This window comes from Cucumis melo, chromosome 6 (assembly GCF_025177605.1).
Source record: "Cucumis melo cultivar AY chromosome 6, USDA_Cmelo_AY_1.0, whole genome shotgun sequence".
NCBI classification, from domain to species: Eukaryota; Viridiplantae; Streptophyta; class Magnoliopsida; order Cucurbitales; family Cucurbitaceae; genus Cucumis; species Cucumis melo.
In genome coordinates, this window is record NC_066862.1 from 20792928 (window position 1) to 20865016 (window position 72089).

Sequence of the window (72089 nt, forward strand, 5' to 3'; positions counted from 1 at the left end):
ATATGACTACTTTCCTTACTTCTTTTGTACAAGGTACTCCTCTTAAAGTAACCAAGTGTGGAGTTTGTGGCTTGGTTGGTCATTCAAATGACAAATGTCCTAAGGTGATCGAGGATGTAAATATTGTTCGAAGATATAACCTCCAAGGTAATACATACAATTCAGGATGGAGAGACAACCCAAACTTAAGATGGGGGAATGACAACCAAAAGCATACACAAGCACCATCCACCTCTTCAAACCAAGGTACGAATCTTAAAGATATTATCAAAGCTTTGGCAACTAACAATGTTTCTTTCCAACAAGAGATGAAACGACAAATGACAAATTACTACCGCCATAAGCAAGATGGATGGGAAAGGCAAACTTCCGGCTCAACCGAACCATGCTAATGTAAGTGCCATTTCACTAAGGAGTGGTAAGATTCTTGACAGTCCCGCCACTGAAGAGAAAAAGGTAACTTCCAAACCCTTACCTCTTAATAGTAAGAATGAGTTCAAGGAAGAAAAGGTTGAAACAAACCCCTCACCATCTAATTCTAAAAATGATAAATCTCCTCTTAATGATTTTACTCCTTACATACCTAAACCTCCTTTTCCCTATAGGTTGGCTCCAAAAAAGAAGGAAACACCCAAGGAGGAAGAACTCTTGGAGATGTTTAGAAAGGTGCAAATCAACTTGCCTCTTCTCGATGCAATCCAACAAGTCCCAACGTATGCAAAGTTTCTAAAGGAGTTGTGTACCAACAAGAGGAAAACAAAAGAAAGACCAATGGTAAGTCAAAATGTTTCGGCTCTCCTTAAGAGTAATATTCCAGAAAAATGCAATGACCCCGGTATGTTTTATCTACCTTGTGTAATAGGAAATAGGCTAATTTCTCATGCAATGCTTGACTTAGGAGCATCCATAAATGTCATGCCATACAACGTCTTTAAAGATCTAGAACTCAATAATTTGCAAAAAAACTAGTGTATGCATACATCTAGCGGATAGATCTTTTATTTCACCATTAGGAATAGTTGAAGATGTCCTTGTGAAAATTGACAAACTAATTTTTCCGGTGGATTTTTACATATTAGAATTGAATGAAGCATGCCTAAAACCATATCACTCTATTTTATTAGGAAGACCTTTTCTTAAAACTGCAAAAGCCATTATAAATGTTGATAAAGGTTCCTTGAGTGTAGAGTTTGATGGAGACATTGTCACATTCAATATTTTTGAATCCATGAGATATCCGGATGCATGCTTGTCTTTATGTTCGTTAGAATTGCATGATGAAGTTGATGAATTGTCTATACATGATGAATTTTTTGAGCAAGAAATGGTTGAAAATAAAGAATTGTTAGAACCCAACGTTGAATATGTATCGAAGTGGGTTGAAGCAATCCCCACTAAGACTAATGATTCTTCCATTGACTCAAGATTTCTAGTTTCTAACATATTTTCTAGATTTGGTATCCCAAGGGCAATCATTAGCGATCAAGGAACACACTTTTGCAATCAGACCGTTGAAGCCTTAATGAGAAAATATGGTATTCAACATCGTATTTCCACACCACATCATCCTCAAACGAACGAACAAGCCGAAACTTCTAATCGAGAGATAAAAAAATATCCTAGAGAAAACCGTCAACACAAAAAGAAAGGATTGGAGCCTCCGCCTCAACGATGCACTGTGGGCATACCAAACGGCCTATAAAACTCCAATTGGCACATCTCCGTTCAAGCTTGTGTACGGTAAGCCTTGTCATCTCCCTGTAGAAATAGAACATAAAGCATATTGGGCTATTAGGCAATGCAATTTATCTCTCTTAGAAGCCTGTGAGAAAATATTCCTAGATTTGCTAGAATTAGGAGAATTAAGATTAGAAGCATATGAAAATTCTAGGATTTACAAAGAAAAGACTAAACTTTTGCATGATAAAAAAATCTTAGGAAAAGAATTTGAAATAGGGAAAAAAGTTCTTTTATATAATTCTTCTATTAAACTCATGCCCGAAAAGTTAAAATCTAAATGGCTTGGTGATTTTTTTGTGATTGATTTCTCTACTTTTGGTGTAGTTTCCATAAAAAGTCTTGACACAGGAAAAATTTTCAAAGTAAATGGGCATAGACTGAAAATATTCAATGAAGGGCAATCCGTACAACAATGTTCTATAGAAACACTTTCTCTCCCACTCTACACATAAAGCCAAAGCAGCCAGGCGTCAAAAATTTTATCGCTTTTTGTCTTTACTTTTCTTTAATTTCCATCATTTTAATTTTTCCTAGATTAGTTTTGCATTGAAGAAAATTGAGAGAAATTCATTTTTTTTAATATGTAGGGCAACTTTACTTGAAGAAATCAAAGAATCATAAAAGGAAGCAACCACTTCGCTTTGAAGCAAGCTTTAAAATCAAAGTCCTCAAATTCAGGGGAGTTTTCTGTTCCTCGGTATTTTCATACATTTTTTATATAAATATGCTTTGAGGACAAAGCAAAGTTTTTAAGTTGGGGGCGGGTAACTAGTTGTTAAACTAGGTTGCTATTTTTTTTTTCTTTTAACCATTTGCATGACTTGGGTAGATTAAAATTAACCAAAGTTTTTTTAGTATTGTTCTGAATGCATGAATAAAATGAATGTTGTTTGCTTGAATGAATGCTTGCAAAAGAAAATGCATGGATGTTAACTTTTTTGCAAAGTTTCTTATGATGATTGCCTATGATACACCTCTCTTAGCAATTTTTGCTTTGATTTTAAATAAGATAAAGAACCATTTATGAAATTGAGGTAAATTTTTAAACTTTTCATCCCTTTGACTCATGAATTAGAAAAAAACCCCTTTGTCGAGCCATGACAAACCTGGAACTATTTAGAAAAGGATAGAATGCTTAAATTCGCTTGTTGCCACCTCGAAAGAACGGTCAATCATAGAACCTAAAAGGGAAGACTGCAAAAACAAGTTTCTTTAGATTGGGATACCCTAAACAATCTTATACAAGAAAATAGTTAAATCTAAACGTACAAAGAATCCTAAAAAAATAATTTAGATTGGGATAGCCAAATATAAACGATCCTGTACCAAATAATCTTGAAAAAAATAAAGAATCATGTAAACAAATATAAACGATCGTATACCAAAAAATCTTGAAAAATATCGTTTAAATTTGACTACCCAAATTTAAACGATCGTATAACGAAATTAAACGATCGTGTATAAAAAAATTGAAAAAAATAAATCGTTTAGATTTGACTATCCAAATCTAAACTACCAAATCTAAACGATCGTGTATCAAACAATAGACAAATCTAAATGATCGTGTAGCAAATATAGTACGCGCGTTGTTGACGACATGGTTGACAAATGATAGGACATTTTTTGTATTTTTCACTATAAGCCTGTGAACTTTTTATTTTCGAAATTATTTTATATAGTGTAAATATTTCTACCATCTTATTATATTTTTGAAAAGATGTCTTCATGTAATGTTTAACTTAAAAAGTGTACATTTATTAATTTTAAGTGATTAAATAATAATTTATTACAATAATATATTATTTAATAACAATTTTAATAATAACATACAGAGAATTAGTGAAAGCAAATGTCGATAAGAACATTAACTATTTACTTTAAACATTTAGGTTCTAAATATTTAATATTCGGACTATAAACTAATATTTGGTGATTCAAGCCACCTGTCAGGCAAACAAAGAACTAGAAATAAGGGAAAAAACTAAAGAAGCAAAGGTAAACAATGTGCTTCTGCTGCAAGTGGTTTCAACTTTACGTAGGTTGGCTAGATTTTAATTCTTTTCTTTATTTCCCACGTCTGATCTTTCGCTTTGTGGCAAAAAAGGATCAAATATTCCTCCAACTCCTTTCTTCTAGAAGGTTTTTAATATCAGAGGGTAAAATTGTTTAGTCTAAAAGCATATTTAGTAATATTAATAGTAGATAAATCATGACATTGATATATTTAATTTAGCTTTTAACTTTAGGTTTAAAAAATTAATTGAGAGGAGCTTCAATTCCGAGATTTGGTCTAACAATAATTATAAAAAATGGTTATTTTCAAACGTATAATCAAGCGACGAAATATTTACACCCTATAGAACAATTCCAAAAACGAAAAAAGCTCATAGACTCATCATACAAAATACCAAAAAGGTTCCATCAACCACGTCATCAACAACGCGTAATATATTTGGTAAACGATCGTTTAGATTTGGCTATTGTTTGGTACACGATCGTTTAGATTTTGCTACAATTTATTTTTTCAATTATGTCCTTTAATTTTGTTACACGATCGTTTGATTGTTTTTTTTTTCTTCAAAATTTGGTACACGATTGTTTAGATTTGACTCAAAATTTGGTACACGATTGTTTAGATTTGACTCAAAATTTGGTACACGATTGTTTAGATTTGACTCAAAATTTGGTACACGATCGTTTAAATTTGACTAAATGTTTTTTAATTCTTTTGGTACACGATCGTTTAGATTTGTCTAGACGATGATTTATTTTTTTTACACGATCGTTTACATTTGGCTACTCCAATCTAAATGATTTTTTTCAAGATTATTTATACACCATCTTTTAGATTTTGTTATTTTTTGTTCACAGTTGTTTAGATTTGGTTACTCAAATTTAAACGACGTAAAAAAAAAAAAAAAAAAAGAATGTTCTTTATACATGATCTTTTAGATTTTGCTATTTTTTTCAGTCTTTTATATTTAGTACACGATCTTGAACAATCAAATAAAAGTTTGAAAAAATATATATCTTTTATATTTGATACACGATCTTGAACAAAAAAAAAAAGAAAAAGAATGAAAGATGATGGAACAAACGAAAACGGGATGAAAGAGAAAGAAAGAAGAAAGACGAACGAACAGACGAATAGGGAAGAAGTCAGAAGGACAAACCTAAAATATTTAAAAAAATAACGAACTTTATGGACTTTGTGTAACGACCCAACTTTCCGGACTAAGCTGAGATCACTACCAAATACCAAAACTCGACCATTTAACATAAGATTTAAAACGGACCAGTTACGATTCATTAAAACATTTGAAACCTTACAAAAGACAGTTTCGGGCCCTATTTTAAATAAATCAAAAAAAAAAGTCACAAAATAAAAATATCAAGTCACCAGTTCAAAATCACAAATCAAAACATTCTGACAAAATACATAGCGGAAGCGATAAGAAAACCAGACGCGTCCATATGGCCTTCACGCATCCTTCCTGCCTCTCGTCGGTCTGCCCCTCGCTGTACCCCTACCTGAAAAGTTAAAGAAGAGAAAGGGTGAGTATAAACATACCCAGTAAGGGACCCACTACTGGACCCGTTAGGGGACAACAGTTAACTTCCTATTCGGGGGTACCCTACATAACAGTCTAGTGGTTCCGTGGAACGCACAAATCAGTCTAGTGCTCCCGAAGGATGCACATATCAGTCTAGTGCTCCCGAAGGATGCACATATCAGTCTAGTGAAGGAATGGAATTCCTAAAGCGAAAGCTTATGAACGCCCGTGCGAGTGAAATTCAATTTATGAAACCAATAAATTCAAAGAAAAATAATAAACATGCTTTTCATGGAAAAAGTGAAAATAAACTGACCTTTGTAGAACCAATTCAATTCTTCTTCCAAGCTTGGCACCACAAAATCTTCCTCGTTATTCTCCAAGTAAAGAATCACAGAGAGTTGTGGGCTTCTGTAATTTTGGTGAGGGAAGAAGCTTTTTGAGAGAATTTTCTTTTGTTGGGATACAGAGAGATCGTAAGATTGTTTTCGCTGCTAAAAAAATTTCTTTTTATTTTCTTTTAAAACAAATCTCAACAATGGAGGGGGAAGTTATCAAATAACTTCCCCATCCTTCCCACGTAGAATAACTCCCAAGGGAGTTATTCTATTCTATTTTAATATATATATATATATATATATATATATATATATATATATATATATTAATTAAATTAAATAAAATCAATATAAATTTAATTAATATATATTATATCTCATATAACATAAAATTAATATAAATTTAATTACAAATATATTATATCTCATATAATATAAACTTTATATTATATCATATATAATATAACCAATGATTTAGATCTCTCATATAATCTATAGTTCTAATATGAATCGAATTCAATTTTAACCTATAGTTTATTTATGAATCTCATTCATATTATTATTATTATTTGAATCATATTCAAATATTAACTTCTCTCATAAAAAACTTTACATTATAATGTATCAAATAAATTATATTAATTGTATCATATACAATTTATTCCCTTTAATCAATTTGAACAATTCAAATTAAACCAAAATAAATTTGATTCTCATTTATCCTTATTGAGCTAACAAGGGGACCTTATGGACCTACAGATTGAAGCTCTAATGAAATGAGATTAATTAATTAAACTCTTTAATTAAATTTAATCTCTATTCATTAACTATTAGTCATTCCACTAAAGACTAATAGTTGCACTCTTCTAACTGTAGATATATTTTTGTGTCCATTAGATATAACCAATCAACAGTGCAATGACCCTTCACAAATTGCTCGTAAGTACAGCTAGGCCAAAAATTACCGTTTTGCCCCTGTAGTTACATCTAACTCCTTAAGTACCATTGATTCCTCTAATGAACAATAATTATAGTCCTACTATAAATGAACTCCTCTCAGGCCAAGAGAGGGTGTGGCGCCACATTGTTCAAGCCCTGAAATCAACCCTTAAGAGAGCAAATTCTCTACTTACTCCATCTATAGAGAAGGAGTGAATTCCTTCTTGTGTAGTTGCGTTCCCAGCTCCCCATTCAGACGAATCCCCAAAATGGTAGGCATATTGAGTCGGCTACATAGGCCACTCTCACCCATACAAATCAAAGGATCGCCTACATAGGCAGGAGTTCACAACTCACTCAAGATTCAGGTCAAGTCACCTATAGTCATCCTGGTGAAATGTAGTCTCAACTAGTAACGGTGTTAATAAGAGAGACTATTCATTTCATGGTCCGGTCTTATACAAACTCTTTGTATAGAATACCCCCGCTCTAATGTCTCGACATAAATGATTAGGATCAAATCATTTGTAGCACTTTAGAACAATTGTAACAACTACAAAGCAGACCGTATTCGTAGTGTCACCAGGATAAGGTATCCAGCCTTATCCATTTACTACAGACCATTTAGGTTATCACTTAAACATGATCCACTTGTATGTCTCTACATACATGTTTAGGTTACAGAAGATAACCTTGGATGTTAGTTTATTGGTTTTGTGAGTTAATGCAACTAAATATCAAATAAAATAAAACACTTTATTTTATTAGATAAATAAAAAGTTTGTATTATATATACAATTACAAACTACAAGACCACGAGATTTAGGGCATCAACCCCAACAATCTCCCACTTGTCCTAAAGCTAGTGGGGTGTACAAAATAAAAAATAAAATACTATAATAGTACACAAAACAAGAAACTAGGGCATACAATATGCACCCAGTAAATCTCCCACTTGCCCTAGGTTAAATGTGGCATGTCACGTAGACCCAGACTCTCTAGGTGACCCTCAAACACCTTAGCCGTGAGGGGCTTTGTAAACGGATCAGCAACATTGTGTGTCGAAGCTATCTGTGTGACGATCACGTCCCCTCGATGCACTATCTCTCGAATCAAGTGATACTTGCGCTCAATATGCTTTCCACGCTTGTGGCTTCTGGGCTCCCTAGAATTAGCCACAGCCCCACTATTATCACAGTAAAGAGTAATTGGCTTTGACATGTTTGGAACTACTTCCAAATCAATCAAGAAATTTCTAAGCCAAACAGCCTCTTTGGCAGCTTCACAAGCTGCAACGTACTCTGCCTCCATAGTGGAGTCAGCAATACATCCTTGCTTGATACTTCTCCAAACTACAGCTCCTCCGTTAAGAGTGAACATTGAACCTGAAGTAGATTTCCTAGAATCTCTATCAGTCTGAAAGTCAGAGTCTGTGTATCCTGTAAGAATCAAATCCTTAGAACCATACACAAGCGTGTAGTCCCTCGTTCTCCTAAGATACTTGAGGATAGTTTTAACGGCAGTCCAATGAGCTAATCCTGGATTAGATTGATATCTACTGACTATCCCCACCGCATAACAAATGTCAGGTCTAGTACATAACATCGCATACATCAAGCTGCCAACAGCTGATGCATAGGGGATATGTCTCATTTCCTCAACGTCTTGAGGTGTCTTAGGACACTGTTCCTTAGACAAAGTAACTCCATGCCTGAAAGGTAGTAAGCCTCTCTTGGAGTTTTGCATTGAATATTTAACAACTATTTTGTCAATATACGATGCTTGAGACAAAGCTAGCATTTTGTTCTTACGATCTCTAAAGATCTGAATACCCAGAACAAATTGTGCCTCTCCCAAATCTTTCATTTGAAATTGGGTTGCTAGCCATTGTTTGATGTCAGTTAGTAAACCTATATCATTCCCAATGAGTAGGATATCATCTACGTACAAAACTAAGAAAGCTACTGATTTGTTGATGATTCTTTTGTAGACACAAGGTTCATCAACGATTTGATCAAATCCATAAGATTTTATTGCGGTATCAAATCTTATGTTCCAAGATCGAGAAGCTTGTTTTAATCCATAAATAGAACGATTAAGCTTGCAAATCTTTTGCTCTTGACCTGGAATTATGAATCCTTCTGGTTGTTGCATATAGATGGTCTCCTCAAGATTGCCACTCAAAAAGGCAGTCTTTACATCCATTTGCCAAATCTCATAGTCAAAATATGCAGCAATGGACAAAAGTATTCGAATAGACTTTAACATGGCAACAGGTGAGAAAGTCTCCTCATAGTCAACTCCCTCAACTTGGGTATAACCCTTTGCCACTAGTCTAGCTTTAAAAGTTTGTACCTTACCATCTGCACCTCTTTTTCTCTTGTAGATCCATTTACAACCTATAGGTTTTACCCCATCAGGTTGATCTACAAGATCCCAGACCGAATTGAAGTACATAGACTCCAATTCAAGATTCATAGCTTTGATCCATTCATCTTTATCCACATCCTCCATTGCCTTCTTAAAAGTCAATGGATCCTCAATGTCGCCATCAGATATGACAGTTAAGGTTTCAGTTAAACTCATATAACGAATAGGTAAGTTTGTAACCCTCCCACTTCGTCGAGGTTCCCTCAACGATTGAGGTTGATGTGTCCTAGTAGATGAACCGACATGAACAACTCTTGTTAATGCACTAGGCTCTTCAACAACTCTTGTTGAAGGTTCAGTAGTTTCTTTGGAAAGTTCATTTAATACTATCTTACTACGCGGTTTGTGCTCCCTTATGTGGTCCTCTTCTAAAAATGTAGCATTTGTCGATACAAACACTTTATTATCTTTAGGATCATAGAAGTAACCACCTCTAGTTCCTTTGGGGTAGCCTACAAATAAACATAATTTTGAACGAGGTTCCAATTTCTTAGGGTTATTCTCAAGCACGTGTGCTGGACAACCCCAAATTCTGAAATGACGTAAACTACCTTTACGACCATTCCATAATTTTAAAGGTGTTTCAGAAACACTTTTAGATGGAACACAATTCAAAATATAGACTGCAGTTTGCACTGCATAACCCCAAAACGAATTAGGTAAGTGAGCGTAACTCATCATAGACCGAACCATGTCCAACAAGGTTCGATTTCTCCTTTCTGATACACCATTCTGTTGAGGTGTACCAGGTGCTGAGAGTTGAGATACAATTCCACATTCCATCAAATAGTTTTGGAATTTCAAATCCATATACTCTCCACCTCGATCCGATCGAAATGTTTTAATAGTTTTACTTAATGCGTTTTCAACTTCAGCCTTGTATTCCTTGAACTTTTCAAGGGCTTCAGACTTATGTTGCATTAAATAAACATACCCATATCTTGAATAATCATCAGTAAAAGTGATGAAATATTCAAATCCTCCTCTTGCTTTAACATTCATAGGACCACATAGATCTGAATGTACAAGTTCTAGAGGTTCTTTGGCCCTATGACCTTTTCCAGTAAAAGGTCTTTTGGTCATCTTACCTTCAAGGCATGACTCACATACAGGTAAAGAATTTTCTTCTAACTCACTTAGAAGTCCATTCTTTACTAATCTCTCAATCCTATTGAGATTTATATGCCCTAATCTTAGGTGCCAAAGATGAGCATTTTCTTTTGGAGAAATTTTAAGTCTTTTATTTTGAGTTATTGCAGTTTTGAACATTTCAGTATTAAGAAGAGCTTTAGATGTTAATGATCTTAACACATAAAGATTATTTTCTAACTTTGCAGAACAAATCTCAACACCATTTTTGTAAATAAACACTTTATTTACATTAAAAGTTAACGAGTAAGATTGTTCTAGTAAGCACTTTACAGAAATCAAATTCCTTTTTAAATCAGGAACAACATATACATTTTCTAATAAAAGAAAAGATTTCTGTAAACAAAGTCGAAGCCCTCCCACTGCAATTGCTGAGACGACATGCCCAGTTCCAACTCGCATCGTCATCTCTCCAGTCTCCAACTGCCGCCAGGAACTAATTCCCTGAAATGAAGAACAAACATGATTAGTGGCACCTGAATCTATTATCCAGGCTGAATCATCATTTTCCACTAAACAAGTCTCTAGCACTAGTAAATCATATTTACCTTGTTTAGCCTTCTTCTTTTCTGCCAAGTACTTGGGACAGTTTCTCTTCCAATGTCCCTCTTGGTTGCAATGGAAACATATTCCCTTTGCAGCTTTGGCTTTCTTGGTCGTTTTAGCAGCAGCGAGGTTAGCTTTATTTCCTTGGCCACCCTTCTTCTTCTTCTTCCACTTCTTATTTTCAGATGAAGAAGGCATAGACTTAGTTCCTGAGGTCGAACCCCTATGGAACTTTCTTGTGGAAGTAGCAACATTTGCCTCTCCCTTCTGTCCCTTGATTTTCATCAGAGACTCAAAAGTCTGTAGCTCGTTGAGAAGGGTGGTAAGGGTATAAGCAATCTTATTCATAACAGCATTGCTTCTAAATTGCAGGAAACTCTCTGGCAGAGATTCCAAAATAAAGCTAACCTGACTGGCTTCATCGATGACAGCCCCATTCATTTCTGCCACGTTGAAATGAACCATCATATTGAGAACATGTTCTCGCACTGAGGCTCCCTCATTCATACGGGCATTATAAATGTATTTCAGAGCATCATGCTTGATCTGATAAGAGGCCTGACCAAACATCTCCTGCAAGGAGTCCATAATCTCACGAGCAGTGAGCATTGATTCATATTTCTTGGCCAATACTTCAGATAAGCTTGCCAAGATGTATGCTCGGGCTTTTTCATTTGCCTTGGCCCAACGCTCATATGGTTCTCGAACAGTTCGAGTTGCATTAGCAGCTGGGACTTGAGGACACTCCTCAACTAGGACAAATCTAAGGTCATCGATGATTAGCACAGTGTTGATAGTATTTTTCCAAGATGCATAATTATTGCCATTAAGTTTATCAGCAGCCAGCATATTCAAAGTAGCACTCGTCATTATCAAATTACTGAAAACATACAATTTATTTATATTAGTTATACTAGCATTTTCCATATAAAACCAATCAATTTAGCAAAATTTTAATGTATCCTAAGTGATATCTATTTTGCAATGATGCTTCAGTGAGGTAGGATAAAAATCTCCGTAGGGTGATTAATTATCCCTTCACTAAATTGAGACAATCTCAACTAAATATTACACTAGAATAACTCTTATTCCTATAATAGTTAGTCATCATTGTTTAGTCAAGAAATGATTAACTTACTTAAAAATTTCTTGTAAGTGTAACCTTTCATTTTAGATTCTAGAGTTCCGCCCCAATAAGTAATTCGTAGGGAAAAAACCGATTGGAGCAAAAACTAAAGAAATCTTATCCATTTCTGGAGTTTGAGTAAAATCTAATGCAAACACCTTCCGTAGGGGAACACAAGCAAAGGTGCCTCAAGGCCAAGCATGAGAATTTACTTAAAACTAATGAAAGAGACCGCGGGATGTGTTGACACACATCCCTCTCCCACTTACTATAAACACTATCTCCATTCACCTTGTTATTGACTTACACAAACACCATCCGTAGGGGGACACAAGCAAAGGTGCCTCGAGGCCGAGCATAAGTCTCACGGTGTGAATGTTTAAGGAGAAACATGAAAAGAAAAATGAAGTATCATATACCTCATTTCCTCCCACTTAGTGTTTTACTTAAAAAAACAACTTAGAAAATACGGCTAATTATTTATCTAAGTCCATTGTTAAATTGGCCCAATATAACTCTTATATTGGATAGTTTAACAATATATGATTATTGTTCATCAAACACTTTGATAAATATAATCATGTATTGTATGCTTATAAAATGTTTGACTAATTCACCTTCCAGGTCAGTTCCCAGGTAGGGGTGTTCCGTTACCGTCAGCTTAAGTACCCCAGCCTAGACAGAACCTTCCTTAGACAAAGGTCCCTTATAGACAAATATTTTATAAATTTAATCTTTTATTGATATCATTTTAATCCTAATAAAACGAGAAAAGATTAACCCTATTTCTAATCTCATTAGAAATATTATTCATTAAGGTCTAGGTGAATTAATTTTAAACTATTTAAAACTAATTGTGACCTTATGTTAGCATGCAACTCTTTATTATAGATTTTAATTCTAAATTCATAAACTTATAACACTTATAAGGAAAGAAAATAATTAAAATCTATAAACATGCAATTCTAATGTCATTTAATATATATATTCTCTAAGTAATGACATGCTCAATGCATTTTCATTTTCATCACACAATACAACAATTATATTAATGCAATGAAAATAAAAACATCCATCAATCAAACTATATAATACAACATGTTAAATTATAGGATGATGCATGGATATATTAATTATACATGCTATCATATAATATAACAATTATATTAAATATGATGCATGAGCATGCTTAGAAAATCATGCAACTAAAATACAACACTTATATTTAAGTATGATGCATGATAATTATAATCCTAAGGTGGGATTTTAAACTATATGACATACATTATGTATATAATTAGTTTAATAAAACATCACATGCAATAAAAGATTAAAAGCAAAATAGACCGAATTTGACACTCCTAAAAAAATAATCAAATTAATATAATCAAATTATATTAATTTAATTAATTAAAAACAAAAAAAATGAAAAACTGCACAATCTGGAACTCGAAGCCACGACCTCTTGCAGCAGAAATGGACAACCAGCCACTGCACCAGGAAGCAATCCTCGATGTTTGAAAGACGCGCGTAAAGGATATATTTGTTTTGTTGTTTTTTTTTTTTTTTTAATAACAAAATCTGCTGCAACTCTGTACAGATTTGAATCTGTACGAACTGGAAAAAAACTCCGTAATGCCTCCGAAAATCGTTCATCAACCAAGCAACACTTGCCTCGAACGACATGGACTTACAGACTCGATTACAGAATTAAAATGGCCAAAACAACAGCCCCTTACATCAATCAAATTAATGAAAAATAAAAAAAATTGTAATCTAAGGTGCCAAAATCGAAAACATCTATTTTGCAAACCCACATACAACAATGCAGAGAAAAAATACCCACCTTTTCTTTGAATTTTGTTTCAAAAAAAATTGAAAAAAACAATTGCACGATCTGGCTCTGATACCATTTGAAGGAATGGAATTCCTAAAGCGAAAGCTTATGAACGCCCGTGCGAGTGAAATTCAATTTATGAAACCAATAAATTCAAAGAAAAATAATAAACATGCTTTTCATGGAAAAAGTGAAAATAAACTGACCTTTGTAGAACCAATTCAATTCTTCTTCCAAGCTTGGCACCACAAAATCTTCCTCGTTATTCTCCAAGTAAAGAATCACAGAGAGTTGTGGGCTTCTGTAATTTTGGTGAGGGAAGAAGCTTTTTGAGAGAATTTTCTTTTGTTGGGATACAGAGAGATCGTAAGATTGTTTTCGCTGCTAAAAAAATTTCTTTTTATTTTCTTTTAAAACAAATCTCAACAATGGAGGGGGAAGTTATCAAATAACTTCCCCATCCTTCCCACGTAGAATAACTCCCAAGGGAGTTATTCTATTCTATTTTAATATATATATATATATATATATATATATATATATATATATATATATTGATTAAATTAAATAAAATCAATATAAATTTAATTAATATATATTATATCTCATATAACATAAAATTAATATAAATTTAATTACAAATATATTATATCTCATATAATATAAACTTTATATTATATCATATATAATATAACCAATGATTTAGATCTCTCATATAATCTATAGTTCTAATATGAATCGAATTCAATTTTAACCTATAGTTTATTTATGAATCTCATTCATATTATTATTATTATTTGAATCATATTCAAATATTAACTTCTCTCATAAAAAACTTTACATTATAATGTATCAAATAAATTATATTAATTGTATCATATACAATTTATTCCCTTTAATCAATTTGAACAATTCAAATTAAACCAAAATAAATTTGATTCTCATTTATCCTTATTGAGCTAACAAGGGGACCTTATGGACCTACAGATTGAAGCTCTAATGAAATGAGATTAATTAATTAAACTCTTTAATTAAATTTAATCTCTATTCATTAACTATTAGTCATTCCACTAAAGACTAATAGTTGCACTCTTCTAACTGTAGATATATTTTTGTGTCCATTAGATATAACCAATCAACAGTGCAATGACCCTTCACAAATTGCTCGTAAGTACAGCTAGGCCAAAAATTACCGTTTTGCCCCTGTAGTTACATCTAACTCCTTAAGTACCATTGATTCCTCTAATGAACAATAATTATAGTCCTACTATAAATGAACTCCTCTCAGGCCAAGAGAGGGTGTGGCGCCACATTGTTCAAGCCCTGAAATCAACCCTTAAGAGAGCAAATTCTCTACTTACTCCATCTATAGAGAAGGAGTGAATTCCTTCTTGTGTAGTTGCGTTCCCAGCTCCCCATTCAGACGAATCCCCAAAATGGTAGGCATATTGAGTCGGCTACATAGGCCACTCTCACCCATACAAATCAAAGGATCGCCTACATAGGCAGGAGTTCACAACTCACTCAAGATTCAGGTCAAGTCACCTATAGTCATCCTGGTGAAATGTAGTCTCAACTAGTAACGGTGTTAATAAGAGAGACTATTCATTTCATGGTCCGGTCTTATACAAACTCTTTGTATAGAATACCCCCGCTCTAATGTCTCGACATAAATGATTAGGATCAAATCATTTGTAGCACTTTAGAACAATTGTAACAACTACAAAGCAGACCGTATTCGTAGTGTCACCAGGATAAGGTATCCAGCCTTATCCATTTACTACAGACCATTTAGGTTATCACTTAAACATGATCCACTTGTATGTCTCTACATACATGTTTAGGTTACAGAAGATAACCTTGGATGTTAGTTTATTGGTTTTGTGAGTTAATGCAACTAAATATCAAATAAAATAAAACACTTTATTTTATTAGATAAATAAAAAGTTTGTATTATATATACAATTACAAACTACAAGACCACGAGATTTAGGGCATCAACCCCAACATCTAGTGCTCCCGAAGGATGCACATATCAGTCTAGTGCTCCCGAGGGACGCACATATCAGTCTAGTGCTCCCGAAGGATGCACATATCAGTCTAGTGCTCCCGAAGGACGCACATATCCGTAAGGCACACTACCCCATAGATGAAGCTAACCGTTACCCCTCAGTCCAAACTAAACTGTCTACATCAGTCACATCCCAACGGCATTCATATCACAGTCCCGCCATAGGCTTTGTCAGTCAGATAGTATAGGTTTAAACATCTACACCCTCAGTTGCTATATGCATTACCAACTCGCACACCATTAGGGAAAACCCTAGATCCAATCGACTAGCCAACCCAAAACCGGACTCACTGTCCTTCCCCGTCCAAACTCCATGAACCACATCCAGACCAGTGTTTTACTACATACTGAACCGTATTTTTAAGGTCCATCAACATAAAATCTCAATCCACAAATAGCAGTCACAGTATATTTTCATCAGACAAAATATAATATCAGTACTTAACAGTCAACACGCATACAATTATTCAGTACAGTCACTAACGTGTAATCCCCTGTGGATTACTACGTTTTCAGTCTGGATTCAGGGTCCAGTAGTAGGAAAACCCTTACCTGATACTCAGTTATGCCCCTCGATCGAAATCTACGCTCGACAGATCCACCTAACGAAACATGAAAGTTTTAGTTGATGACTTTAGTAGAAGTCGTTTAAAAAGGTCGGAAGCGACATCCGTTGACTTACCCAAGGAAAGGAAGCTATCTCCAACCAGGCCTACCGCGAGACCCGAGAACCCAAGTGTCAACTCTGAACTACCTTCAAGGGAGAAAAGTAGGGCCATAACTTATTCCAATATTCAAACTCTAATCGGATGTAGCAACATTAGAGAATTCATCGAAAACAATCCTTACCGAAGACTCACCGTGACCCGGAGCGGAGGAAGGAAGGCTTAGGTGGCTTGGTGAAACAAGGAGCTCGGCTCGGCTCGGCTTGGTCTCGGCTCGGCTCGGCTGGGCTCGCGGCTCGGCTCGCGGCTCGGCTCACTCAGCTCGCAGCTCGGCTCACTCGGCTCGCGGCTCGGCTCACTCGGCTCGCGGCTCGGCTCGCGGCTCACTCGGCTCGGCTTACTCAGCTCGGCTCACCCGGATTGTGTGGCTCGGACCGGAAACGGGTTCGGGTCAGCTTGGAACCGGGTCGGGTTGGACGAAAAACGGCAGCACTGTTCTGGGGCTTCTTCCTTCCGGCGAACAACGGCGCTTCCCTCCGTGCTCTGTCGGCGTCGGAAACACGAGCTGATGACGGAGAGTAAGCCGGCGGTGGTAGAAACGAAGAGAGAGAGGGAGTTATCGGCTGCCGGCGGTTGGAGGCGAAACGGAAATGGATGGAGGCCGCGGCGGACGAACGTCTGCTGTCGTCGGTGAGGGGCTGTAAAGAAGAAGAGGAAGGAGAAGAAAAGAAGGAGAGATGATGGTGATGGTGGCGAGGCAGAGACGGGGAAGGAAGAGATGGAGGAAGAAGAGGAGATGGATGGGGCTCGGGTTTATCGGTGGCGCGGCGTGAGGAAGGAGGAAACGGAAGAGAAGAAGAAAAATTTCGATGGGGGGGGGGGGCGGCGCGAACTTAGGGTTTTTCTTTTCTTTTTTTTTTTAAAAAAAACTTTAATATATATATATATATATATATATATATAACTTTTAATAATAATAATAATATATATATATATATTATATAATAATAATTATAACTAATGATTAAATATTAATATTAATTAATTCTATTAATAATCAATAATAATATATATTAATCAAAGTAAATATAATTTATAATAACATATTACTATTAAATAATTATAATAATATTAAATAATAATATTAATATTTATTTTAATTAAATAGTAAAAGGAAAAAAATATATTAACATTAAAATTGAATGACAATAATACCCGATACTAATAATATAATTAATATTATATTATTAAAATTCACTTAAAATGCGAAAATTTTTACCTCGAGCTTCGAGGCGTTACACTTTGTTACACGGACGGCAAATAATTTGGTGTTTTGTTATATTTTGTGAAAGTTTACTTATTAAAAATAGGCCTAATTATTTAGTTTATATTTATTTATTATGTGCACTACCACAAGAGTTCTGATTAATGACAGATTGGAACACAAAGTTGAATTAGATTTTTCATTATTTTAGCACAATTAATCATTTAAAGTGTGAAGAAGGGTTTGATGTGAAATTATCTATGATATCATACATGAGCGTAATTTTTGTATCTAATTGACCTATATTGTATCTATCCTTTTGTGGTTAGTCAAATTGTGCAGTCGAAAGTTTCATTTGTGGCTTGAGACTTCTATTTAGAGGATTCAAATGGGTCCATCTCCTTGAATCCTCTTGAGTTTGATGTGTGTTTTTCTCCCATGTATTTGATGCTTTTAACGTTCTTGTTCTATTAGTTCCTTTAATTATGATTGTGATTGTAGCTACATGTTTTGATTGTGTTGTGACCTCAAACCACTATTTTTTATTGTAAGTTAATATCTTTGTAAAATAAACAATGTTTGTTGATATACAAATATAATATAATGTTAATTAGTTGAATTATATTATGTCGATGCTTCCTCTATCCACCTATAAAACAATAAAATTCAAAAAGATAAAACAAACTTTATACGTCTCATTAAAGGAAACAAAATCTAAATTAAGTGTTTGTTTGGATTAATTGAGAAAAAAATTCTAAAATTAATTTTCATTTGAACATGTATGATAAAAAAACATTTAATATAAAAGTTTTCGTTACTATATTTGACAACTTTTTCTCAAAATTACTCTTATTATAATTTTTTACATACTAAAAATGTTTTTTGTTGATGTCAAATCATTATTAATGACAACTATAAAGTTCTATGAATTAATAATTTAAAATAATGATATATCATCGAGTTTTCATCAATCTCTAGTGGCTCGTAATCCACTACATGGGATGGATCTGGCACGTACTTCCTCAACATAGAAACGTGAAACACATCATGGACTGTCGAGAGTGATGGAGGCAACGCCAAGCGATAAGCTACAGGGCCAATCCGCTCCAGAATCTCAAACGGCCCAACAAAACGAGGACTCAACTTTCCCCTCCTTTCAAAACGCAAGACACCTTTCATAGGTGCTACCTTTAAGAACACCTTATCCCCTATCTCAAACTCAAGGTCCTTCCGCCTCACATCTGCATAACTCTTCTGTCTACTCTGAGCGGTATGCATGCGTGATCTAATCTTCTGAATTGCTTCGTTAGTAGACTGAACTAACTCAGGACCCATCAATCTCTGCTCACCTACCTCGCCCCAGCAAACCGGGGATCTACAACATTTGCCGTACAGGGCCTCAAATGGTGCCATGCCAATAGTAGCCTGATAACTGTTATTATAAGCAAATTCCATCAAATGTAAGTGGGAGTCCCAGCTACCTGGAAATTCCAATGCACACGCCCGCAACATATCCTCTAAAACTTGGTTCAGACGCTCAGTCTGACCGTCAGTCTGTGGATGGAAAGCTGTACTAAAATCCAACCTCGTGCCCATAGCAGTCTGCAAACCCTTCCAAAATTTGGAAGTGAAACGGGCATCTCTATCAGAAACAATCGACACTGGCACTCCATGTAATCTCACTATCTCAGACATGTACAACTGTGCCCACTTACTAGCAGTATAGGTGGATTTACCCGGAACGAAGTGCGCTGATTTAGTAAGTCTGTCCACCACAACCCAAATCACTGTAAATCCCCTTAGAGTTCTCGGTAGCCCGGTAATGAAATCCATGGACACGTTCTCCCACTTCCATTCCGGTATGCTCAAGGGTTGAAATAAACCCGCTGGTTTCTGCCTTGGTGCCTTAACCTGCTGACATACCAGGCATTTACTAACAAATTCTGCTACTTCCCTCTTCATGTTACGCCACCAATACACCCGCTTTAAGTCCTGATACATCTTCGTACTACCTGGGTGCATAGAAAATGGGGAACTGTGAGCCTCAGCTAGTAATTCTGTCTTAACCGCACTATCTGACGGAACACAGAGGCGTCTTTCAAACAACAGTCCACCGTCAGAGGATAACGAGAATTCAGCCGTTTGCCCTGCCTCTGCTAGGCCACGTTTCTCAACCAGATTAGGATCGTTACTCTGAGCATCGATGATCCTTTGCCTCAAAGTCGGCTGTACCGTCAACTGGGCTAACTGCATAGTAACTGCCCCTACTGACACTGCAATCTCAGCCCGCTCGAGATCCCGATGCAATGGGGCCTGTCGGGTAATAAGTGCTGCTGAATGTGATACCTTCCTACTAAGAGCATCAGCTACCACATTTGCCTTGCCTGGATGATACAGTATCTCACAATCGTAATCCTTCACTAACTCAAGCCACCTTCGCTGTCTCATATTCAATTCTTTCTGAGTAAAGAAGTATTTCAAGCTCTTATGATCCGTGAATATCTGTATCTTTTCACCATATAAATAATGCCTTCATATCTTCAAAGCAAAAACCACTGCTGCCAACTCTAGATCATGTGTAGGGTAGTTCTGCTCATGACTCTTCAACTGACGGGACGCATAAGCGACCACCTTACCCTGCTGCATCAAAACGCAACCCAAACCTTTCTTGGAAGCATCACTATAAATCACAAAACTGCCAGAACCATCGGGTACAGTAAGAACCGGTGCGGTAACTAGCTTCTGTTTAAGGGTCTGGAAACTGTCCTCACATGCCTTGCTCCAAACAAAAGGAGCTCCCTTTCTGGTCAACTGAGTAAGAGGAGTAGCTATACGAGAAAAGTTCTCAACAAATCGTCGGTAATAGCCTGCTAAACCCAGAAAGCTACGAACCTCACTGACTGTGGAAGGTCGGGTCCAACCGGTGACTGCCTCTATCTTAGCTGGATCTACAGAGACTCCAGCCTTAGAAACCACGTGGCCCAGAAAGGACACCTGCTTCAGCCAAAACTCGCACTTCGAGAACTTTGCGTATAACTTATTATCCCGAAGTGTTTGCAAAACCATACGTAAATGCTCCTCGTGTTCGGCCTCCGTCTTGGAGTATATCAAGATATCGTCGATAAACACAATCACAAAAGTATCTAGGAACTCCCTAAACACTCTGTTCATCAAGTCCATAAACACTGCCGGAGCATTCGTCAAACCAAAAGACATCACAATAAACTCATAGTGTCCATATCTGGAACGAAATGCTGTCTTCGGTACATCCTCATCCTTAATTCTCAGCTGATGGTATCCCGACCGAAGATCAATCTTAGAGAACACTGTGGCTCCCTGTAACTGGTCAAATAGATCGTCAATCCTGGGCAAGGGGTATCTGTTCTTTACGGTTACTTTGTTCAACTCCCTATAGTCAATGCACAGACGCATCGATCCGTCCTTCTTCTTAACGAATAAGACTGGCGCACCCCAAGGTGACACGCTCGGTCGAATGAATCCCTTATCAAGCAATTCCTGTAACTGTACCTTCAGTTCTTTCAGTTCTGCGGGGGCCATCCTGTAAGGGGCTCTGGATATAGGAACCGTGCCCGGCTCCAACTCTATGGCAAACTCAACCTCTCTATGCGGAGGTAACCCTGGAAGTTCCTCAGGAAAAACATCCGGATAGTCCCTCACTACTGGTTCTGATGACAGGGATACATCGGCCTCTCTAGTATCCACCACGCTCGCTAAGATACCCCAAGTACCCTGACTGAGCAGTTTACTGGCCCTGATGGCTGAGATTACCTGAGGCAACGACTTTGACCCTCCTCCCTTAAATTTAAAACTGGCCATCGAGGGAGGGTTAAACGTTACCTCCTTACGTGAACAATCTATGCTGGCGTGGTTAGCGGCCAACCAATCCATACCCAGGATTACATCAAAGTCCAGCATATCCAGGACTATCAGCGTTACTTCAATCACATGGCCTGCTATCTCAATCTGGCACGCTTTCACCTTTTCCTTCGACAACATACATTCCCCGGAAGGAGTAGATACTGACAGAACATGGTGTAAGGGCTCTACCTCTAAGCGGGCATGCGACACAAATGCGGAAGAGATAAAAGAATGTGATGAACCCGAATCAAACAAAACTAAGGTGTAATGCCCCAACACTGGGAGCGTACCTGTCACTACTGTGCCTGCCTTCTCAGCCTCAGTCCTGTTGGTAGCAAAGACTCTACCCTGGTGTGGAGCACCTGCTCCCTGGTTCTGCGCGATCCCCGTGAGTCTCAACGGGCATCTATCAGCTGTATGACCCTCTTGCCTGCACTTAAAGCAGGTCCTGGTCCCGAATAAGCAACGGCCCAGATGGTGCTTCCCACAAGTGGTACACAACGGCTTTCCTCTGGCAGCCTCCCCTGCCTCAAAAGGTTTCTGCTGGAAGCTGCGAAACTCACCACCTGATCTGAAATTTCGCTGTGGTACTGGAACAGGCTGCTGCTCAGCCTTCCTCTTCTGTCCCGACGTCGAACCTCTACCAGCGGTCTTAGACGAGTTGGCCCTCTCCTGTAAACTGAGATCCACTGCCAGGCGCAGTGCATCGGCATGAGTAGCGGGTCTGAAAGCTCGGACCAAACCCTGAATGTCTAGTCTGAGGCCTCTAACAAACTTATCAGCTCTGGCCGCCTCGGTCGCTATCATCTCGGGAGCGAAGCGGGATAACATGTCAAACTCCGCATCATACTACTCCACTGTCATGTCACCCTGCTCTAAGTTCAGAAACTCCTGCCGCTTGGCATCTCTCAAACTGGCAGAGAAGAATTTCGCATAGAAACTCTCCTTGAACTGCTGCCACGTGATCTGACTCACATCACCACCTAGCATTCTCTCTGTAGTCTCCCACCATGCAGTACCTCTGTCAGTCAACATAAAAACAGCACACTGAACCTTCTGATCCTCAGGGCATTTCATGTAACGGAATATGGTTTCCAAGGACGATAACCACATCTGAGCCCTGGTGGGGTCCTCCAAAGACCCATCGAACGTCGTGGGATTATACTTCCTGAAATCCCTCAGATGCTTAGCCTCTGCTGACAACTGATCCGGCACAAACTGGGGCGCAACTGGTACCGGAGCCGGAGCTGGAGCAGGAACTGGTGCTGGAGCTGGCGCTGGAGCTGGCGCCGGAGTTGGCGAGGCAGGCTTCTGCTGCTCCCGCATCTGCATAATCATATCTCTAAACCTCTGCTCCATGGCGGCTAGGTCCGCATGAGTAACTGGCGCAGCCGGGTCAGGGGCTTGGGCTACAGGCTGCACCTCAGGCTGAACGCGTCCTGCTCCCCTTCCTCGGCCTCCTCGGCCACCCCTTTGTGCACCTCTCCTTGGTGGCATTTCCCTAACAACCACCAACGATTCCTTTAGTCAGAAATGGTAATTGAATTTGTAGTTTAACTTAGGTAAGGTAATGCATGTAGAGTTATACATATATTTTCATGAGAGCGTACCTGACGAGCGGCAAGGATCGTTTCAGCCATAAGGACACAAAACACAGACTCACATTATAAGTCAGTCTACAGAACCTAAAACTTAGGCTCTGATACCAACTGTAACGACCCAACTTTCCGGACTAAGCTGAGATCACTACCAAATACCAAAACTCGACCATTTAACATAAGATTTAAAACGGACCAATTACGATTCATTAAAACATTTGAAACCTTACAAAAGACAGTTTCGGGCCCTATTTTAAATAAATCAAAAAAAAAAGTCACAAAATAAAAATATCAAGTCACCAGTTCAAAATCACAAATCAAAACATTCTGACAAAATACATAGCGGAAGCGATAAGAAAACCAGACGCGTCCATATGGCCTTCACGCATCCTTCCTGCCTCTCGTCGGTCTGCCCCTCGCTGTACCCCTACCTGAAAAGTTAAAGAAGAGAAAGGGTGAGTATAAACATACCCAGTAAGGGACCCACTACTGGACCCGTTAGGGGACAACAGTTAACTTCCTATTCGGGGGTACCCTACATAACAGTCTAGTGGTTCCGTGGAACGCACAAATCAGTCTAGTGCTCCCGAAGGATGCACATATCAGTCTAGTGCTCCCGAAGGATGCACATATCAGTCTAGTGCTCCCGAAGGATGCACATATCAGTCTAGTGCTCCCGAGGGACGCACATATCAGTCTAGTGCTCCCGAAGGATGCACATATCAGTCTAGTGCTCCCGAAGGACGCACATATCCGTAAGGCACACTACCCCATAGATGAAGCTAACCGTTACCCCTCAGTCCAAACTAAACTGTCTACATCAGTCACATCCCAACGGCATTCATATCACAGTCCCGCCATAGGCTTTGTCAGTCAGATAGTATAGGTTTAAACATCTACACCCTCAGTTGCTATATGCATTACCAACTCGCACACCATTAGGGAAAACCCTAGATCCAATCGACTAGCCAACCCAAAACCGGACTCACTGTCCTTCCCCGTCCAAACTCCATGAACCACATCCAGACCAGTGTTTTACTACATACTGAACCGTATTTTTAAGGTCCATCAACATAAAATCTCAATCCACAAATAGCAGTCACAGTATATTTTCATCAGACAAAATATAATATCAGTACTTAACAGTCAACACGCATACAATTATTCAATACAGTCACTAACGTGTAATCCCCTGTGGATTACTACGTTTTCAGTCTGGATTCAAGGTCCAGTAGTAGGAAAACCCTTACCTGATACTCAGTTATGCCCCTCGATCGAAATCTACGCTCGACAGATCCACCTAACGAAACATGAAAGTTTTAGTTGATGACTTTAGTAGAAGTCGTTTAAAAAGGTCGGAAGCGACATCCGTTGACTTACCCAAGGAAAGGAAGCTATCTCCAACCAGGCCTACCGCGAGACCCGAGAACCCAAGTGTCAACTCTGAACTACCTTCAAGGGAGAAAAGTAGGGCCATAACTTATTCCAATATTCAAACTCTAATCGGATGTAGCAACATTAGAGAATTCATCGAAAACAATCCTTACCGAAGACTCACCGTGACCCGGAGCGGAGGAAGGAAGGCTTAGGTGGCTTGGTGAAACAAGGAGCTCGGCTCGGCTCGGCTTGGTCTCGGCTCGGCTCGGCTGGGCTCGCGGCTCGGCTCACTCGGCTCGCGGCTCGGCTCGCGGCTCGGCTCACTCAGCTCGCAGCTCGCTCACTCGGCTCGCGGCTCGGCTCACTCGGCTCGCGGCTCGGCTCGCGGCTCACTCGGCTCGGCTTACTCAGCTCGGCTCACCCGGATTGTGTGGCTCGGACCGGAAACGGGTTCGGGTCAGCTTGGAACCGGGTCGGGTTGGACGAAAAACGGCAGCACTGTTCTGGGGCTTCTTCCTTCCGGCGAACAACGGCGCTTCCCTCCGTGCTCTGTCGGCGTCGGAAACACGAGCTGATGACGGAGAGTAAGCCGGCGGTGGTAGAAACGAAGAGAGAGAGGGAGTTATCGGCTGCCGGCGGTTGGAGGCGAAACGGAAATGGATGGAGGCCGCGGCGGACGAACGTCTGCTGTCGTCGGTGAGGGGCTGTAAAGAAGAAGATGAAGGAGAAGAAAAGAAGGAGAGATGATGGTGATGGTGGCGAGGCAGAGACGGGGAAGGAAGAGATGGAGGAAGAAGAGGAGATGGATGGGGCTCGGGTTTATCGGTGGCGCGGCGTGAGGAAGGAGGAAACGGAAGAGAAGAAGAAAAATTTCGATGGGGGGGGGGGCGGCGCGAACTTAGGGTTTTTCTTTTCTTTTTTTTTTAAAAAAAACTTTAATATATATATATATATATATATATATATATATATAACTTTTAATAATAATAATAATAATATATATATATATATATTATATAATAATAATTATAACTAATGATTAAATATTAATATTAATTAATTCTCTTAATAATCAATAATAATATATATTAATCAAAGTAAATATAATTTATAATAACATATTACTATTAAATAATTATAATAATATTAAATAATAATATTAATATTTATTTTAATTAAATAGTAAAAGGAAAAAAATATATTAACATTAAAATTGAATGACAATAATACCCGATACTAATAATATAATTAATATTATATTATTAAAATTCACTTAAAATGCGAAAATTTTTACCTCGAGCTTCGGGGCGTTACACTTTGTTACACGGACGGCAAATAATTTGGTGTTTTGTTATATTTTGTGAAAGTTTACTTATTAAAAATAGGCCTAATTATTTAGTTTATATTTATTTATTATGTGCACTACCACAAGAGTTCTGATTAATGACAGATTGGAACACAAAGTTGAATTAGATTTTTCATTATTTTAGCACAATTAATCATTTAAAGTGTGAAGAAGGGTTTGATGTGAAATTATCTATGATATCATACATGAGCGTAATTTTTGTATCTAATTGACCTATATTGTATCTATCCTTTTGTGGTTAGTCAAATTGTGCAGTCGAAAGTTTCATTTGTGGCTTGAGACTTCTATTTAGAGGATTCAAATGGGTCCATCTCCTTGAATCCTCTTGAGTTTGATGTGTGTTTTTCTCCCATGTATTTGATGCTTTTAACGTTCTTGTTCTATTAGTTCCTTTAATTATGATTGTGATTGTAGCTACATGTTTTGATTGTGTTGTGACCTCAAACCACTATTTTTTATTGTAAGTTAATATCTTTGTAAAATAAACAATGTTTGTTGATATACAAATATAATATAATGTTAATTAGTTGAATTATATTATGTCGATGCTTCCTCTATCCACCTATAAAACAATAAAATTCAAAAAGATAAAACAAACTTTATACGTCTCATTAAAGGAAACAAAATCTAAATTAAGTGTTTGTTTGGATTAATTGAGAAAAAAATTCTAAAATTAATTTTCATTTGAACATGTATGATAAAAAAACATTTAATATAAAAGTTTTCGTTACTATATTTGACAACTTTTTCTCAAAATTACTCTTATTATAATTTTTTACATACTAAAAATGTTTTTTGTTGATGTCAAATCATTATTAATGACAACTATAAAGTTCTATGAATTAATAATTTAAAATAATGATATATCATCGAGTTTGTAAGTGGACAGTAATCAAAGTTGTTCAATGGAAGGCATGTGGTGGCACTAGTGGATTTAGTATAGGTGATTAGTCTCCCTTAACTTTATGATCTTTATATATATACACATACCTACATACGTATGTACAAATGTATGTGTTAGTGTTAAAACTGCTATCCAGTTTTCCTTGATGGTAATCATGGCAACTAATAATAGAAATTAGTCATTATATATATTTACAAGTACTTATTGTTCTAAAAGTTGATTCAAAATCAACTTATTGAATTTGTTTTTAAATATACTTGACGAGATGTAAAATATTGATCATCTTTACTAATTTTTCATTCGTTTGTACGTTCTTGTAAGTTCGATTTTTATATATTATTAGTTTTTAATGTTTCTTGAGCATGTTTAAATATTTTTTAGTACCGACTTGTTTGAAAGTATGATCTTTGTAGGTAGTGTCAAAAATATGAACCAGTTTTTTTTTACAAAAAAACAAATACATAAATAGTAGAAACAATAACAAGAATAATAAGAGAGATTATTTTAAATAATAATAATATAAAATTTATAAAAAAAAAATAAGATAGGGAAATTAATAGAATGCATGTCAATGTTTTCATCACATGTTATGATGACCATTACCTAAATGCACTTTCTCTCCTTGAATCAAATTTTGTTTTGAGTCTGGGATTAGGGATCAAAGTTCACATATAAATCAATTATATCGTTTCTCAACATTCCGTCGCCACATTCAAATTGGTTCTTCCTTTCATAAAAAATATTTAAATTTTATAATTTATCACACACATTATTCATGATATTGACCTATGTTAATATTATTGTTTTTTTTTTCTTTCTCTTAACGTAATATTGTTTATAATGTGTCTTTGGAGATCGAACTTCTGATATTAGATGTTAATTGGGTTGGTATTAATGAACTTTTAGAAAATGATGTGTTCAAAACTCTATAATAAGATATTATATCTTTTGTTTCTATTCAAATGTGGATTTGAAATACTTTTTTCGTAACCAAAGTTTTGAAGAGACATTTTTATGTAGTTGTAACAAATTTTCACATAAATTTTTCTCGGTTGATTTAATTAACTTTTACACTAATTATTATGTTAACATTTTTGTTGTTTTATTCTTTTTTTTTTTTTCATGTTCTACAATCAATAATTGTGAACGGTTTTTTCTTCGACAAACATTTTGGGGAAATCATTCCACGTAACAAGTTTGAAATTTAAAAAATATTACCCACTCATTGTACCTTATAACACTACAAGAAAACACACTTTATTTGACACATGAAATCGTTGAAAAATGGTAAAAAAAAAAAGTCATAATTTTAATTTGGTTGGGATATACCATCAAGTATTAACCATAGGAAGTTAATGATAACTATCGACGATCTCACAACGATGCCAAAGGCCATTGGAAGTTTGATAAAAAAAAATTAAATACATTTTGGGGAAATCATTCCATGTAAAAAAAATTACATTTATTATTATTATTAAGTTCCATCGAGGTACCCATTTTTTGGAGGGGGTGAGGAGATAGACAAATTTAGATTTGTTGATACCTCCACAAAATGGGTACCTCGATGGAACTTAATAATAATAATAAATTTGTTGAACTTAATCTAGATTTGTTGATACCTCCACAAGTGCATGCGTTGTCGTTGCTGTTCGTTCGGTCAGACAAGTGTATAATAAAATAATAATATTTAGACGAAAGAAAGAGGAGTAGCCAAGCGACAACGACAAGCGATGAAACGCAGGACAACCAAGAGATAAGTGAAATGATGCTAAGCGATCTACATTGCTAGAAGACAAAAATGGTTGGCACGAATGTCAAAAGAGAAGAAAGAGACTTTTGCGGCACCACGCTACTTTATCAAAGAATTAATGAAGCTCAGACGATGTTAAGTCTCATTGGTCCTCACCTATAAATACGAGGTTATCTCCTTGGAAGAATGGGTGAGAGAATTTAGAGAACAAGCTCAACTTCATCCCTCATCCCTCACCTCCCGTTTGTGTTTTCGGTGAGAGCTTAAAGCATCTCCCCCCCCCCCCCTCAATGTAATAGGCAGAAAATGGAGCCAATGAGCATAAAAGATTATGCTCATAGGCTCGACCCACACTTCTTTTTGCTTTCACTCGTATTTTCTTTTTACTTTGTATTTGTAATTTGAACCATATTATCGAAAGGCCTAAAGTTTTATCTATAAATGCAAATTCCTACTACTTTCATTCTTCCATTTCTCTATATCTTCACAATATTAGCTCTTTGTAAGCATGATAAAACATACGGTGTAATTAGTAGCATAGAATGTAGATGTTTGTATTATTTATCTTGTTTAGTTAAGTGTGCCAATCAATATCTCATTCTGATCGACAGAAAGAATGAAGTAGTGAATATTGTCATTCGAAAGAGTGATGACATGGACATAACTAAACAAGCAGTGAAAACTATATAATGTAACAATAAAATCTTATTATTGAATTCCTATTCAACATACACATAAGAAATGCGAGTGTGTATGACGAGAAGGCACTGAGAGGTTGTTCGCTTTAACATAGAATAAGTTGTAAATAATGCGATCAAATAAATTAGAAATAAATTGTATGCTAACTTTGAGTATTTACATCTCGAAAGATGAGCAAGTGTGGTGAAGGCATTAAGAGGAGGCTTGCCCTAAATTTGAAGTTAATTAATGATTTGTATCGCATCAATCAACTAATTAACCTTGTATTGCATCCGGTTACATTGACATTCCTTCATTCATATCATCTAAACAAAGCTGAGTTCATATCATGCATAACCATTACATCCACCTCCATCTTGTTTCTCCACGCACGTAATATAAGCATGCATAAGGTAGATAATATTGTGAATACGTTTATACTGTGTAGATATCGCATGAAGTTAAATCGCATGTTATAACCTTGAGTGCAATGATTTCCTATGTTAACCCTAGCTTACTCAGGAAACCTCTATCATCATAGCTTACACTTGGAGAAGAGAGAGGAAAACTTGTATGTACATGACATTAGACACATCAAAGCTTAAGTAGGCGTTAGCCCCTTTTATCGCATGCTCTATCTTAGTCGCCTAGTTTAGTCGCATACTTAGAGCTCACATTCCACATCTATGATAGCTTAGAACACATCATGTACATACAAACAAGCACCTACATAATTTTACATGGTAAAATAGATTGTATGGGCATTTCCTTCCAACTAGATCAACTAGATAGTGATCTAGTTTTTTGGCATTTTACACGAGACTTTAAAAAAGAATATGCATTGGCAGACAAAGTTATTCAAACCAATTCACTATCTGATATTTTTCTAGTAGTTCATTTTGGACTAAAGTGGCCTCTACATGCTTGTTCATGATAGAACGATAAGATAAACTCGAATTCATGCTCCGGAACACACTTCCTAATTAGTTGGTCAAAACAATATTTCCACAAGTGAGGAGATTCCAAAAAATATAGTATCTAGCATCATTATGTAATTTCGATCTTTAAGCAAAAGAAAGATCGGAAGGAAGATTACCTGTGACTAAGTAATTTACTATGTCATCATACCACGAGGTTAGCTTGTTGACTTAAAAAATATGCTCATCTGGAAAGACTCCTCTCAATGGAGTTTCTTCTTGCTTTTACATGATTCGACTAAGGTGATTCACTACAAAGTTGTCGGCTCCCTTCCTATCTTTAATTGTGAGGTTGAACTCCTGCAAGAGAAGAACTCACTACAAGAGAAGAACCCACCATACAAGCCTTGGTTTGGACTCCTTCTTTGCAACCAAGTACCTAATTGTTACATGACGGGTAAAGAGATTTATTAGAGAGCCAATTACATAACTTCTAAATTTGCCTAAAGTAAAAACAATAGCAAGAAACTTTTTTTTGTTGTTGTGTAATTTTCTTGAGTAGGGTTTAAACTCCTTGATGCATAGTAGATAACATGCACTTTTTTGTCAATCCTTTGCCCAAACACCGCTTCTAATGATTGATTGCTAGCATCACACATGATCTCGAATGAGAGGTCTCATCTAAGTAGTTTGAGAATTGAAGTGGTAGTCAACTTCTTCTTGAACAAGTCAAATGCTTTTCTACATATATCCTATACAACAAAAGGCACATGTTTTTGCAAAAGAGTTGGTAGAAGCAAGACAATTTTAGAAAAGTCCTTAATGAAGTGCCTGTAAAAACCCGCACTTCCTAGGAATAATCTAATGTCTCTAATACAAAATGGATATGGCAAGTTTTGAATAACATCTATCTAAGCCTTGTCTACCTCTATATCTTTTGAGGACACTATCATGTGAAGCCATAAAATGACCTTTCTTATAGTTCAACACAAGGTTAGTTTCAATGCATCTTTTCAAAATCAACTTTAAACTACTCAAGCATTCATCAAAATTATTTCCATACACGGTAAAGTCATCCATAAAGACTTCTATACATTTCCCTACAAAATTAGAGGGTATGCTCATCATGCATCTTGGAAAACTGTCGAGTGCATTACATAAATCAAAAGGCATATGTCTAAATTCACAAGTATTGTAATCACAAGTAAAAGTTGTTTTATTTTGATCTTCTTGTGCAATGGAGATTTGATAAAATCCCAAGAAACCATCTAGAAAGCAAAAAAAGAGAGGAAAAAAAAAATAAATTCACTAATCTTTCTATCATTTAATCTAAAAAAGGGATAGAGAAATAGTCTTTTTTTAGTTACCTCGTCTGACTTACGATGGTCTAAGCACATTCTCTACCCGATTTGCACTCTTGTTGGCACCATCTCTCCTTTTTTGTTTTTCACCACGTCATCCCTATCTTCTTTGGAACTATATGAATTAGGCTCACCCATGTGCTATCCAAAACGAGATAGATTATGCTGGCATCGTTGAGCTTGAGCACTTCTTTCATCACAACTTTCTTCAAAGTTGGGTTGAGTCTTTTTGAGCTTGGACGACATTCTTCTGCTCCATCTTCTAGATTAGATCTGATGCATACAAAGTGAGGGACTAATACCCTTGATACCTTCAAGTATCCATGAAAGGTACTTTTTAGGTAAGGTCGTTAAGGGTGAAAATGTGCACAAACTAATCTCTTTTGAACAAAAGAATTGATATAATTGAAACTAAGATATATGTGATAGACTAAGAGATGATACAATCTTGGACAAATCAATTAGGTTATAAGCATAGTCACTACCTAAAAAGCCCTTCAAACAAAGAATTTACCCAACATACTCAACAAATTGTAGGTAGTATAAAGCAAGTCGGGGTCCCAAGACAATTCGTGGTAAGACTTCCAATCAAGAAATAAAAAACATTAGCAAATTTCAAGAATCTAATATTGTAGTAATATGGGGGGTTTGATTGGTGACAAGAAAAAGCGCAAGAAAATAATTTAATATAATCTTTTTTTGTTTTAATTACGAAGTTAGTTTTCGATCAAGATAAAATAAGATGATTGTCTCGCTACAAGTGTCAACAGAGTAAAATGCATGTTGATCATTATTTTCATGTTTAAATGCAAGATTTTTTGGCCAAAAAAAAAGGAGTAACTACGTGACAAACATAAAGCGATGAGGCGTGTGACAACAAGATGATAAGTGGGATGATGCTAGGTAATCCATGTCGTTAGAAGACAAGAATAGTTGATGCAAATATCAGAAAAGGACGAAAGGGACGTATGCAGTGTCGCACAACTTTATTAGAGAATTAATGGCATCCAGACAATGTTAAGTCCCATTACTCGTCGCTTATAAATACATGGTTATCTCTTTTTATAACAAAATGAGAGCAAGAAATTTGGAGAACAAGCTCAACTTCATTCCTTACCTCCCTTTTGTGTTTTAGGTGAAAGCTTTGAGCATAGTTGAGAGGCATCCATATCTCATTCTCCCCCTCAGTTGTAATAGGCAAAAAATGGAGCCAATGAGCATGGGAAATTATGTTTAACGACTCGACTCATTTCTTCATGCTTTCACTTGTACTTTCTTTTTATTTTGTATTTGTAATCTGAACCCAACGATCGAAAGACCTAAAGTTTTAACTGTAAATGCAATTTACCACCACTTTCACTCATTTATTTATCTTTCCATAACATTAGTTCTTTATAAGCATGATATAATGCAAGGCATAATTAGTATTAGAGAATCTAGATGTTTGTATTATTTATCTTATTCAGTTAAGTGTTATAATCAATACATCATTCTATTCAAGAGAAAGAATGAGACATTTCATGTTGTCACTCGAGAGAGTAATGACTGGATTTAACTAAACAAGCGGTGATGAGAAATTAGAAATACAATCTTGTCACTGAAGTCTTCCTTAACATACATATTAGGAATGTGAGTGTGTGTGACGATAAGACATCGAGAGGTTGCTCGGCTTAATATAGAATGAGTTGTAAATAATGCAGTTAAATAGATTAGATGCAAATCGTCCAGTAACTTTGAGTATTTGCATCATGAAAGGTAAGTAGGTATAGCAAAGGTATCTAATAGAGAATCGCCCTAACTTTGAAGTTAATTAACGATTTGTATCACCTCAATCAACTTATTAACCTTGTATTTCGTCTGGTTACATAGAAATTCCTTTATTTACATCACCTAGGCTAAACTAAGTTCATATCATGCATAACCACTACATCTGCTTCCATCTTGTTTCTCCACACATGTAGTATACTCATATTTAGATTAGATGATATTGTGAATATAATTATACTGTATAGATACTGCATGAAGTAAGACCACGAGTTATAACCTTAAGTAATAAAAATTTCCTACATCCGATCCTGGTTTATCCAGGAAACCTCTCTTTTCGCTTACACTTGGACAAGAGAGAGAGGAAAACTTGTACGTAATTGACATATCATTAGGCATAAGCAACACATAAGTAGGTGTCAGCCCCTTTTATTGCATGACCCTAACTTAGTCGCCTAGTCTAGTCACATATTTCGAACCAAAATTCCATATTCATACATACACTTTAAACAAGAGGCAAGCATTGGTTCAAAGAAGTATGCAGTAAGTCGATACTTAAGATACCAGATGACAAATGAAAGATGTGTAAAAGCACAATCCCATGAAGTATAGAAAATTGTTGTATGGATAATATCATCAAAGAAGTTAGAAGATATTGAACCTAGTATAAAGAATATAATATGAGCCCAATGAATTCACATTGTTTCTTTAACACAATTTTACTCACTCTAGCGTCTGAGTTTCATGAGTAATTATCTCCCAAGATAGAATAGATTAACTTTCTCATGGAAGCAGCACCTCGTCTAAAAGATCTAACGAACTATACTTTGTGGAAATAAATTGAACTTGAACAAAGTTTATTAAAGGGAGAAATCTCTATGAGAGAAAATCATTATGGAAAAATGTTCTAAAAAAATTCGAATAATAAGTGTATTTTAGACTATTTATGACCATTCAAATAATGGCATCTCTTATTCAAATAGGTTATTTTCGAACAAAAATGTTCATTCGTGAAACAATGCAACTTTATACGATTGGTCACACACCATTTATTCCAACACCTCCTATAAATGGTAAGTTAATAATTTAAGACAAAATGAAAAAGAAAATGTTATGTATTTCCCAATAAAGAATCTGCATCGAGATAAGTTGTAAAGACTTTGAACTTTCCTTAGTGACCAACAATCGACTTTACTTAGCTAATTAGTGGACTTGATGCCTTGAAGTGTCAACCATTCTAGGGTAAACTTAGACAATTGAAGTCACACAGTTTATCATTATGACAAAGTATGTTCCGATTATTGTGTACATTTTAGCCTTGGACACCGCCTCGTCTCATGAGTGTTTTAGAGAATTTTCCTTAAAATTCATATAGAAGTGGTCCCTTCATACTCGTATAGATGATTCCTAGAAAGAACTGTATATTTTGATCTTTGCATAAATGATTATTCAACCACTTATAGAAATGATTAAAATCATAATGCTTACCCTAAAAGCATATTTTCATTGTCTCATCATCTTTAGAATGAGTTAAAAAAATCAACTCACTGCTCAATAAATTATCCAGAGGTTATTTTCTCGTTGAACTTATCTCTTGGGATCTCTAGTCAATTAGGCTGGGTGGACTCTCTGGTTAACTTTTAAAATTAAAGGATTTATCCCATTCTCCTTTCTGTACTTTGTTTGAAACAACTCTCTGGTCAGACTTTTTACAAGGGGATCCGCAATATTATCTTTGACTTTACAAAACCAATCGTACCATAATTCCACTAGGAAGTAGTTGTCTTATTGTATTAAGTTTTTGTCACATATGTCGAGACTTTTTATTATTCACTAAAGATGTATACAACATTTTTTGTATACAATTCAAATATATTCCAACCTTCTTTTAAATTGTTATCAAATACTCTAAAACTTGGATTATGATTTGGAATAGTCACTTTTCTCAACACCCCACGACAACGAAAAATTTGAAGAAGGTCTCAACCTTTCCATAATTCACAAGAAATTTCCTACATTTTCATTTAGGGAATTTTCATACAATATACCAATAATCTTCAAGCATGGGAAGACATTTCTCACACAATGTAAATTTTGGAATCTATTTATTTTATAGATCAAAACGTTTTTAACTATGAAATTCATTGTTATGACACTCTGTCATATATATACTTGTCTCTAATGGTTTCCCATAGATTTTTGCAAAATTTTCACCATACACATCAGAGTGTGTTTATCTAGTTTACTCAAAATGTGATTTTTTGTATAAATATTATGCATAATGTTTCTATGCCTCAACATTGCAATAATATGACTTTTCAAAATCTGTCCAAAGACAAAGAATGACATTTCTTATGGCTATCAATTGAAATCATTGCCTTGAAATTTCTCATAAATTTTTTTGACATGATTTTCACCAACAATATCACTACAAGAAATATTAGTTATGATAGCATAAAAAAACGCTATCGTATACTTTTGATAGTATTTTCGGGATGTTTTCATATTCCATGTTATTGAAAGTCCGTGACTTTTCCATAGCATTTTTACAAAGCTATAAAAAAATACTATAAAAAGTCCGTTGTGATAGCATATATATGATGCTATAAAGACTTTTCATAGCGTGAAAAAAAAACTCTATTGAAAAGGTATAATAGTGTTTTTTTATTACGTTGGAAAAGTCTATCAAAACGTTTCAATAGTGTTTTTAATCATATTTAAAAAATGCTATAAAATAATCTTTGTAGCTTTTTGTACATATTGTCGTAGCCGACGTTATTGTAGCCGATGTTATTGAAAGTCTTTGAATTTTCATAGCGTTTTTTGTAGAGCTATTTATAGCACCATAGAAAGCTAAAATGTGATAACTTTAATTCAATGTTATAGAAACATTTCATCCTATTGAAAAAAGTACCATAAAAAGTTTTTGTAGCAATAAAGAACGTGATAAAAGATGTTTTATAGCAATTTTAGATACATTATCGAAAAGTATCTTATTTTTATTAGCATTATTCTCCGTAATGAAAAAAGCTAAAAATACCAATTCTCAAACATGAATTTTAATGTTAATGGTCTTTCTATAGCATTTTTGTAGTTATAAAAACAATGCTATAATTGATTTTTAATAACACTCGTTAATAACATTTTTTTTTTTTTGCATTTTATAATTTATTTTGTAAATAATATTGTAAAATCAAATTATAACCATAAGGATATTTCAAAAAGTCATTTCCCCAAGCGAAGAAAGATGTAATTCACATTTCAACCAAATTTACAATCATAATTATAATGCAAAATCTTCAAATGGAAAACCACTCACTATGCTAAGTTCCCTTCTCTGGTTTTCTTCTTACTTAACAATCTTTAGCTTTCTCTTGTAAAATCTTAGAAGAATTATCTTTTCCTTTTGTCTTCTTCTCATATTTATATTAATCCTAAGTTGGACTAGTCATTCTTTAAACTCCTATAATTCTTTTAGCTCTTGGTTAACTAAATTCTAAGTCTTCGCATGTTATGACACCTGGAACACACTCCACTAATCTGATAATTAATCTCAAGAGCCTTTTTAATTTCCTACATAATCGTTTAGTACTCTACCCGTTATTTTAACCTTTTACACGATTGTCTACCTCTTATATGATTATTCAGTCTCTTGTAAAATTGTTCTATCTCTTTTGCATGATCTTTTATCCTCGTTTTCTTCTTATACGATTGTTTAGTTTGTCTTACACGATCGTTTATTTTCCTGCAGAATCATTTACACTCTTATACAATCGTTTACTTTCTTTTCAGGAACGAGTCTCACAGTTACTTATGGAAAGGATGTGTGCCTTTTATTGCACGATCCCTTACCTAGGGACATAGCGAGTATATTGTATGCGATGATCATGTCTTATTATGTAGCGTAGTTGCAGAAATAGAACCTCAATGACACATAAATTAATTTATTATGATACATATGAGAGGCACGTCAACGATCATGTACCCCATCGTGCATGGTTGTTCTTACTCCATTGATTCTGCAAAGAGAGGTTTACGATAGAAATATCAAAATCTACATCTCAATTATGTCGCAAGACCAAAATGACAAATCTTGAGATAAGCACACCCCCTCTCGAACCATCCACAATGTCTCAAAAGGAAACATGATGGACGGACAGTGAATGTTATCTTCTCCGATATCACGCACTAGCCGTAACCAACATACCAAATAACAATTATGCTAAACTAGTGACAAACTTTTATACATAACCATAAGCCTTATAGAGGCTAGTTACACAATAATCGTTTAATACATTTCAACAACCAGCATATACAACACAGTGAAAACACAAGTATACCAGGACTCAACCCCTATCACTAAACTCGAAAGCAAGCTAATGTACAAACACATACTAAGTGTGATCAGAAGCAACATCAACAGTCAATATGCTCAGATTTTGGTAACTATCAGGCTACCTAAAAGGAGAGAAAAATAAAACAATTTCGAAAGCATGAGCTAAACAAGCTCAGTGAGTGACAATTTGATAAAACATATATATTTTCCTTTTTGAATATATTTGGAAACATGTTTATTAACAAAAGCATGTAAATTGCAAATCTTAATATCAATTTTAGCAAAACCTAGCAATATCGAACATTGTAAAATATAAATCATGTTTTGTCATAAATAACTAAAAATCCTCCATAGATCACGTAAATCCATGTACCCTCAAATCACCACTGTAATCTAGTTTCCTTGTGGAGTAATCTCCATACAACCAACACCAATAATCATGTGTCCCGTGTTATGACAAAACCCTCGTCGGTGCCCATAGTCCTTTGATATGCATGCAGATGCCCCCAAAGAGCTAAACCACCCCCATATACAGCCCAAAGCCTGACATAGATGATGATGGGTCCCTAAAAGACCTATAAGCCCAGACCTCTTCGACCTCGAACATTATCTCTCGAGCGACGAGAGTCTGTAATTTATAAATTTCAAATCCATGGTCTAGGGTACAAGTTTGAAAACATAAAACATTCACAATAGAAAACTTAAGTGTTTCCAAACCTACATGTGAATATCAAGTTTAGCTTTTGTAAATTAGTTTTTCAACCATAATGTTTTGATAAGATTCGTGTAAACAAGAATTTATCAAACTAGCATTCCTTAATAGTTTAATTCAACTTAAAATAATCAATAAGCATGTTTGCATTCACAAAATATTTCATAAATCATTTCAGACAAACAAACATTTCTAAATAAGTTTAAGGTTCGAAAGGTCACTCACGACTCATAGCTTAACTTCTTGGTCTATAAGTTCTTCCAATTTCCTCTTGCTCTAAAATAAGATATTTTAATCTTAAATTAATTCCTTAATCCAAAAATATGCCAACTTTACTTACAATTTCCAAAAATAACAAAAATAGCCCAAAAAGTAATCTCATGGTATGCTGACTATTGAGCATGGGTGGTAGGTAGCATACGCACGCACAAGCCCCCCAGATGCTTAGTCACATGCTAACCTTATGTCCTTACTCTGCATGCCCATGGATACAACACCTAACCGCCTCTTGACACCCTTCATTTGCATGCATGACTTGACACATGGCCTTACCGTGTGCCCCATGCCGCTTAGCTGTACGCTAACTACGTTGCACACATGCCATCGAACCCAATAACCTCTCTTACCTTTAAGACGTGCGCAACAACAGTGCCTTGCATCTTGATGCTCAACCACAATTCAACATGTACCCAAAAACCTGAACAAGTAAGAAATAAACATCGAACTTTAAAAATTTATATCTTTTAATCCAACTTCAAAATGGAACAACTCCTTCAACAAACTTTCTTAGAATTTTCCTAATTAGCTTATCTCTAAATTTGAGCTTCAAATTTCAAGTATTAAGCTCTTTGGGCTTCCAACAAGCAACCTTGCTCAGATTTCCAATGAAACTGACCTCTTCTCATTTCTTCACTCTAAAAAACACTCTTCTTACCTCCTTTCACTCTAGCGGCCCTATCTCACAAACTAAGCTTTTATATGGTTCATTTAGGACAAATTTGAAGATAAGCGCACGAGTAGTTTGTGAGCATTAGCCGTTTGAAAATCACTTATGTAGAGTCCTCTGTAAAAGCTAAGGTGATACCTTTTGCTTGCATAAACTTACTCTTTACATGCTACAAACACCTGTTCTATACTCAACCAACTTCCTTTACTTCACCTAGGGTCCACCCAAATGCCTAACTTCAATTCACCTTACAAAGACTCCCCCCAAGACCACGACGCCTCACTTGGCTTGCCTCACACTTGGTCGCAAGCTTCCACCCTTAAGTTCTTGGCCCATCTCACCTAACCTTCACCATCTTGCAAGGCCTCACCTTAACATGCTTATGTTGCCTAACCTCTCAAGCACAAGCCTTTTCGCATACCACACTTGCCAACTAGAGGTTAGTCTTTCCTTGTGTGGCCTTCAAGCATCATGCTAACTAGCTAGCTAACCTCAAGGACTCTTGCCTTGGCCGTATAGCTCATCACGTCTAGCACCTCCTTGGACTTGCCATGACACCTAACTTAGCACAAAAGAGGTTTTCAATGCCTAGCATGTATTGTCTTTACCAAAACGCCTTAGACATGTCTTTGGAGCTGGTTCACATGATATTCCTTTGGCCGCCTAGCATGTCAAAACGCCTAGCTTTTCCACACTTAGCCAAAATCCACATCAAACCCCTTTCTTTCCTTATCTTGGCCACCAACCTTACAAAGCCTTCAACACTTAAGCTAATTTCTTCGATTCTTATTCAACCAACCTAAATTAGATGCTTGAAAATTTGTCTTAAGATTGTTGTATGCATAATATAATCAAAGAAATTAGAAAATATAGAACTTAATATACCAAATATAATCATGAGTTCACTTTGTTTCCTTAAGACAATTTTATTCATTCTAGTGCCTGAGTTTCATGAGTAACTGTCTCTCAGGATAAAATATATTAACTTTCTCATGGAAGCAACATCTCGTCCACAAGATTTAACAAACTATCACTTTGAAAATAAACCGAACTTGAACAAAGTTTACTAGAGGGAGAAATGTCTATGAAAGAAAATCATTATGAAAAAAGTTCTCAAAAGCAATATGAAGAAGAGGTGTATTTATAGACTATTAGTGGCCATTCAAATAATTGCATCTCTTCTTTAGATTGGTTATTTTCGAAAAGGGTTGTTCATTCATGAAACAATACAACTTTATACGAATGGTCACATACCATTTATTCCAACAAATTGCGCTAATGATATAATGAGCAAAGGTATGACTTTAGATGAACAATTCTAAGTTGTTATTATTGACAAATTACCTCCTATGTAGAAGAAATTTAACAATACCCTAAGCTATAAAACCAAAGGATTCTCTTTGAAAAGTTTGATAACTTGTTAGAAGATTGAGGAGGAAGCCCAAAAACACGACTAAAAAGAGGAGGTAAACATCGTTTCTAGAAATACTTCCATTGCCGTTTTGAAACCTGGGTTGAAGCCAAAGGGAACAAGATGAAAGTTCAGAAGCAAGGTCCCAACAACCAGAAAAACTAAAAAATCATAAGTTCAAGAGTACAATACAAATTATCTACTATAATTGTAATAAGCCTGATCATTTAGCTAGACATTGTAGGAACATGAGTTGTCATGTTGCGCAGGCGAGCCTGATAGAAGAAGAACTTTGTGCCACAATCACAAAAATAAAGTGTCATCCGGGATTCTAAAGGTTGATGGCAAGACACTGGTACCACTCGTCATATCTGTCATGATCTTAGTCTCTTTAAAAATTATACAACAAAGGTTGGGGATAGAAAAATACTACACAACAAATGTTGCTGTGATAGAATTATTTAAGGATAGAAAAATACTTCTGAGGATCACCATATAACAAAGGTTGCTGGAATCGGTGATGTGGAGTTAAAGTTCACCTCTGGCAAAACAGTCATACTAAAAAAAATTCTACCCACTCCATAAATAAGGAAGAATTCGTTCTCATATTTATCTTCTCAACAAGTTAAGCTTCACTCAAACTATAGAATTAAGTTTATTTACTCTTATTAAAAATAATGCCTTTATTGGGAAGGATTATGCAACTGATGGAATGTTTAAGCTTAATCTCAAAGTAAATAAATTCAAAATTCTGCTTAGATGTTGGTTTTTCCAATACGTGGCATGCTAGACTTTTTCATGTTAATAAACGAATAATTAGCAACATGTGTATGTTGAATATGATTACTAAGTTATCAAAGAAAGATTTTAATAAATGTGAATATTGTAGTCAAGCTAACATAATTAAAACTTTGCTTAGATATGTAATTAGAAAATATGAGCATCTATCTAGATTTAATACATTCAGACTTATATGAAATTGATGATGTCTTGACTAGGAATAATAAAAGATATTTTATAACTTTTATTGATGATTGTTCTGATTACACTTTTATTCATTTGTTGAAAAATAAAAGTGATGCTTTTAACATGTTTAAGTTATTTATAACTGTGACAAAAAATCAGTTTAATAAAAAAATTAAATGACTTCATAGTAATAAGGGGGCTGAATGTAGAACAAAACAAAAGACAACACCCTGTCCTCCTAAGAAGGGAGCCATTCTTACAAAGTGCTCCCTTCTTACAAAGCATCAATAGCATTGTGACATTGATGTAGGAAGCCTTGCATTGCAACAACGTGCACTTGCTAAAAAAATGCATAGCACCATGAAGGTACTTTGCATCTGCAACATTGACATTGTAATGCTGCACAATGTTGCCTTTAGGAATAATTTCATCATTTTCTCTCATTTTCGAAGCCTTCTATTTAAAGAGTTATTTATCATCTCTTTAGTTGTTTATTCTATGTCCTAAATCCTTTCTAATTTCTTTCTCGAAGTTTATCTCGAAGTCACTGTTGACAAATTAAGATTATTTTACTAAATTTCTTTTTATAAATGAATAATTATAGAAAGAGTATAGAAAGTACGCTAAAACGAATTCAAATTTCAAGTAAAGTGGAACAAAAGTTAACAGCATATTAATCAAAATGAAATTGAAATTAGAAGGATGGAAAAAAAATAGAGAAAGGATTTTAGAATTAAGAAATGGCGGTGGGAAAGTATGGAATTGGATGGGGTGATGATGGTGATAAGATGAGGATGATGGTGTAATTTTGGGATTATAAACAATAAACATAAACCCATTTGTTTGCCCTTCAATTCCCATTTCCCATTATCCCCATTTCAATTTTCATCTTTCTTCTTCCATTTCTCTCTCTTTCTGCAGACCAACCAAAAGGAGAAAAGACCACCCTCTTCCCTTCCCTTCCCTTTTCCCTCTTTCATTTCTTCTCTATCTTCTTCTCTTTAATCCTTTGATTATTCCGATTCTCGATCTGCTGCTCTTCACTTTTTGTTCCGAAATGGTCGATTCTTTCACCCGACGGCTTATTGGTGCGTCCTTTTGATCAGGGTGTTTTTTCTCTTTCAATTTTTCACCCATTCAAACGTAAACCCTTTGTTTCTCTGTTCATGATTTTGGGTGATCGAGCTTCCGTTAACTCTCTTTTATTTTTTTGTTTGCTCATTTCTGTGTGCTGCTGGAAGAGCTGTGTTTTTATACTTTTTTTTTAGTTTAATGGAAATCACTTTCATGCTTTCTGTTTTTCGTTTTCTTTCCCTTCTTAAACACTGAGAAAACAAATAAATTGAAAGTGGAATATACAGATAACATATCAATGAAGGATTAAGAACTCCAGTTGCTTCCTATGAATGGTTACCCACATCAAAATGTAATGCATTTTCGTTGAATGGGTTATGGGTATCGTACAAGCAACTTCTCCTTTCCTGAGTCATCTTCCTGTTTGACGTTTTGGAAGTTGGATTCTGCCTTTTGGATTTGTGTTTTATTTTTGAGATGGACAATCTCATGTAGATCTTTACCAAATAAATGGTTTGTTTTCTTGCATTCGAGGGGTTCTAAATTTGAAGAATCTCTACTCTTGTCTCTTTTCTGTATCTCCTTGTTTCTTCCATTGTGTTTATCTATGACGGGTTCTGCATTCTGTCCTACATTCATCCATTTGGGTTGGTTGGAATGTAAGTTGCAACTCCAGTCGATCATATCATGATCATGAAGAATGACAAAGGCCATCGATGATAATTCTATAATTTATAACCATTAATTATATCGAAGAAGTTGTGCTGCTTTATAAAATTTTAATGGAATTGAATCCATACCTGGCATTCAGAAATGCAAGGGTAAAGTGATTTTAATAGATTTTGCAAAGGGACTAATCATTGTTCATATTATTTTCAGGGGTGTTCACTTGTTCATTTGGCGATGACAAATCATATGTCTTTGGATGTTCCTTTGAATGGATGTTGGAAGAAACTCGTTTTTTATGAACTTTGGATATCCTACATCTGCTTGATTTCCCACATGACAAACTCCATGGAAACGGAAGAGGGTATCGCTAAATCATGGTTACATTTGGAAGACACATAGCATTGGCTTATATTTAGATTTGGGAATTGCAATCATTTTATGTTTCTTTTTTCATCAGGGTACAAATAAGCATAGGTAGTTAAGCATTTAAAACCACAGTGCTTTAAGGTTGATGATTGTCCATTAGAAACCTCAGTAGAGAGGCAGGCATCTGACATACAACAGCATTAGAGGAAACTCAAGGCTCTCATCCAAGGGAGAAAATTATATATGTAATAATAAAAAAATAGAAAATAAAAAAAGAGAGAAGGAACCTGAGAGAAATCCTATTTGGAATATACAGATTAGTCTCTAGTAAGATCGATCATGGGGTTGCCGCAAGTTCCCATCAGTGGAACAACCGAGGAGGCACCAGCAGGCTCATTGAGCATGTTTCTGCAGAGCCCTCCACGTTTTAATGATGTGAGTACTTGCAATTTGGCTGGAGTCTGCAATGGAGGCTTAAGTAGGTGTGCTGGTAGTTCAACATACTCTTCCTCTGGAGATTCTGAGAGAAACTTCTATATGGAGCTTCCTAATTTTTGTGAAAACTTGGCTAAGGTTGGTGGGGGATCGGAAAATGCTTCCGATTATCAGGGTCCCAAAATTGGCTCTATGGATGACGGTTGCTGGTTTAAGTTCAAATGTGGACGAGAGAACCATAAGCCTGTTTCTAGGATAGTGGGATTTGCGTCAGGGGAAACTAGTTCTACAAATGATGAAAACATAGTTGATATTAGGCTCAATGAATCTGAATCCAGTGGTTCAGCAGTCAGAAAGCGGCTGTTATCTCCACTGAGTAGCATGCTTTTTCCAGATCAGTTTAAGGGCGATCTTTTGGACATTGGTGGCAGAAAAACTGATACCTCTATATCTGAAAATTTAAGAATTTCTGCACCCCATGATTTTAAGAAAGCCCATGTTGGAAGCAAACATGATTTTACCTTGCGAAGTCAATCTCTAGCAGGTTTATTGGAACAGAAAAAAATGCTGTATGATGACAGTGATGTTGTGAAATCAATTGTTTTGAGCGATAGTCCTCTGCTAGAAAACAAGAAATCCATTAGTCAGGATGAGATTTTGTCTTGTCCAGGACACGATCAACTCAGTAAGTTGAGTCGAGTAAGAACCCATGTGGATTCTGAAAGTCTATCCCCTGAATCGGTGTCTGTGGTTCCACTTTCTCTGTCACCTCTTGGTCCAAAGATTTCTGAGAGAATGAAAAATGCTGGAAGATGCAGAAACATCAAGAAAGAGAATGTTGGTTATCATTCATTTCTTGGTGATATTGAAAAAACAATTGGTGGTTCAGACTCACATATTTTATTTGCCTCTGATGAAGAGGAAATCAAATCATTTGAAGATGTTATTTTGGATAAAGAGTTTCGGCCGTCCTCCCTGGAAAGTTCCAAGAGCGCACGCTGGATTATGTCTCAGGATTCAGTCCCTACTTCTCAGAGCATGCGCTTTGTTAGAAGTTTGAGTGGACTTCCTGTTAGGAGATCATTGGTTGGTTCTTTTGAGGAGTCATTATTATCCGGTCGGTTCTTATCTGGCAAACTATGTCAGGTCAGTATCTTGTTGCACAATGCCAGTCCTGAATTGATATAGGAGGATTTACTTTGCCATGTTCCTGAGTTAATCACTTGTTACTTATGTGTTTATGTACAGAAAATTGATGGTTTTCTGGCTGTACTAAGCATTACTGGAGGGAACTTCTCACCGCAGTCGCAGAAGCTGCCATTTTCAGTAGCAAGTGTGGATGGAGATCGCTACTTGCTATATTATGCATCCATTGATCTTGCCAAAAATTCCTTACTAAACAAGTATAGAGCTCAGAAATCCAAACAAGTTTCAAATACTGATGAGTCGCAATTGGTGAAGAGCCGCCTTCGGGTTCCTATGAAGGGGCGTATACAACTGGTGGGTTGCTTGATGTGATTTCTATATTTTTGATTTGTGAGTATTAATTATGCATGAGAAGGATTTGTATTCTATTATTGCATGGAGGAGCATTTATTTTACCTTATGTCTTCCATTTCAGGGGATGTTTTTATGTACCTTAGCTATTTTAAGTGATTCGTTCATTTTAAGGACCCACGGTTTACAGACTACAACTAAATAGGACAACCATTTATGTGTTGATAAATTATTTTCTTGTTTTCAGTTATTTGTGATGTTAATGACTATTAGCGATGTAATTCAAATAGGCTAAACATCTACAGCCTACTGTTAACTACTTTACTGTTTTAGCTTACTGTTATATTGTTATATTGTTTTAGCTTACAGTTATTTGTGATGTTATATTGTTTAGCTTACTTTTAGTTGGTTATTAATAACCAACTTGTATTAAGTTTTCCTCAATAAATAAAGGTCTCCTCTCACATTTAGAGACAAGATTTCATTCAAACAAAAAATTAGACTTTGGTTTTACACAGATTGGTATCAGAGCACCATAAAGCTCTTGGGTCCATGGCTGTCCAACGTGTAAATCCAGTGGCGGTGGAGCATTCTGCTCAAAACCAAGAGGCGGATATAACTCCCGTCCTCTCTCCAAACAAGACAATTGATTCAAATGGGAAGAAGACTGAAACAATTCCCAAGAAACAAACAGAAAACATGTACCAAAGGCCTAATCTGAGTAAATGCTTCTGCTGTGGACAAACTAGCCACCTCTCTAACTCTTGTCCTAAAAGAAAACGGTAGCCATTCTAGGGGAAGATGAAGACCTCATTAAGGTGAAAGAAGGAAATTTTGATCAAAATAAAGAGATCCTTGAGCCTGATGAAGGGGACTCTCTTGTGTACTTCAAAGAGTACTAATTGCACCTCAAAATGATAACTCCCACCAGCACAGGCTTAGTCTTTTGAAGACTCGTCGCACCAGTCAAAGTAAGGTATGTGACATGATTATTGACAATGGCAGCAATGAGAATTTCGTTTCTAAGAAGCTAGTTATTGCCCTTAAATCGAAGACAGAACCTCATTCCAATCCTCACAAAATAGGATGGATCAAGAAAGGTGGAGATGCACAGATAAATGAGATTTGCTTGATTCCTTTGTCTATTGGAGGAAGTTATAAAGACCAAATCGTCTATGATGTATTAGATATGGATGTTTGCCATATCTTGATTGGGAGGCTGTGGCAATATGATGTTCAAGGAGTCCGTGGAGGAAGGGAGAATACCTATGAATTCTAGTGGATGAATAAGAAGATTGTCCAAATGTCTCTTAGCTAGAAAAATGAAGGAGGTGTTAATTCGAAGAAGTCCAACAATCATCTCTTCACCACCGTAAGTGGTAAGAACTTTATTAAAGATAGAGAATCTGATATCTTAAGACTTGATGTTGCAGGCCATCCTTCCACATATTGCTCCAAACATGTGCCACCGAAAGTGCAAGAATTATTGAAGCAGTTTCCAAGCATCATGGAAGAGCCTTCTGAACCTCCTCTTTACATTCAGCATAGCATTGACTTGATTCCAGGCTTTTCCCTTCCTAACCGTCCTCATTATAGGATGAGTCCAAAGGAGTATGAAATCTTGCATCAACATTTAGGGAAGAACTACTGAGAAAGGGACATATCCGATTGAGTATCAACCCTTGTGCAGTCCCAGGCCTATTGACTCCAAAGAAAGATGGCAGTTGGAGAATGTATGTTGATGGCTGAGCCATCAACAAGATAACCATCAAGTATCGTTACCCTATCCCTTGAATTAGTGATCTATTTGATCAATTTGGAGGAGCCCGTATCTTTTCTAAGGTAGACTTAAAGAGTGGCTACCTTCAAATTCGAATAAGGCCAGGAGATGAATGGAAAATGGCTTTCAAGACAAATGAGGGGCTTTTTGAGTGGCTAGTGATGCCTTTTGGCTTGTCCAATGCACCAAGCACTTTCATGCGACTAATGCATCAAGTGGTTCATTCTTTCCTAAACAGGTTCATGGTTGTTTACTTTGATGACATCTTGGTGGACAACAGAAATGAGGAAGACCATTTACAGCATCTAAAGCTGGTTTTTGAAGCCCTAAAAAAATGAACTGTATATTAACTTGAAGAATTGTACATTCTGCATAGGGAAGGTTTCATTCCTAGGGTTTCTTATTTGTGAAAACCAAGTGAAGCTGTGGCAAATTGGCTAACTCCTAATTCAGTGAAGGAAATCTAAGCCTTCATGGGGCTGGCTTCGTTTTACACAAAATTCATCAGAAATTTCAGCTCCATCACAACCCCAATAACTGATCCTTTGAAGAAAGGAGCTTAGGAGCTTTTACTTAAGGGAGAAACCAACAACAAAGCTTTGATTTGATAAAAAGAAGCTTGGCAGCCAGCCAGTTCTTGAACTCCCAGAATTTGATAGTCCCTTCGAAGAGGCAGTAGATGCCATTTAAGAGGCAGTAGATGCCATTGAGGCAGTCCTATCACAGGGGAGACATCTAGTGGAGTTTTTCAGTGAAAAATTGAGTTCCTCTAGAAAGCTTGGAGCATTTATGAGCAAAGAGCTATATGCTCTTGTAAGAGCCTTAAAACAGTGGGAACACTACCTTTTAAGGAGTTTATAATGCTCATTGATCATTTTTCTTTGAAGTATCTACAAGCTTAAAAAAGCATCAAGAGGACGCATGCTCGGTGGTTGTCTTATATCCAGCGTTTTGTTTTTTCAGTTGAGATTATAGCCTTCCACCATCTCCTAAAACTGTATGAGAATGATGAAGATTTTGGGGAGATGTGGAGCAATTGCTCTAACCATATTCGAGAAGGAGACTATCACTTGATGGAAGGATTCCTTTTCAAAGGAGACCAATTATGCATCCCTCATACTTCCTTAAGGTAAGCCTTAATAAAAAGTTCACCCGGGTGGGTTAGCAGGGCACTTTGGTTAAGACAAGACCTTCCATGTTATCAATAAATGGTTCTATTGCCCAAATGCTAAGAGAGACACCAACAATTTCATGAAGAGATGTGCTATTTGCCAAAGAGCAAAAGGGACTTCAACAAATGCTGGTCTCTATACTCCTCTACCTATTCCAAAAAATATATGAAAAGATTTATCAATTGATTTTGTAGTAGGTCTACCTAAAATTCAAGGAGGATTCGACCTAGTTATGGTAGTTGTTGATAGATTCAGCAAGATGTCACACTTTTTGGCCTGCAAGAAGTCTACTAATGCGGTTTAGGTAGCCACTCTCTTCTTTAGAGAGATAGTAAGGCTACACGGCATTGGAAAAACCCATAGTCTTCGACAGAGATACCAAGTTCCTTAGCCATTTTTGGAAGACTTTGTGGAAGGAATTTGACACCACTCTGAAATTCAGTACCACTGCTCATCCACAAACAGATGGACAAACAGAAGTAACTAATTGGTCATTAGGGAATTTGATTTGATGTCCAAGTGGAAATCATCCTAAGCAATGGGATATGATTCTTGCCCAAGCTGAATTTGCTGTTGACAACATCAAAAATAGAATTACTGGTAAGTGTCCCTTTGAGATCGTGTATACTAAAGCTACAAGGCTTACCTTTAATCTAACTAGTCTACCGAAAGAAGTGGAACTCAAAGAAGAAGTGGGAGACTTGGCCGAAAGAATCCGAAAGCTTCACACAGAAGTCATTGAGCATATAACCAAGACCATTGTGTTTTAAAGATAAGAAGAGAAAGGAAGTTCATTTTTAAATTTGTGACCTAGTAATGGGCCATTTGAAGATAAAAAGATTCCCAGCTGGAACATATGGAAAATTAAAAGACAGATAGATTGGTCCATGTAGAATAATAGCTAAATATGAGCGAAACGCCTACAAGCTTGAGCTGCCTGAAGGGATCAACATCAGCCCAGTTTTCAACATTGCAGACCTCAAAAGGTACAATGCGCCTGATGGATTCCAGCTTACAATAGCAGACGCAACTTGAGGACAAGTTTGATGCTCAGGGGATGGGTGATGTAATTCAAATAGCCTAAACATCTACACCCTACTGTTAACTAGTTTACTGTTTTAGCTTACTGTTATATTTGTTAAAACTACTTAGTTACAAAATAACCAACTTGTATTAAGTTTTTCTCAATAAATAAAGATCTCCTGTCACATTGAGAGATAAGATTTCATTCAAACAAAAGATTAGGATTTGGTTTTACACCAATTAGTTTCAGCTTTCCTCTCCCTTGGGGTACCAATTTTTAGACATTTGAGTTAGAGATAACCAAGTTCAAACCTTCGGGTGAGCTTAATACTATCTTTTGGGTCGAGGCTGTGGGGTGGGTGTGGGTGTCTCGGGTATAGGGGAGTAGAGGTTCATAAAAAAGATTAAGTTTGTTAGCTCTTGATGTGGGGGCTTTCCCTTTATGTTAAATTGTGAATGTTACTTGTGTAATATACTTCTAAATATGGAGAGTTTTACCGTGGGTCGACTTAGTTGAAGATTTGAATTATTTCATAGTGTCTAGAATAACCTTTAATCTGAAAATTAACTATCTATCTATATATGTAATATGTGTGTGCGTATGCATATATGCCTTTTCCATGTATATCTTGTTAGATCAGTTTTTTGCTTATAATTCGTTCCCTGACCCGCGCAACAGCTAATATGTTACTTTATCACCTAAATGTGTAGTTCACCAATATCTGAGTTAACAACTTAGAATCATTAGAATTATTGCCTTATCTTATCAAGGATTGCTGTCATTTATTCTGTGTTGTGTAGTGAGTGATGCTTCGTGTGTATATGTTTTTGTTATGTAAAGCACTCAATAAGTGTTTTCGTTGGTTTAGATTTTTGTTAGTGTTTTACATTAAATGTGTTGTTTGATGTGTTTTTATATGGATAAGTAGGAATGTAGGAACTGAGCATTTAAGCGAAATTAAAAGAATTCAGGTTTTATGGAAGAAATAGCCTTTATCCCAAGGAAAGAAAAAAATCTAAAAAGAGCTTAGAAGGGTGTGCAAGTGGCACCTCAATGCTAGGTGGATGCAATGCTGCTTGTTGTGCAACTTTGATCCTTTGGCGCCGAGCCTAGTGTTGTGGCAGCACTTGCTCACCCTTCTCACTCTTTTTAGCCTCATTTCATGTCTTAGAATCATTATCTACTTCCAGGCTATTTTCTTCAATGAAGCTCCAAATTTTTTCTAATTTTGCTCAAATACTCAGTTCCTACTATCAATATAAAAATGCATCAAAGAACACATTTAACATACAAAAACCGAAGCCAAAGAAAAAACTTCTTGAGTGCATTTTAGGTTACATCAGGATTTACTTACCGCTGTAGGGAAGAGGATGAAATAAGTTTGCATTGGAGTGCATGTCTGTTGAGATACTAATCAAATTGCATGTTTCCATGGGTTGATTGAAATTTGAAACTTTAAAAGTGAAGTTAGGAGGGCACATCCTCCAAGTTGAGATTATTAGGAGAAACTAGATCTACTGTCTTTGAAAATTGTCTCATTTTTCCATTGTGGGTTTTGGCCAGTCTAATAACTTTTAGTTGATCATTTCTCTTTACTCTGTGCTTCATTGATATAGTGTTTGAATTGAATGCATTGTTGTGCTGGTTGGCCTGGTTTGGCACATTAGCATTCTATATGTAACTTGTTTGCATATGAGCATATGTGATGAATTATCTAGTAGTTATTTGTTTGATGTGTTTTCTTTTCCACAGGTTCTCAGCAATCCTGAGAAGACTCCCTTGCACACTTTCCTCTGCAATTATGATTTGAGCGACATGCCAGCTGGCACTAAGGTGGTGGATGTTATTACTTTTATGCTACTTTTAATTTCTGTTTATCATATTAACGCCTTGTATTGTTGTAATTGGACTGACCTTTAGATGAACATGTACTAAGTAGTTTCTTTCTTTTTGTAAGACTACCCTAATTTTGTGTGTGTTTTCTTGTATTCCGAAAACAGACATTCTTGCGCCAGAAGGCTACTATAAGTTCATCTGTTGCAGCTTCTATGCAATCAAGAGAAGGAAAGGTCGACCACAACAATAAAATGGCAGACAATGCGATGTTAGCCTCCCAAAGAGGTGAGGATAAAGTGGTTAGCAAGAACATAATGGAGACCAATGGGATTAATACTGAACATAAATGGGAGAGTTTGAAAAATGGGAATGAAAACCGAAGGGAAAGCTCTGATATGGTTGATTTCATTCATAATGGGGATGGATCAGAGCAAATCTTCGATAACCAAAAAAAAGATTCTGCTTCTGTAGGTGTTGAGAATCGGTACGAGAGGCCTGATCAGAAGGATGGTTGTTGGGTTGAGAATTTTTGTGCAACTGACAAGAAACTATTGCACGTCTGTTCAAAGGTCAATGAGAATACTGCAGGCGCTCTACGTTATGCTCTGCACCTCCGTTTCCTATGCCCCTTTCCAAAAAAATCTTCTAGGTCGTCTCGGAAATCCAAATCAGATTCTCTCTCTGCTCAAAATAAGCCTCACCTGGATATAGATGGCGAAAGAAAATTCTATCTATACAACGACATGAGGGTGGTCTTTCCTCAACGCCATTCAGATTCTGATGAGGGCAAGGTAATGGTAGTCTTCTCATTATAAACTTGACACTAAAAAGCCATATTTAGTTCTCTCCATTTATTCACTGTCGTCATGCACCTTCACATAACATACACACAGATTCGACTTAATTGGCAAGTTTGAAGTCTCTCATTACTTGTGACCAGCGAAAACAAGTCATTAGTTAGTATTGTTCAAGCTAGTTCTATTTTCTAATGTTAACTGCTTGATTGGTTTGGTAAACTGCTGCTTGTTATGCTGCTCTCTTTAGTGTGTTAATTACTTGAATATGGCCTCTAACAAGTTGCTTGTACATTTTGTTTTGTTCTGTATTGTGTTATGACAGTTGAAAGTAGAATACCATTTTCCAGAAGATCCCAGATACTTCAGCATCAGCTGACATGGCCTCTTCCCAATTATCAAGCCAAAGCAAAGATTGTTCTTTTCTAACATGTATCAAATGGTGTACATATTGAATTTGGTGTTTTCTGCCATTTCCATCCCAAAATGGCTTAACCCAATTCCCATCATCTTCCCCTGTATATAATCTCTTCCATATTGAACCAAAGTCTTTACCTCTCATTTGTTCTGTCAATTGTTCGCAGACAAGTTCAATTGAAAAAAAAAAAAGGTAAAAATAATGAAAATCTTTTGTCATGACTTTCTTTTTCATTGTAGGTTCATTTTAAAAAATCACATTTTATAATCTAGTTTCTGCCGAACTGATTTTGAATACTTTTGGGTATGTGCTTTTTAGTGGAAAAGGATTTTAAAATTATAAAAACGTGTAATTTTAAGATTGTTTCCAAAGAACTTATTAATTGATTAATGGCCGTAGAGCAAATCATCATTTAATAAGATTTGATTCTTAATTCTGATAGATTTTTTATGTTACAAATTCAAATGGGATTTTTTGAAAAAAATATAACAAACCGATAAAATATTTACATTGTGTATAATTATTTCGAAAACAAAAAATGTCTATCGGTTCACAATGAGAGATGTAAAAAATGTCACAATCAACATGCGAAATCAGTCAAATGCTTGCATGTAACTTTTTTTTAAACGATTATGATACGCGATCGTGCAGTAAATGATACATGATTGTGTAGTTAATATCAACACTGGTCGTACGAATGCGTGTAATTCTTTCTCTAAACGATTGTGAACCAAGATTGTTTAGATATTGGTATATGATTGCATACGAAAAGATAAATGATCGTGTACAAAATCTAAACGACCTTGGTACATGATTGTGTACCAAGATCTTTTATATTTTATACAAGATCTTATTTGATATTGGTACACGATCGCGTACCAAGAGGTAAACGATCATGTACAAGATCTAAACGATTTTGGTTCTCGATCGTGTACCAAGATCTTTTATATTTGGTACAAGATCTTGTACCAATATCACTTAGATTTCGTACAACGATCGTATACCAAGAGCTAAACTATTGTGTACCAAAATCTAAACAATTTTTGTTCAAAATCATGTATCAAGATTTCTTATATTTGGTACAAGATCTTGAACCAAGATCATTTAGCTACGGTATATGATCGTTTAGATCTAGAAGAGAAAATATATGAGAGATAACGAAAATTGTTTACCAAGAAGGAATTCGAAAAAGTGAAAAAATAAAGATATAAAAGAAAGTTAGTGATTATGATTTCAAAAACATATAAAAGAAAAACTTATAAGAAGAAGAGAGAGAAGAAGATGGAAAGGAAGAAGGAAGAAGTTGGAACTGCTTAAAATTCAAAAACAGTAACGTCAAATATGAAATATTTAAAAGAAAAATGGACGACTTCATGTGTTTTTTGATTTTGTTACACAAACTGTAAATATTTTGGTATTTTGCCATATTTATGAAAATTAACCAATTTAAAAACTATTAATTTGGAGGCGTGAAAGTAAATTGTTATATATGGTAAAGTCTAAGAAAGTATATTAGTGTAATAATGGTTATTATCGTTAGTGTACGATTGTTATTAATAGTTGTTTAAAGTGCAATAATTAATAATTAAATTGGTGTATTAATTATTAGAGTTTTTTTTAAAAAAATATAACAAATTGACAAAGTATTTACATTTTATAGAACAATTTGAAAACGAGAAAAATCCATAGACCCACAATGGAAAATTCAAAAAACGACTCAGTCAACAAGCGATTAATCAGTCATACGAGTGCGTGAAATTCTTTTTCTAACGATCATGATACGCGTTCGTGTATATAGTATCAACATGATCCTCTAGTTTCTTTTAACGATGAGAAAAATGCTTCAAATCTAAACGATCGTGTTGATCACACTAAACGATTGTGTTGACTATGGTAAGTGATCGTTTAGATCATATTCACGTGACTATGTAGTTCTTTTTATACGGTGGGAAAAAGGCTTTAAATCTAAACGATCGTGCTAACCATACTAAACGATTGTGTTGACTATCGTAAGCGATCGTTTAGATCACATCCACACGATCGTTTAAATTATGTGAAACGATTGTGTAGTTCTTTTTAAACGATGAGAAAAGAACTTTAAATCTGAACGATTGTGTCGACATTCGAAACTGTAACGACCCAACTTTTCCGGACTAAGCTGAGGTCACTACCAAATACCAAAACTCGACCATTCAACATAAAATTTAAAACGGACCAGATACGATTCATTAAAACATTATAAACCTTACAAAAGACAGTTTCGGGCCCTATTTAAAAAAAATTAAAAAAAAAGTCACAAAATAAAATGTCAAGTCACCAGTCAAAAATCACAGTCAAAATATTCTGACAAAATACATAGCGGAAGCGAAAAGAAAACTAGACGCGTCCATATGGCCTCACGCATCCTTCCTGCCTCTCGTCGGTCTGCCCCTTGCTGTACCCCTACCTGAAAAGTTAAAGAAGAGAAAGGGTGAGTATAAACATACCCAGTAAGGGACCCACTACTGGGCCCGTTAGGGGACAACAGTTAACTTCCTATTCGGGGGTACCCTACATAACAGTCTAGTGCTCCCGAAGGATGCACATATCAGTCTAGTGCTCCCGAAGGATGCACATATCAGTCTAGTGCTCCCGAAGGATGCACATATAAGTCTAGTGCTCCCGAAGGATGCACATATCAGTCTAGTGCCCCCGAAGGATGCACATATCAGTCTAGTGCTCCCGAAGGACGCACATATCAGTCTAGTGCCCCCGAAGGATGCACATATCAGTCTAGTGCTCCCGAAGGATGCACATATCAGTCTAGTGCCCCCGAAGGATGCACATATCAGTCTAGTGCTCCCGAAGGACGCACATATCAGTCTAGTGCCCCCGAAGGATGCACATATCAGTCTAGTGCTCCCGAAGGATGCACATATCAGTCTAGTGCTCCCGAAGGATGCACATATCAGTCTACTGCTCCCGAAGGATGCACATATCCGTAAGGCACACTACCCCATAGATGAAGCTAACCGTTACCCCTCAGTCCAAACTAAACTGTCTACATCAATCACATCCCAACGGCATTCATATCACAGTCCCGCCATAGGCTTTGTCAGTCAGATAGTATAGGTTTAAACATCTACACCCTCAGTTGCTATATGCATTACCGATTCGTACGCCATTAGGGAAAACCCTAAATTCAATCGACTAACCAACCAGAACCGGACTCACTGTTCTTCCCCGTCCAAACTCCATGAACCACATACAGACCAGTGTTTTACTACATACTGAACCGTAACTTTAAGGTCCATCAACATAAAATCTCAATCCACAAATAGCAGTCACAGTATAATTTTCATCAGACAAAATATAATATCAGTACTTAACAGTCAACACGCATACAGATATTCAGTACAGTCACTAACGTGTAATCCCCTGTGGATTACTACGGTTTTAGCCTGGACTCGGGGTCCAGTAGTAGGAAAACCCTTACCTGAAACTCGGTTATGCCCCTCGATCGAAATCCACGCTCGACAGATCTACCTAACGAAACACGAAAGTTTTAGTTGATGACTTTAGTAGCAGTTGTTTTAAAAAGGTTATCCGTTGACTTACCCAAGGAAAGGAAGCTATCTCCAACCAGGTCTGCCGCGGAACCCGAGAACTTAAGCGTCAACTCTGTACTACCTTCAAGGGAGAAAAGTAGGGCCATATCTTAATCCAACATTCAAACTCGAATCGGACGAGGTAACATTAGGGAATTCATCAGAACAATCCTTACCGAAGACTCACCGTGAACCGAAGTGGAGGAAGGAAGGCTTAGGTGGCTCGGCTCGGCTCGGCTTGGACTCGGCTCGGCTCGGCTCGGCTCGGCTTAACTCGGCTTGGTTCTCGGCTCGGCTCGGCTCGGCTCGGCTTAACTCGGCTTGGTTGTCGGCTCGGCTCGGCTCGGCTCGGCTTGGTTCTCAGCTCGGCTCGGCTTACTCGGCTTGGTTCTCGGTTCGGCTCGGCTCGGCTCGGCTCGGCTTGGTTCTCGGTTCGGCTCGGCTTACTCGGCTCGCGGCTCGGCTCGCGGCTCGGCTCACTCGGCTCGCGGCTCGCTCGGCTTGGGGCTCGGCTCGCGGCTCGGCTCGCGGCTCGGCTCACTCAACTCGCGGCTCGGCTCGCGGCTCGCTCGGCTTGGGGCTCGGCTCGGACAAGGATGGCGGCTCGGCTTCACGATCACCTCGGCTGCGCGCGACGACAGACCAAAAATAACCCGGCGATGGCGGCGACGGTCTTCGGCTTACACTGGACTCTATGGGTTGCACCGGACGGCACGGAGGAAGAGGCGTTGCTGGTGGTAGAGACCGAGACGGCCGGCGGACCCGTAGCTACTTAATACTGAGGGAGATCGGAGATGGAAGCGGCCGTAGCGGTGAGATGGAGGCGGAGATCGGAGGTGGAAGCGGTGCTGCTGCCATCGGAAAAGAAGGAGAAGATTGAGGAGGATGGTGGCGGCGCTGAAACGGAAACGAAGAGGGAGGGAGAGAGACGGCTGCGGCGCCGGGCAGACGGAACGAAGAAGAAGGTGGAAGGGGGGCTCGGGCGTCGGGCGTGGAAGGGAGAAGAAAGAAGAAGAAAAATCGGGGGGGGGGGGGCGGCGCTGGAATTAGGGTTTGTTTTAAAAAAAAACATTTATTATATATATATATATATATATATAATTCTTAATAATTATATAATATTAATAATTTAAATTAAATAATAATATATATATTAAATATAAATAATAATAATAATAATAAAGTAATAATAATAATATATTAATAACATTAATATTAAATAAATAATAATTTATTTTATTGTTTTAGAAATAACAATATTTCTATAATATTAATTAATAATAATATTTATAATATTAATATTATAACAAATAAAATAAATATTAATAATAATAATATAATTAATATTATATTATTATTATATCAACTTGCACTTTACATAAAACGAGAAAAATTTTACCTTAAATTTTCGGAGCGTTACATTCTTCCCTCCTTAGGGAACTTTCGTCCTCGAAAGTTTTATTCCTCGAACAGTTCGGGATAACGGGATCTCATGTCGTCTTCACGCTCCCATGTAGCCTCTTCTACCCGGTGATTCCGCCATAAGACTTTAACTAGGGGAATTTGTTTATTTCTCAACGTCTTCACCTCTCTAGTAAGCACCTCAACAGGTTGTTCAACATAGCTCAAGTTTTCATCAATCTCTAGTGGCTCGTAATCCACTACATGGGATGGATCTGGCACGTACTTCCTCAACATAGAAACGTGAAACACATCATGAACTGTCGAGAGTGATGGAGGCAACGCCAAGCGATAAGCTACAGGGCCAATCCGCTCTAGAATCTCAAATGGCCCAACAAAACGGGGATTCAATTTTCCCCTCCTTTCAAAACGCAAGACACCTTTCATAGGTGCTACCTTTAAGAACACCTTATCCCCTATCTCAAACTCAAGGTCCTTCCGCCTCACATCTGCATAACTCTTCTGCCTACTCTGAGCGGTATGCATGCGTGATCTAATCTTCTGTATCGCTTCGTTAGTAGACTGAACTAACTCAGGACCCATCAATCTCTGCTCACCTACCTCACCCCAGCAAACCGGGGATCTACAACATTTGCCGTACAGGGCCTCAAACGGTGTCATGCCAATAGTAGCCTGATAACTGTTATTATAAGCAAATTCCATCAAATGTAAGTGGGAGTCCCAGCTACCTGGAAATTCCAATGCACACGCTCGCAACATATCCTCTAAAACCTGGTTCAGACGCTCAGTCTGACCGTCAGTCTGTGGATGGAAAGACGTACTAAAGTCCAACCTCGTGCCCATAGCAGTCTGCAAACCCTTCCAAAATTTGGAAGTGAAACGGGCATCTCTATCAGAAACAATCGACACTGGCACTCCGTGTAATCTCACTATCTCAGACATGTACAACTGTGCCCACTTACTAGCAGTATAGGTGGATTTACCCGGAACGAAGTGCGCTGATTTAGTAAGTCTGTCCACCACAACCCAAATCACTGTAAATCCCCTCAGAGTTCTCGGTAGCCCTGTAATGAAATCCATGGACACGTTCTCCCACTTTCATTCCGGTATGCTCAAGGGTGGTAATAAACCCGCTGGCTTCTGCCTTGGTGCCTTAACCTGCTGACACACCAGGCATTTACTAACAAATTCCGCTACTTCCCTCTTCATGTTACGCCACCAATAAACCCGCTTCAGGTCCTGATACATCTTCGTACTACCTGGGTGCATGGAAAATGGGGAACTGTGCGCCTCAGATAATAATTCTGTCTTAACCGCACTATCTGACGGAACACAGAGCCGTTTCTCAAACAACAGTCCACCATCAGAGGATAACGAGAACTCAGCCGTTTGCCCTGCCTCTGCTAGGCCACGTTTCTCAACCAGATAAGGATCGTTACTCTGAGCATCGATGATCCTCTGCCTCAAAGTCGGCTGTACCGTCAACTGGGCTAACTGCATAGTAACTGCCCCCACTGACACTGCAATCTTAGCCCGCTCGAGATCCCGATGCAATGGGGCCTGCCGGGTAATAAATGCTGCTGAATGGGACACCTTCCTACTAAGAGCATCAGCTACCACATTTGCCTTGCCTGGATGATACAGTATCTCACAATCGCAATCCTTCACTAACTCAAGCCACCTTCGCTGTCTCATATTCAATTCTTTCTGAGTAAAGAAGTATTTCAAGCTCTTATGATCTGTGAATATCTGTATCTTTTCACCATATAAATAATGCCTCCATATTTTCAAAGCAAAAACCACTGCTGCTAACTCTAGATCATGTGTAGGGTAGTTCTGCTCATGACTCTTCAACTGACGAGACGCATAAGCGACCACCTTACCCTGCTGCATCAAAACACAACCCAGACCCTTCTTGGAAGCATCAATATAAATCACGAAACTGCCAGAACCATCAGGTACAGTAAGAACCGGCGCGGTAACTAGCTTCTGTTTAAGGGTCTGGAAACTGTCCTCACATGCCTTGCTCCAAACAAAAGGAGCTCCCTTTCTGGTCAACTGAGTAAGAGGAGTAGCTATACGGGAGAAGTTCTCCACAAACCGTCGATAATAGCCCGCTAAACCCAGAAAGCTACGAACCTCACTAACTGTGGAAGGTCGGGTCCAACCGGTGACTGCCTCTATCTTAGCTGGATCCACAGAGACTCCATCCTTAGAAACCACGTGGCCCAGAAAGGACACCTGCTTCAGCCAAAACTCGCATTTCGAGAACTTTGCATACAACTTATTATCCCGAAGTGTTTGCAAAACCATACGTAAATGCTCCTCGTGTTCCGCCTCCGTCTTGGAGTATATCAAGATATCGTCGATAAACACAATCACAAAAGTATCTAGGAACTCCCTAAACACTCTGTTCATCAAGTCCATAAACACTGCCGGAGCATTCGTCAAACCAAAAGACATCACAATAAACTCGTAGTGTCCATATCTGGAACGAAATGCTGTCTTCGGTACATCCTCATCCTTAATTCTCAGCTGATGGTATCCCGACCGAAGATCAATCTTAGAGAACACTGTGGCTCCCTGTAACTGGTCAAATAGATCGTCAATCCTGGGCAAGGGATATCTGTTCTTTACGGTTACATTGTTCAACTCCCTATAGTCAATGCACAGACGCATCGATCCGTCCTTCTTCTTAACGAATAAGACTGGCGCACCCCAAGGTGACACGCTCGGTCGAATGAATCCCTTATCAAGCAATTCCTGTAACTGTACCTTCAGTTCTTTCAGTTCTGCGGGGCCATTCTGTAAGGGGCTCTGGATATAGGGACCGTGCCCGGCTCCAACTCTATGGCAAACTCAACCTCCCTGTGCGGAGGTAACCCTGGAAGTTCCTCAGGAAAAACGTCCGGATAGTCCCTCACCACCGGTTCTGACGACAGGGATACATCCGCCTCTCTAGTATCCACCACACTCGCTAAGATACCCCAAGTACCCTGACTGAGCAGTTTACTGGCCCTGATGGCTGAGATTACCTGAGGCAACGACTTTGACCCTCCTCCCTTAAATTTAAAACTGGCCATCGAGGGAGGGTTAAACGTTACCTCCTTACGTGAACAATCTATACTGGCGTGGTTAGCGGCCAACCAATCCATACCCAGGATTACATCAAAGTCCAGCATATCCAGAACTATCAGCGTTACCTCAATCACATGGCTTGCTATCTCAATCTGGCATGCTTTCACCTTTTCCTTCGACAACATACATTCCCCGGAAGGAGTAGATACTGACAGAATCTGGTGTAAGGGTTCTACCTCTAAGCGGGCATGCGACACAAATGCGGAAGAGATAAAAGAATGTGACGAACCCGAATCAAACAAGACTAAGGCGTAATGCCCCAACACTGGGAGCGTACCTGTCACTACTGTGCCTGCCTTCTCAGCCTCAGTCCTGTTGGTAGCAAAGACTCTACCCTGATGTGGAGCACCTGCTCCCTGATTCTGCGCGATCCCCGTGAGTCTCAACGGGCATCTATCAGCTGTATGACCCTCTTGCCTGCACTTAAAGCAGGTCCTGGTCCCGAATAAGCAACGGCCCAGATGGTGCTTCCCACAAGTGGTACACAACGGCTTTCCTCTGGCAGCCTCCCCTGCCTCAAAAGGTTTCTGCTGGAAGCTGCGAAACTCACCACCTGGTCTGAAATTCCGCTGTGGCACTGGAACAGGCTGCTGCTCAGCCTTCCTCTTCTGTCCCGACGTCGAACCTCTACCAGCGGTCTTAGACGAGTTAGCCCTCTCCTGTAAACTGAGATCCACTGCCAGGCGCAGTGCATCGGCATGAGTAGCGGGTCTGAAAGCTCGGACCAAACCCTGAATGTCCAGTCGGAGGCCTCTAACAAACTTATCAGCTCTGGCCGCCTCGGTCGCTATCATCTCGGGAACGAAGCGGGATAACATGTCAAACTCCGCATCATACTGCTCCACTGTCATGTCACCCTGCTCTAAGTTGAGAAACTCCTGCCGCTTGGCATCTCTCAAACTGGCGGAGAAGAATTTCGCATAGAAACTCTCCTTGAACTGCTGCCACGTGATCTGACTCACATCACCACCTAGCATTCTCTCTGTAGTCTCCCACCATGCAGTACCTCTGTCAGTCAACATAAAAACAGCACACTGAACCTTCTGATCCTCAGGGCATTTCATGTAACGGAATATGGTTTCCAAGGACGATAACCACATCTGAGCCCTGGTGGGGTCCTCCAAAGACCCATCGAACGTCGTGGGATTATACTTCCTGAAATCCCTCAGATGTTTAGCCTCTGCCGACAACTGATCCGGCACAAACTGAGGCGCAACTGGTACCGGAGCCGGAGCTAGAGCAGGAACTGGTGCTGGAGCTGGCGCTGGAGCTGGCGCCGGAGTTGGCGAGGCAGGCTTCTGCTGCTCCCGCATCTGCATAATCATATCTCTAAACCTCTGCTCCATGGCGGCTAGGTCCGCATGAGTAACTGGCGCAGCCGGGTCAGGGGCTTGGGCTACAGGCTGCACCTCAGACTGAACGCGTCCTGCTCCCCTTCCTCGGCCTCCTCGGCCACCCCTACGTGCACCTCTCCTTGGTGGCATTTTCCTAACAACCACCAAACGATTCCTTTAGTCATAAATGGTAATTGAATTTGCAGTTTAACTTAGGTAAGGTAATGCATGTAGAGTTATACATATACTTTCATGAGAGCGTACCTGACGAGCGGCAAGGATCGTTTCAGCCATAAGGACACAAAACACAGACTCACATTATAAGTCAGTCTACAGAACCTAAAACTTAGGCTCTGATACCAACTGTAACGACCCAACTTTTCCGGACTAAGCTGAGGTCACTACCAAATACCAAAACTCGACCATTCAACATAAAATTTAAAACGGACCAGATACGATTCATTAAAAACTTATATACCTTACAAAAGACAGTTTCGGGCCCTATTTAAAAAAAATTAAAAAAAAAGTCACAAAATAAAATGTCAAGTCACCAGTCCAAAATCACAGTCAAAATATTCTGACAAAATACATAGCGGAAGCGAAAAGAAAACTAGACGCGTTCATATGGCCTTCACGCATCCTTCCTGCCTCTCGTCGGTCTGCCCCTTGCTGTACCCCTACCTGAAAAGTTAAAGAAGAGAAAGGGTGAGTATAAACATACCCAGTAAGGGACCCACTACTGGGCCCGTTAGGGGACAACAGTTAACTTCCTATTCGGGGGTACCCTACATAAAAGTCTAGTGCTCCCGAAGGATGCACATATCAGTCTAGTGCTCCCGAAGGATGCACATATCAGTCTAGTGCTCCCGAAGGATGCACATATCAGTCTAGTGCTCCCGAAGGATGCACATATCAGTCTAGTGCCCCCGAAGGATGCACATATCAGTCTAGTGCTCCCGAAGGACGCACATATCAGTCTAGTGCCCCCGAAGGATGCACATATCAGTCTAGTGCTCCCGAAGGATGCACATATCAGTCTACTGCTCCCGAAGGATGCACATATCCGTAAGGCACACTACCCCATAGATGAAGCTAACCGTTACCCCTCAGTCCAAACTAAACTGTCTACATCAATCACATCCCAACGGCATTCATATCACAGTCCCGCCATAGGCTTTGTCAGTCAGATAGTATAGGTTTAAACATCTACACCCTCAGTTGCTATATGCATTACCGATTCGTACGCCATTAGGGAAAACCCTAAATTCAATCGACTAACCAACCAGAACCGGACTCACTGTTCTTCCCCGTCCAAACTCCATGAACCACATACAGATCAGTGTTTTACTACATACTGAACCGTAACTTTAAGGTCCATCAACATAAAATCTCAATCCACAAATAGCAGTCACAGTATAATTTTCATCAGACAAAATATAATATCAGTACTTAACAGTCAACACGCATACAGATATTCAGTACAGTCACTAACGTGTAATCCCCTGTGGATTACTACGGTTTTAGCCTGGACTCGGGGTCCAGTAGTAGGAAAACCCTTACCTGAAACTCGGTTATGCCCCTCGATCGAAATCCACGCTCGACAGATCTACCTAACGAAACACGAAAGTTTTAGTTGATGACTTTAGTAGCAGTTGTTTTAAAAAGGTTATCCGTTGACTTACCCAAGGAAAGGAAGCTATCTCCAACCAGGTCTGCCGCGGAACCCGAGAACTTAAGCGTCAACTCTGTACTACCTTCAAGGGAGAAAAGTAGGGCCATATCTTAATCCAACATTCAAACTCGAATCGGACGAGGTAACATTAGGGAATTCATCAGAACAATCCTTACCGAAGACTCACCGTGAACCGAAGTGGAGGAAGGAAGGCTTAGGTGGCTCGGCTCGGCTCGGCTTGGACTCGGCTCGGCTCGGCTCGGCTCGGCTTAACTCGGCTTGGTTCTCGGCTCGGCTCGGCTTGGTTCTCGGCTCGGCTCGGCTTACTCGGCTTGGTTCTCGGTTCGGCTCGGCTCGGCTCGGCTCGGCTTGGTTCTCGGTTCGGCTCGGCTTACTCGGCTCGCAGCTCAGCTCGCGGCTCGGCTCGCGGCTCGGCTCACTCGGCTCGCGGCTCGGCTCGCGGCTCGACTCGCGGCTCGGCTCACTCAACTCGCGGCTCGGCTCGCGGCTCGCTCGGCTTGGGGCTCGGCTCGGACAAGGATGGCGGCTCGGCTTCACGATCACCTCGGCTGCGCGCGACGACAGACCAAAAATAACCCGGCGATGGCGGCGACGGTCTTTGGCTTACACTGGACTCTATGGGTTGCACCGGACGGCACGGAGGAAGAGGCGTTGCTGGTGGTAGAGACCGAGACGGCCGGCGGACCCGTAGCTACTTAATACCGAGGGAGATCGGAGATGGAAGCGGCCGTAGCGGTGAGATGGAGGCGGAGATCGGAGGTGGAAGCGGTGCTGCTGCCGTCGGAAAAGAAGGAGAAGATTGAGGAGGATGGTGGCGGCGCTGAAACGGAAACGAAGAGGGAGGGAGAGAGACGGCTGCGGCGCCGGGCAGACGGAACGAAGAAGAAGGTGGAAGGGGGGCTCGGGCGTCGGGCGTGGAAGGAAGAAGAAAGAAGAAGAAAAATCGGGGGGGGGGGGGGGGGGCGGCGCTGGAATTAGGGTTTGTTTTTAAAAAAAAACATTTATTATATATATATATATATAATTCTTAATAATTATATAATATTAATAATTTAAATTAAATAATAATATATATATTAAATATAAATAATAATAATAATAATAAAGTAATAATAATAATATATTAATAACATTAATATTAAATAAATAATAATTTATTTTATTGTTTTAGAAATAACAATATTTCTATAATATTAATTAATAATAATATTTATAATATTAATATTATAACAAATAAAATAAATATTAATAATAATAATATAATTAATATTATATTATTATTATATCAACTTGCACTTTACATAAAACGAGAAAAAATTTACCTTAAATTTTCGGAGCGTTACAGAAACGATTGGGTTGATCGTGTTGACCAGGTAATCGATCATTTAAATCATAAATCATATCAAAGTGATATTAAAACAATCATGATTTTTAGAAAGAGGAGTTGGAAGAAAGGAAGAGAAGATGAAGAAATAAAGAAACTCTGGGAGAGGAGCTGAAGAAATGAGAAGATGAATAAATTACAAAGAAGAAGAAGAAAAAGAAGTGACAAATCGTCTAAAATTTCAAGGACAAATCTGGTATTTATGAAAATATTTTTTTGGTTTCGTGGACTTTTCATTTTTCTTACATGGACCATAAATATTTTGGTATTTTATTACATTTATAAAAATTAACCTTAATAATTTATTAGCATTCATTTAAAATTCTTTTATCAATACCACATGGGTAGTTATTAAAATTTCATTACGACTATATTACAAGTATTTTTCTTAATGTATGAGTAGGAACGTCACTCCATGATGTATGGGATTTGTACGTATATAGGACAAATGTACCAATAATTAGTTTTTCAATTTAATTCATTTTTACTCAATCGATTAGAAGTTTTCTATCATTCCTATTTATAAATTGAATATGTAATACAAATAGATACTTCGTTTTATTAATACAACCGGGAAAACTACACGTTTTCCTAATTCATAATATTAATCTAGATACCAAAAAATAGATCTAATTACACTTCACGCTTTGAATCTTTTATGATTTTCTGTGTTAGGCGAAAGAGAGGATATCTCATATTGGAGAAAAGAATGGAAAAATTCCATAGAATCCGATACATTTGACAAGTCGCATAACTTAGAAAGTAACGAAAATTATAGCCATCAGTTTAGGAGCACCATGGGGGAATGTTGAAAACAATCTTATCGGAAGCGGCTTTCAGAGTGAAAGCAATCCAAACCTCACGTCGCTCTGTGAGATGTTATATCTTCCCTCTTCATTTCTCAAACTTTTGCTATATTTAAATTTTTTTTGTAAACGTTTCTATATATGCTAAAATTCTTGTAATTAATTGAGGTTGTCATGGGATGTTTTCCCTCTTTTAATATGCTAATATTTTGAATCTAATTGTTACGTTTTTTCCTTTTCATTGACAAACCATTATTAGTTTTTTTAAGGGAAAAATGCACTTTCGATCTTTGAGATTTGAAGTTGATGTTTTTCTGATCCTTGGAGTTTCAAGAGGTTTGAAAAATAATCATAAATGGTCCTCGAAACTATTTAGACAGTTTGTTGACTAATGATAAAATGATGCACCTGTTAAATGATAAATTTCCTTGCCTAAGAAAAACTATTTAGATAGTTAATTGACTATGATTAAGTTATCTGTCAAATACCGCCATTGTTGCCTCTTTTAAGTAAGAAAAAGAAATTAGGAATATACATATACATATACACACACATCCTGTGTAGAAAGAAAAAATAAACTCACCAAAATTGTAAGAAAAAAAGTAAAAAAAGAATATTAAAAAATATATTAAATAGATGAACATTATGCCCTATATGTCTACTCTGACTTCTATCTTATTTGATATCCGCGCTAAATTTTTTGGTATATATTTTAAGATGTCAATATATATATATATATTTTTTAAACTAAATTTTTAGTTAATTGTATTAGGGATTCTGTTAGATTTATTCTTAAATATAATATTATTATTAACGTGACTCAATTGCATTATATATTATTTATCTCTTTTAGGTTTATTATTTTATTAGACTCATTAGGTTAAAAGATAATGCCTTAATTCAAGGTTACGATGGGTAGTGTCTATAAATATAACCTTAGGAATTGATCCTCTCACTACTGACTTATTAAGTAGTTTAATCTTTCATCAAAAAACCTAAATTAAGTCCTAAAGGAAGGCAAGTGAAAGAAATACAATTCCTCATTATTCATGAATTAAGGTATGTTGTTCTTTAACTAAATTCAATTTGTAAAATTATCTAGTTCAAAGTTCTTGTTAATTATTGTTATATATAATGTTAGGATTTTATTGTATAATCATGAAATTAAAGTTTACATATGGTATCAGAGCCTTGATTGAAAACTTATAATTTTACATGAATGATTAATAATTTGCTTTATGTTTCCGTTGCATGTTTTCTTAAATTTAAATCAAGATTCTTTAATTATCAATAATCAAGAATTTACAGACTTTTTATTATTGATTGTGATTTTGATTTTATCGAGTCGGAGGAAAGAAATTTAAATATAGCTAAAGTATTTTGATTCTTTAATAATCAAATATCACGATCGGCCACCGTTTTTTTTTTCTTCAAGGGTTAATTCGCCCACCGCCGGCCACCCTTCTTTTCTTTTGATAAAATTCATGGAGTCAGTACATTAATGGTTAAAGTTTTCTTGAATATTATTAATGATTAAAGTTTCTCAATGAAGAATTAATAATTTTAAAGAATTAAGATATTGATTTTGATATAAATTTTAATTATCTATTTGAAAGGCCACAAAATAAATTAATATTCTAATCCATAATAAAAGGAATTAAAATCTAATAAAGATTACAATATTGTCAAAAATCTAATTCATCCTAAATCTAATTAAATTTTAGATTTTGATGATTTTTGAAATATTGCATATATTTAGTTTATGTTGAAATTGAAGATTATGTGTTAATTATATTTTATGTGTTATGTTTAAAGTACCCACTTATCTCTAAAATTTAAATTATACAATCAAAATTTTTTTGGAGGATAATGTATGAATATATGAAGTTTTGATGAAATTTTTGTATCTAACTGTAAATTATGAGGTAAATCACTTATAATTATGTTATTCGATATCTATATGTTAGAAATAATTTGTTAATCACCAAAGTGACCGAATTAGTAAGTTTTATAGATATTCCATTGAGAGTGTTTTGCAAATTAAGGAAATAGTTATTTGTGATTATTTTAATATGATATCTATATTATGAAACTTATTGTGGTTAATTGGAATTGTTTTATCATGATGTCTATGTTATGGACAATTTGTTAGTCACCAAAGTGGCCAAATTGGTAGATCTTTAGACATCAAATTAAGATTGATTCAATTACTCATGTCCATTTGATGCTAATGAATGAGATAATATTATGAAACATTAATGATTTGTCATGAGTATATTGATTTTCAATATTATAGAACATTTAATTTGCCTAAAGGTAATTAGCAGTTTTATAATTTTGAATCTTATTGTGGTTAATTGAGGTGTTTGGTTAGATATTATTGGTATATTCAAAGATAACTAATGTATCTAATTTGAGCATTTAAATTACCAATTATATGAAACTAAATCTAGCATCAGTTAAAGTGTAAATGTTGTACATTGTTGTGCCTTCCAAAGAAGAACTTCAATGTATAAATTAATGGTTATTTAATATTATCTGAACATATGTTAGTATCTTTAAGTTTATTTCTCAAAGCAATGATGTATAAGCATATTTATTTTGTAATTGCAGCATCTACTCCTGTTTCTCTTTATTCGCATGCTACATCTATAATAAAGTTTAATGAACTCAATTTCTCTAATTGGTGCGAACAAATCTGATTCAATCTTAGAGTTTTGGATCTTGATTTAGCACTTTTAAGTGAGAAACCTGCTACAATTACTTCTGCTAGCAGTGATGAGGATAGATCTTTTTATAAAGCTTGGAAAATATTAAATAGATTGAGCTTAATGTTTATGCGACGAATGACTGTAGCAAACAATATTAAGTCCATAATTAAGAAAACTGAAGATGCTAAGGAATTTATGAAATCTGTGGAAAAATGTTCTCAATCAGAGTCGGCTGACAAGTCACTTGCTGGAACACTTATGAGTACTTTAACCAACATTAAGTTTGATGGTTCTCGTACTATACATGAGCATATCCTTGAAATGATGAACTTGGCAGCAAGATTAAAGACCATAAGAATGGAAGTTAATGAGAATTTTTTGGTAACGTTTATCCTTAATTCCTTACCTTTAGAGTATGGCCCATTTCACATGAACTATAACACTCTGAAAGATAAATGGAATGTGCATGAATTACAAAGTATCCTCATTCAAAAGGAAGCGAGGCTTAATGAGCATATCCTTGAAATGACGAACTTGGCAGCAAGATTAAAGACCATGAGAATGGAAGTTAATGAGAATTTTTTGGTAACGTTTATCCTTAATTCCTTACCTTCAGAGTATGGTCCATTTCACATGAATTATAACACTCTGAAAAATAAATGGAATGTGCATGAATTACAAAGTATGCTCATTCAAGACGAAGCGAGGCTTAAGAAACCAATAAGTCACTCTGTCAATCTCATGGGTCATAAAGGAGCTGGAAAGAAACCTAGAAAAAAAAAATGGAAAGGGCAATCATGGACAATTAAAGGTGAAACTGTAATGACCCGAACTTTTAAACTAAGTAAGGTCATTACTAAAAAGATAAACATCAAAAGACACTTTTTTGAAAAGAGGATAACTAAAATATTTATAAAATTAATTGAAACGTTCACGAAAAAAATAAGATTTTCAAAATTAACAAAAATAATTTGAAAACGTGACCCGCAGATTCTAATAATTTTAAAGAACTAAAAACAAATAAATAGGATAAAATCTTTAAGTAAAATGGTTAAAATTTAAAAATACTGAAAGACATATAAATGAGCGCGGAAGCTGAATTGTGACCCCATATGGCATGCCACGGATCCCTCGTTGTCGCTCGCCAGTTTCTTAAGTTCTTTACCTTAGCCTGAAGTATTAAACATAGGAAAGAGTGAGTATATAAATATACTTAGTAAGGAACCCACTACTAGTTCCGCTAGGTGATTTGTTAACTTTTCGTTAGAAACATAATCATAACGTTGTGTGTCTAATGGAGCACACCTGAGTGAATGAGACCGTACGAATACCCCTAAATAGTGCGAGTGATCCCGTAGGAACACCCCTAGTCGTGCGAGTGTCGCAGGTACACACTCCATAAACATATATGTAATACGTAGGTACACCTCTAATCGTGTGAGTGGTCCCGTCGAAACACCCCTAATCGTGCGAGTGACCCCGTATACATAATATAAATGTCCTCTAACCGTGCATGTGATCCGTAGGTACACCCCTAAATCGTGCGAGTGATTCCGTATGAACACTCCTAGTCGTGCGAGTGACCCTATAGATAGGACCACAATACAGGTGGGGTAAAAAACTTAATAGACAAAGTTAATAGACACACCACAATCCAAAGAAACATCATAACATGACATGAATATTAATCATAATGTTCTTATTCATGTGATTAATATATCATGCATCATAAACATCATAAACATACCAGTCATCATCGTCATTCATAATATCAGTCATCATCATCAATTATAATATCAGTCATCATCAACACAATATCAATCATCATCTATAGCATCGCATTATGCATCTTAGCTACTATCAATGCATAATCGTAAATACATGTTGTCTCTTAAATTTAGTTCGAAGGTCTAATAGTAGAATCTCTTACTTGGAGATTAGCTAAAAATATTTCTTTGCTGACAGTAATTTCCTAATTAAAGCAGATCCTAAACAATAAAGAAAAATCAATAACTTAATTAATAAAATTTACCAATAGCTAGTATCTAAAATTTTCCAATTTAACTTATCCAAAATTTAAGGTTGAAACCAATTCAACCTTGATTGAGAAAAATTCAAGATTTAAATCTAAAAAAAAAAATAGCCAATTGAACCTTTAAAGAAACCCCAATTTGATCGAAAATTAAATTAATAAATTATTAATTTAATTACCTTGGCTTACAAAATTTGACCAAATGGAGGTTGAAAAATAATCTAAACCTTGATGAGAAAATTCATCAATTCTTCAAGCTTTGCCAAAGGGACCAATCATGACTAAAACTGGTGAGGCGGTGGCGAGAGAAGGTTATCTTACTGAAAAAGATAAATAACTTTCCTCTTTTTTCTTTTCTTTTCAACTTAAGCATTCTAATGCTATTTATAAACCAATATAATAACAATAATTATTATTATTATTATTTCCTTTTCCTTTTAGGATATATATATAATTCCAAAATATACATATATCTTTATTCACTATATCTTTCGTCAAAATAATTAATTATCTTCCACAATAATTAATTTTTATTTATTTTCCTCCGAAATAATTAATTATCTTCCACAATAATTAATTATTATTTATCTTCCTCCAAAATAATCAATTATCTTCCACAATAATTAATTATTATTTATTTTTCTTCCAAATAATTTATTATCTTCCACAATAATTAATTATTATTTATCTTTCTTCCAAATAATTTATTATCTTCCACAATAATTAATTATTATTTATCTTTCTTCCAAATAATTAATTATTATTTATCTTTCTCCAAAATAATTAATTATCTTCCACAATAATTAATTATTATTTATCTTCCTCCAAAATAATTAATTATTTTCCACAATAATTAATTATTATCTATCTTCCTCCAAAATAATTAATTATCTTCCACAATAATTAATTATTATTTATCTTTCTTTCAAATAATTAATTATTATTTATCTTTCTCGAAAATAAAGATCATTTTATAAATAATTATATTTACCCAAAATATAGTTATTTTTCTTTTTCTCCCTTAAAAATATCTTTTCTCTAAAATCAAATTATCTTTTCCTTAAATAATTATATTTCAACAAATATAATTATCTTTTTCTTCAACATAATAATTATATATATATATATTTCCATATATACATATAATTATCAAATCTCCAACAAACACTCTACAATTTAATTAAATAACATCCATAATTATTTAATTAAATTCAACTTCAACAACACTAAAAATCTACAACTTTACTTAATCCTCTAAACCTATCATTTAATCAAAATCTCAACAAACAGCAC

At 36.7% G+C, this 72089-nt stretch overlaps 1 protein-coding gene and 1 long non-coding RNA gene across 3 annotated transcripts; one reads left to right on the plus strand and one right to left on the minus strand.

The window, feature by feature from the left end:
- Positions 1–24393: 24393 nt before the first annotated feature.
- On the minus strand, positions 24394–25016 carry LOC127149891 (uncharacterized). Its single transcript, XR_007821746.1, has 3 exons — positions 24695–25016; positions 24517–24588; positions 24394–24436 (listed from the first exon to the last, which is right to left on the minus strand). It is a non-coding gene; the product is annotated as an uncharacterized LOC127149891 (long non-coding RNA).
- A 17419-nt stretch (positions 25017–42435) lies between these two features.
- On the plus strand, positions 42436–52907 carry LOC103491833 (uncharacterized). Of its 2 annotated transcripts, none has more exons than XM_051086253.1 (6): positions 42436–42767; positions 43578–45314; positions 45417–45668; positions 51394–51474; positions 51642–52268; positions 52597–52907. In XM_051086253.1, the coding sequence occupies exons 2-6, from the start codon at positions 44073–44075 to the stop codon at positions 52648–52650; spliced, it is 2256 nt and encodes a 751-aa protein (XP_050942210.1). In that variant the 5' UTR covers positions 42436–42767; positions 43578–44072; the 3' UTR covers positions 52651–52907. The 2 variants fall into 2 exon arrangements, with proteins under 2 accessions (XP_050942210.1, XP_008450162.1); XM_008451940.3 differs by having other exon boundaries at positions 42436–42712.
- Positions 52908–72089: the final 19182 nt, after the last annotated feature.

Bases quoted from the DNA above. Each gene is read 5' to 3' on its own strand.
- LOC103491833 (XM_051086253.1), top strand. From the start codon at position 44,073: ATGGGGTTGCCGCAAGTTCCCATCAGTGGAACAACCGAGGAGGCACCA. The intron at 45,315-45,416 runs GTCAGTATCTTG...GTTTATGTACAG, and splicing joins TATCTGGCAAACTATGTCAG to AAAATTGATGGTTTTCTGGC. The intron at 51,475-51,641 runs GTGGTGGATGTT...TTCCGAAAACAG, and splicing joins ACATGCCAGCTGGCACTAAG to ACATTCTTGCGCCAGAAGGC.